This window comes from Trachurus trachurus, assembly GCF_905171665.1.
Source record: "Trachurus trachurus genome assembly, chromosome: 20".
In the NCBI taxonomy this organism is placed as follows: Eukaryota; Metazoa; Chordata; class Actinopteri; order Carangiformes; family Carangidae; genus Trachurus; species Trachurus trachurus.
This window is the reverse complement of record NC_139911.1, coordinates 17,375,170-17,447,258: the sequence shown is the minus strand read 5'-3', so window position 1 is coordinate 17,447,258 and position 72,089 is coordinate 17,375,170.

Here is a 72,089-nt window from a genome sequence, read left to right as displayed (position 1 = left end):
CATTAAGAGGAACTACTTATGTCCGGTCACTTTTCCTCTGGTTTGCTAACCTTCCACCTGCCCAACATTTGTTTTCAACAAAGCTGGCTAAAAATCGATACAAGGAGCGTGAATAAGTTATATGACATATACCTTGTTGCGACGTGTATCTTAACTGTCATAAACAAAATATTGCCAGTTAGGAGCGTGTTTGTGTTGCGATGCACAGAGAGCTGGGACACCAGGGCCGAGCGGCCAAGCATACACTGATGTTGCAACGTTGGTGTTCAGCCATGAGACGCCAGGTGCAAGGCAAAGCCTCCATTCCCACTCGCAACAAGTAACAAGTCATGTAGTTAACTATCACAAATACTTCAGAGCTTTTTAATTAAGGTAAACATGTAGCATAGCCATAAGGAAAATCCTGCTTAGTTCCTCTTTAGGATCAAAACTTCCATGGCAACTGACTCATCTTTGGAGCCAGCTTGAAGTGGCCATTAGATGAACTGCTGTTATTTTGCACCTCATTTCATTTTTTAGCCACTTGGTTTGATGCAGATCTAGTAATCATTTGCAAACTCTTAATACATTACAAAATAACATGTGGCATTCACAACACTGGTAATAACTGTAATTTAACATGCAGTAGAAAATGACAGGTACACAGTAAAGAGTAATGATCATTTGTAGAGTTTACCCCTGACTGATCTTGATCTAACGAGTATAATATTATGCAGAAAATATCCTCCTGCTGCTCCGTGAGAATTAATATTTATAAAAAAGAATCCACTTTTTTGTGACTGGAGATGTTCAGTGCTCCTCCAGCTTGGCCCAATTAATCATTTGAAACACTGCTACAAATCTCCTGTCCTGAGCCATACCGCTCTCACGTGTCTCATTTAATACAATTTAATTTCCCGTCATCCTTAAACATCCCATCTACTCCTGCTCCAACCCATGCAGTATTTAAACATGGGTGGTGGTGGAGGACTTCATCATTAAAACCGGGAGAATTACTGATTCAACTGTCTTGTGTTCCTGATACACAACTGATGCTGCTAAACATTCTGATTTACATTCTGATTTGTGAATTTTTATGTCCGTGCAATGCTTACACTCATCATGTAAGGGATATTAGTGTCTCTTTCACTGAAGCCCATAAAAACTGACATTATGAAATGTGGCGTCTGTGAGGAGAATTCCAATTGTGGCTCCAGCCTCTGTGCGGATGCTGCTCATAACCATATGGCACCTTGTCGGAAATTGTCTGAAACATGAGCATCCACAGGAGTAGTCAATCAGGTTTTTCGTCAATCAATTATGAGCAACACTGGTGATTATGTTGGAGTTTGTTTTTCCTGCAGAGCGTACCTTAGTGAGACACTCCTTATCTCTCCAATGAAAGCAGTGCTTGATATTTGGACGGTGTTGAGTAACAGTTGTTTTGATTTTTTTCCCCCCCTCTCCTCTTTTAACTGTGTACCAAGACATACTGGTGATTCAACAAACATTATTATTTCACCATGTTTTGGATATAAGATAGCTACTTATTAATTAGAGGTTCTAATTAATGTGTTTACAGACTCAGTAGAGCAACAGTAATCTCTATCACCAAAAGCCAAACTGCAGCTCCTGAGAAGTCTTCTAGTGCCACCATGAGGTTGACATTTCTGTGTTTCATTGACTGAAACGTCATTAGAATTTTGCACAGGTATTCATGGCCCCCTGAGGAAAAATCACAAGGACTTCCTTTGATTATCTCTCCTTTTCTCTAGTGCTATTTATCCAGTAAACATATTCCAACTTCTCCTGTTTAAACACCAACATTCATGGCTCCCAGATGATAAACCCTCATGATTCCACTGATGTATCATCTAAACCTGACATTCTGTTAAACTATCCTGATAATAAATGAAAGGTCTCAACAACTATGCTTATGTTGGCACACGATTAGACAAAAGTCTCAAGATGAATTAAATGTATAATTAACATAACATTTAGATTTTTGAATGCTTTCACAAACTCTGTACACAAAAGTCTGTATATTACACCCAGAAATCACCAAGCAGTTAATTAGGTTAAACACTGAAACACAAATGTTTAATATCCATATTTCACAATAAGCATAAAATTCATAAAGTCACATTGTGGTGATATATTTGGGGTTATCTATACATTGAATGACACACACAAACAGAGACTCCCACATGCAGTAGCTGCTAATATACCACGTTAGCATCTTTTGTATTCCAACAAGAGCACGGTATGAAATATAAATTATGCACACTGACTTGGGAATACACACATTATCTCATAAATTATGAATTAATAGGTCTTACCTCACAAACATGGAATATAGCATCAGTTTTGCAGGGGTAGCTAACACTAGAACTGTGCTGTAGAAATGATTCTGTCTTAAAATTAAATGACTACTTTATTTGGACACATTGTAGCGAAAGAGGTAGGTATTGGATTTGTTAAAATGGATGATGACATAAGGATCGTGCTAATCCATGGGGTTGTTACATTAGTCTGTATGACTGTGTGTGGTGTATGGTGCATATTGCACCATGTCTTGTTGTCCTTAGTGTTTTTTTCTCCTTTAGGTGTAAAAGAGTAAGTGCCAAACAAGGGTGTTAAATATGCATTTCATTTTTTAATCATGTTTTGTTCCCCCTTACATCTGATTTTGTTGTGACATTCAAATATCCTCATTTTAAAACAACCTTCTCACAGCCACATTGTCAGTGTTAATCTCACTCGGATGTAAAAAAAAAAAAAAAAAAAAAAAAATCAAAACTATGCAACGCTGTACAGAAGTCCACACTCATCACACTTAATGCTTTTGACAGTTCTGAACAACAGCCCCACAGACATATCAGCTCCATGAGCAGACAAACAACACTCCAATCAACACCTGTCAACCCTGAGTAATTGTCACTGGAAAAAAAAATCTGCACTTATAAATACATGGGTTTGAATCACCTTGGTGAGCTCGCCAGCCATCTGTCACACCACCGATTTCCAGGTGAGCAAGAAACTACACAGGCATTGCTAGTTCGCATTGCACGACACACTGCCCACTGACTCAGACTGTCCTGCTGGGCTAGGTGTTGATTCATGTGGAGTGTGGGCTTATGTGATACAAAGCTGCGGAAGTTGATTAAACAAAGTCATCTCACAGATACGCCACTTCACACCAATTAATTCACAGATGCACATTTTGAATTCAGCACAATTAGACTTCACTTTCATCTGACAGGCCTCAAAACTGGATAGAACGTATTGCGCCAAACTGCAAGGTCAGTGCTTTTTCTAGGCAAGTCGGGTTCATTTATATAATCCAGAATTACAAATCATAAATGTGCTTCTTTAGTCTTTCCTTGATTTGGAGGAGGAATAACTGCCAAAATAATACATTGCATCTAGTATTCTAATATTCTCCTAATAACTTCTTTAGTCCTGTCAACATTCACATTGTATGACCAGGGCACCTTTGGAAAACTTGAAATGCAAACTATTATACAGGAACACTATGCACTCTTGTGCACTCCTTCATTTCTATCCTGATGTGAACATCTGATCTGGTTCTTAATGTTCTGTGATCTAGTACGACTGTAAAACTGCACTGAGAATTTATTTCTCCAGAAGTCAGACCACCTGTAAAATTTTTATGTCAAGTCTTGAGTAAGGCCAGGGGTTTACTGCAAATATAAAGAGTGTCGATGCCAATAATAAAACAAAGAGCCTTGGTTAAAAATAGATTTTCTGACAGTAAGCAAAGTCACCTGATCTGATTTTCTCCACAACTCCAGCCCCGGCCATCTGTGTAGCTTTAAACTGATCAATGACTGAGTGGAAATTACATTTTCCCCTGCAATAGTTTAGAGCATAGTCAGATGTCACAAGATTACAACTCCTGGGTTCAGCTGCCCTGCTTCATTCTGTGTGGGTGTTAACACAACCATAACTCAATAAAGGCAGGCTTATTTGGTTTTGCATGACCCAGCCGTGCTGAAGGAAGATTGTCAAATCTTGACAGTTTTAGTTCCAATCCTTGCATCTTTATTTTGCTCCTTTTTTGATAATGTATAGTATGTAACCACCCTACAACAAGAAGCAGGGCTGTAGTTGTTTTACTGTTCATGTATATTACATTTTTCCTGTCTTTTATTTCAAGTGTTGATCCTTAAAGAGATAGTTCAGCTTCTTTGGAGTGGAGCTGTATGAGGTATAATGGTCATTAAGTATAATATCTGCAGTGGAAAGGTCTCTGCTCCCCCCGACTGAGAAACACTGGCGCATACAGTATACACCTTTTTGCTCAGGCTGCTTTCTGTAGTTCTACATACAGGTGAGCCAATCAGGCCAATCAGAAGAGAGGATCTGAGGATCTCTCTCTTGATTGGTTGGCCCTTTTTTGAGTGATTGAATAAAAACATATACGTCAGATTTCAGTTTGAAGGTATTCAGAAAAGAAAATTTAATTTGATCCCACTATGGGTCTTAAAATGAGTGTAATCACTCATCTATCAGACGATGTAGGCCAAACTTTGTGCAAAATTCTATTTTTGAGTAAATCCGGGGTGAAAGAGGGGTCGTTTTTTTCCGCATTGGATAACGCAGGCGCACAAATTATGTGTCACGTTGCTCATGATTCATCAGCCAATGATATTGGATCCGTCATCCGTCAATCAAGCGTCTGAGAAAAACGAGGGGTACGATGGAGGTGGATTCCACCACGACCGACACAAACTCTCCTCTGTCCCTACTCCACTCTCCTCCTCCGGATCCTTGCGGTCCATCACTTAGCCTCACTAGCTAAGTTAGCAAGCTATAATGTAGCAAGTCTACAAGCTAATAGTTAGCTATGTTAGCTAAACATACTTGGCACACACACCGAGCTTGGTCCCGCCCCAAACATTGAATATCCCGCCCGCTCGATAACAACCAATCAAATTTGTTTTCCTTACTCGGGTAAACTCGTGAACACCTTTAAAACTCAGAAGAAAACCAAATCCCATAAGGTTAGATGATGGGTAGGGCTTGGGGCATGGCTGAGTGGTGAATGCTTGGTTGACTTGGTGACAGAGATGTTCACAAGTCTTTTTTTGCAAGTCCAAGTCAAGTCTCAAGTCTTTGGTCACGAGTCCAAGTCAAGTCTCAAGTCTTTGAGGGGTGAGACTTCATCAAGTCTCAAGTCTTTGGTCACGAGTCCAAGTCAAGTCTCAAGTCTCTAAAAAATAAAAGTCTCCTGTCTCTTCTGGTTGTAATGACCCTTCTATCATCTGCTACTATCCGGTCTACTAAAGATACTGCACAGCTATATCTAAGAGATTCAAAGCATTTACTGTATTATTATCACTCCTTTATACAGTATTGATTAGTTGTTTATTATATGATCACTTTAAACAGGATATTGCAATGCAATATGAAGAAAACACACAATGAAAGCTTTCCTTTAAAGGAAACTGTATTCTGAGTCCAGAAATAATCAAGGCTGCTCTACCCCTCTGCACTGGTCTTTTCTCTCTTTTTTTGCTTTGTTGAATTCAGAAAACCCAGATGAACAACATGGAAAATGATTTAGGCTGTTAATTATAGGTCATTAGATCTGGGTGGTATAGCTCACATCTTTATGTGCAGCAAAACCTTTCTGGATCCGCATCGTTGTTATTATTTTTTTAATTAGCTCCGTCAACTCATGGGGGCGTGTCGACACGTCCAGACTTCCATACGAGCCTTCAGTCATATTTCGCAGCAAAAACATAAATAAACAGGAGGATTTAGCCCACAGTAGCCTGATATGTGCCCGTTATTCAGCAGCTAGTCCCCGTGAAGGAAAGTTTCACAACAAACGGGCGTTGTGCATGTAGGCTATGGACGGTGCCGCTATTAAAAAGAGAAAAAAAAAAGCCAGTTCACAGTCACCTGTCACTCACCCTCAGCAGCTGACTGCGCTGTCAGAGGAGCTCTGCTGCTCCTCTCTCTTTAGACACTGGTGTTTGGCTGCACTCTGTAGGAGTTCAATATGAAGATCTAACCTCCATCTGAATAACGTTACCGGTCATGTGGCGCTGCTCCGCTAGTGTGTGTTAACGGCAAAACAAAAAAAAGAAAAAGAAAAAAAAAGGTCGTCGGTCGTCCTGTCAGGAGGGAGGCACGAGCCAAAAAAAAAAAAGATTGTTCACGAGTCTCAAAACACGAGTCCGAGTCGAGTCTGAAGTCTTTTGGGCACGAGTCCAAGTCAAGTCTGAAGTCTCTGTGGGTGCGACTTAAGTGCGACTCGAGTTCGAGTCGCAAACTCGAGTCCCCATCTCTGCTTGGTGACATCACAAAGTTCCAGAAATCCTGACTGTTCGATTTAAGGCTTTGTTTTTGATACAAGCCATGTACAGCCATACAAGCGATTGTTATAGACTGAACACTTTGATACTTTGACAATAATAATATAATTCCTATGCCTGCTTTATAATAAATAAAGACATGAAAATCTCACTTAATACAATATTGTACCTTTAAATATGAGGTGGATTCAACAAATCCATCAAGGGTAAATTAAATTCTAGAGTAGACTACTATACAACATCAACTGTCTTCAGCTCCATTAGCAAACCATAATTTGCCATGTGTGTAGTAGTTACATACTATATGCAGGGGGTAACACCCTCTGTATGCTCCAAGAACAAAGAAAACTAGTTTTATGGTGATAAAAGGCCTTAATTAGTTGACAGCAAGAAATGACATGTGTAAGAGTTAACTTTAACTGTAATTTGCAGCGTTAGCAGCAGGAAGGCATTAGTGCACCAATCAGCCAGTGGAGATTCGACGAGCTTGTTGGCTGAAGGAGGCTGGCCGCAACTGAGTTTTTCATGATGACTGGCTGTAAACAGCTAATCAAATTTCCATGCTTCTTTGTTTCCCCCACTGATGTAATTACGCCTCATGAATAGTTTTACCTGGCAAGTGAAATTCATGAGGAGTTGATTGCTGCAATAGTGAATGTCCCAGCTCTCTGTACTTTTCCCATGAAATTAACAGATGCGAACATCTGTGTCGGTGTTGTACTTTAGGATCCTCTGGTAAACTTTAAGTTTAGCTGCAGCCTTCAGTGGGGAAGAGGCAACCTGAACTTTTTGCATACTAAAAAGATCTCACTTGGCTGTGATGTTGTGTTGTTTCCTTGTTCGAATCTCTTGGACTTTGGAGTTCTGGATTCCAGTAATACCTGGGTTGCTTAAGGTTATTTATGATAGAAGATGCAACATTTGACACATAGATCCAAGTATATGGATAATGTACTGTATAACATTGGTCCCTGTTCCTAGATTATAATTGGTACTGGACGGTGTTGTGTTGATAAGTCTGTTTGAACACAGCAAAGAAGACACACAATGTAATGATGCAGGGTCAAACAGATCATGATGGTTAACTGGATGTTGTCCCCTATTGTTATTGTGTTGTTACCCCTCCATACCCCTCCAGTGTACCTTTCTGACTCTCTGGTATTTTGGCCTGTATTGCCTGCCCTATTGCCTATCAAAGATTTTGATCATGAATTCAGTTGTGACAAAGATGATACAAACATGAGGCTCTGGTGAAAATCTCAAGGACAAATGATTTTAGTTTTCTGAAACTCAAAAGCTGGAGACTGTTTGCGGAGCAGTTAAATGTGTGAATTTAAGTCTTGCCTCGCTTCTTACATAAGTCTTAGTAGTGCTAATGAAATTAATTTAAAAAGTATTATTATTATATTGGATAATGAAGAAGGCAGATTCTATTAAGAGATCAAATCCAACCTGTACTTAGCCTATCTAGTTGAGCACTGGACTGAAAGGCGAAAAAAACTATCCTCTCATGTAAATGTTGATGGTACTCTGTAAATCAACAATGTGGCTCATACAGGACTGAAAACAAAAGAAGGATTTTAATTTGTAACTCAGATGTCCATGAATCCACCATGAATGGATCATCCATTAATTGTACCCTATGTCACTGTGTGCTCACTAAAACTGGCTTAGAGGCATTTGAGAAAGGGCAGAGCAGCCACAGATACAGGCAATTTTTCAGAGAGGGCGACTCTAATGTAACATTATTTTTATTAATACCACTATATGCAAATGAAACAAAGAAAGGGGAAAACTTTGGAGCTCCTTTAATAAGTTTTTCTTCTTCTTCTCTCTTTTCTTTTTTCTTTTTTTTTTTTTTTACAAAACCACATTTCGTCTCTCCCTACACCCCTTTTCTCAATACATTAGGATTGTGTGTGTGTGTGTGTGTGTGTGTGTGTGTGTGTGTGTGTGTGTGTGTGTGTGTGTGTGTGTGGAGAAAAGGCAGCTTCTCAGCAAGAGTTTAAGAAGTTTTCTCTCTAAATGAGTTTATTGTCACTGCAGTTCATCGTAGTAAGCCAGTGTGAAGTGTTTTCAAATTATATTGATATAATATTAGTGCTGTCAAAAACATTGCGTCATTAACGTGTTAATGCAAATCACTTTTAACAGCGTCTTTTTTTTTATCGCGATCCACTTTTCCATGTTGATAAGAGTATTAAAATTATAATTCAAGTGACATTTAGAATAAATAGAAATGTGCAGTTAATTTGTGATTAATCGCGAGTCAGTTACGACATTCATGAGATTAATCACGATTAAATAAATAAATATTTTTCATCGATTGACAGCACTAATATTAAATAATCTATGATTTTCTGTTAAATATCAACAGGAGAAGTATCACTGATTATACCAAGAAAATCCTTTGGAATGTTTTTTTTTTCTTCAGTTTTAAATGGTGACTTTTACTGGATGAACCTGAACTGTACGATTAATCATATACTGCTGCTGAACTAATTCACATTTCCATTTATCATTTGTCACTTTCATCCAAAGCTACTAATAAGCAAAGTTGAGTGCCTTGTGTAGTGTTGTGTAATTCATTGTTGAACTATGACCTCAATCTTCCCCCAGTGCTCAACTTTACTGCTTGTTCTTTATATCAGCATGACTATACTTTTTAGGTATTGTGGGTCAGTGCAACAAGTTGTAATGAGGTCCTGAGGTAAATATATGGCTCTGTAGTTTCTCAACTCTGAACACTGTTCTAGCTCTCTGCTAGGAGCTTCACCCAATGTATTGACAAGAGCGGTGAGGCAGAACAAAAAAAAAGAGCAAAGAAAGAAAGGGGAAATATGTACAGCTGGGACTTTGGTGAACAATAGAGAGAAAAGATACATTTTTTTAAAATGCACGCAATGTTTGTTTCAAACCATCTGGTTCTATGTGAATTTTCATGTTGCAAGTAGAATAGAAAATGGCAGAAATTGGCAGAAACATTTTTTTAAGGATGCAGATTTTTTCTTAGACTGAGGAGGAAAGATTGGTGTATGTAACAGCTGCAAAATGTGACAGTATGCATGTGAGACAGAGTTGTAGAATAATTTACAATGTCACTCTGAAGAGACTGAAAGTAACTGCAGATATAAACACCTTGTCTTTTTTGGAGCGACAAAGATTCTTACATTCCTTAAATTTATATCTTAGACAAACAAAAATGTTAAGTCGATCATGTTTTCTTTTTTTTAATTATTTTTCACCACATACATATTCATTTTTTCCAACAACATCATCTTATTGCACCCTGCTCTTCTGCAGTCGTTTTAGTTCTGCAAGTTGATGAACAAATTCCTAATATTTGCATAATAATAGGGAATTGAAAAATGCTTTAATTAACATTTTAGTTTGTTGAATTTCTCATAATTAGGCAAACACTCATCCCACATTTGCCTAAGCTCAAACTCAATTTAGACCTTAAGGAGGAGACTGATCATCATTGAAATCATGCATTGAAAGAGGAGCTGTGTTCTTCATAATATATTAGAGCAGGTGCTGGGGTTAGGCTAAGTATTGTACTTGTCTTTTCATGGAGGATTTCTATGCTCACTGTCCTCGCCTACCCGACCTCTTCACCTTCTGACACGCAGCAGCAGGTGTGATCAACATCTGTGTGCCACTCTGAGAGGAAACCCGCAGAGATAATCCGAGCACCGTGTCGTCACCTACCCTCAACTCTCGCGTCCAGATTTTCAACCCTAATTTCAAATCGGCACGAAACCACACAGCAGCATTTGCTTTGTACGGCACACATTACGACATTGAACCTCTATGAGTGTGTGGCACTAATGTGCTTGAATGCAAAGTAATAACACTTTGTCAGTGCAACATCATATAATCAAGGCATCTATTGGAAAGGAGATAACATCTGTATCTTTAAATCTAAAGAGAATACAGCGACGCAATCAAGTATTCACTTGTCAACAGTTTCAAAGGTATCAGAATGCACACCCAAAACACACATGGGCACACACACAGCCACAGCTAACAAACACTTTGATGTTGTTTATCACTGGGAGTGTGTATGTACAGGTTTTTGCACGGGGTTGCTAAGCTGTATGCTCAATTGGAAGCAGGTGCAGCGTAAAGACCTAATCACATTTGCGGCTCATTACCCAGTGACTGTGTGCACATATTTGCCTCTCTGTGTCCTTATTAATCAAGCACAGACAACCCTAAGTGCTCCTCTCCACTTTTCCACATGACTTGCTACAAGCAACAGTAGAGCACAACAACCTGATGAGACCACCTGCTGCTGCCTGCTTTTCCAACACCTGCAATGCAAACTCTCATAATTCCTCACTTGACCTCTAACCACTTGCCAATTGAAAGAGCATCAGGTTTTTTTGGCCACTCCATGGTTGTTGCACTCCTGCCCCTGTATGTTTTTTCAGCAATCTGTGGTGCTCATTTATACCTTGTTTTAATTTGTAAGTCATGTAATATATGGGTTTATTTTGTAATGTGATGACAGTAAATGTTTTAAAGGTCCCAGATGGTAAAAAGTGAGACTTCAATGTCTTGTGTAGCCTAATTGTAACAGCTCTATGTGCTGCATACATACTGTGCATTAAAATGAGCCATCAAGGCAGATTTAGACTAATTTAAATCCCCAAAACACTAGACACTATCCACATCCTAACTCAGACCTAAGGCCAATGTTACCATGGTAACAATCAATGACACCTGTGCTGACAAGGAGCACCCAGTGAGAAAAAAACAGGAAAACAAGGCTCATAATTTGTGGTTATAGGAAAGAGCTAGGGAAAATCAGAGTTTTTATTTATTTATTCACCCTTTTGCCAAATTTCCAGAGTTGAGTGCTTGTAACAGTTTAATTATTTTCTGCAAGGACTTTGCTATGTAATTTAGCAGTCAGATGTTGTTCTTCACCAGGAATTCAAAAAATAATAAAGGAAAAAAAAGTCTTACTTTACCAAGAGTTCATTTTCAACATAATTATGTTTGGCTTAAGATAGTGGATAATTTAAGTGTGTTGTGCAAATGGATGAATTTAAATGTCAAACAGAAAATTTGTTTTATCTAAGCATCAATTAAAGCCACCAACCTCATCTTTTTTCCCACAGCCCCGCCCACCTGGACCCGGTCCAGCCTTGCAGGATTTGCTTTCTTTGATTAACTAAAATATCCTGCTGTTTTATTTCAAAGCCTGAGTAACTGACCTGAGCTGCAGAGAGAAGCCCACAGGCCTGATTTATAAATGCTGCATACGCACAAAAGAAGGCGTATGCCACTTGTAAGAAATGTTTGGGATTTATAGAAAACAAACTTGGCGGGAGAATAGGCGCATCTCTATGGCAACTCTGACCCTGCCGTACGCACAAAATCAGGAAAAAAAGGAAACTGCAACCCCAACAGCAGAAGGATGAAATCAAAGAAAGTATGTGGAATTGATACATTTGTGTGAAATAATAAAATATTACCTTTCACATATCATGAAGGATATATTGGCATAAATGAAGAACGAGTCATAATTGATATTGATACTCCCAGGAGTGCACGCGTGGGCACACACTAATATAAGGATTCAGATAGAAAAAGAGATGTATTTTATTGAACCAGTAAAATATGTTCTGTCATTATGAAACAAAACTTACATCTTATAAAATCAATTCACATAAACAATAAGGCGGACACTGTGTTCCCCAACCCCCCCCCCCCCCCCCCCCCCCCCCCCCACCCACCTGTAGCTGTTCAGACAATTAGGTTGGATAGAAACTCTCACTCACAATGTGTAAAGACTAGGGGTGTAACGGTTCTGAACCGAAACCAAGGGGGCAGTTGTCGGTCTGAGAAGTGAAGCTCACTTCCGTGTTCAAAAAACTACAATCCCCTCGGCTGTCGCTGGGGGCTGGTGTCAGAAAGCAGCTTTCTCCATAGACTCCCATGTTAAAATCGCAGATTTTACATCCTCAATAAACATGATCAAAGCCTGGTGCCATTACATTTTTTGGTCTCAACTGATAGTTTCTACCCCCACACACATTCTCAGGGGGGTGAATTTTTTTTTAACTCTCCCGTTTTACTATTATTAGGTTTAAAATTCTGGCCAATTAGGGCGCGGAAACGTTGAGTGACAGGTCCGAGCAGCTCCGTGGACAGCTGCTTCGAGGCCAGTGGGCGGGTTCTCGGCCGGTAAATCCAACATGGCGCTGTTCAGGCCGCCATATTTGAGTCACAAAAACGACTCCCCAAAACCAATGGGTGACGTCACGGATGCTACGTCAATATATTTTACACGTCTATGACCGAAACCGAAAACCTCGGTTCAAAGGACATCGGTTCAGAAAGTCATTCTATCTTCCCAAACTGATCGGTTCATCTCTGCCCCGCCCCTCCCGCACACATACAACAAATTTAGTTAGGACAGAGAGGACAGAGAAGTGACAAGCTGAAGTTGGACCCACAGCTGTGAGAGACATTGTGGCCGGGTGATCATAGTAATCCAGCGCAGTCCAGGATGGAAGATCAGACCAACAAACATACACAGACAGCGTGCATTACCTGCAAGGACGGTGCCGCTAAAAAAAAAAAAACGGCGCTACGCTCTCCAGCCAGCTCACCTGCAGCTGTCAGAGGAGCCTCTGCTAGTTCTCTCTCTCTCAGCCAGGTGTTTGGCTGCACTTTGTTTGTATAAAAAGAGTTTAACAAGAAGATCCAACCACCATCTAACCACCGGTCAGCGGAGCTAGAGCTCAGTGGACGTGGCTGTGTCGCCTCGCTATGCGCTTTATAACGGCAATAAAAACAAATCGTTGTCTCAATCGCTGTTTGTCTGTTTAGGTTTACTGTCTGATCTTCCATCACGTCTCTCATAGTTGCAGCTGTGAGTCCAACTTCAGCTTGTCACTTCCCTGTCCCTCCTCTCTCTCTCTCTCTCTCTCTCTCTCTGCCGGCCACAATCTAAGTTCGGCATCTGTATATTCAGGTTCATAAAGGTCTCCCTTTGGCTCTGTGCTAAAAGGGATGTCTTCATCATTTGTGTCATAGTAAGACATGTTTACGTTAACTTTCTGAGCAGTAAACACCGTCTAAAGAGTGTTATAAAAATGTGTTATACTTGGCTAAGTTAATATAACTTAAGGCATGTTCATGTTCTTGATATTGCAATGCAACAATCCTTTAATAAAACCCATACATTTTTTCTGGAAGTTTTCCAAAAGGTTTTTCAGTATGTTTTTAAAAACTGAGGTTGGAACCGAATTGTGAGTTAAAAACCGAAGTTTGGACCGAATCATGGGTTTGGTGAACCGTTACACCAAGACGCATGATGGCTCACGTGGCACTGCTAGAGGATGTGACGCACGGGAGACTCCGGGCAAGCGGACCTATTGGTATATGATGAGCGGTCCACGAGCCGGTTCCGACTTTCGTCCAGACTCACTTGCATCAATTCTCCCAAACCCACCCAAAAAAACAAAAATAGATGTGCCTGGCCTGATACATCAGCGGCGATTCAGTGCATTTCACAATAAACAACCCAAATGTGCTATATATAAAAAAAGGAAGCCCGAGGCCCGACACAAACCGAGTCCTTTGTTCAACCAAACCAGCGCGACCGAACAGGTTGGTCAGACTGGCTCGGTATTTCCACGTGTGTGAAATTTATTTTCTTGGCTCTTTTACCCTTTTCCGCTGTCATTGATTTGGTATGAATGGATATTTATCCTCTGACTTTATATACTGGTAGGCACCATGTGGCCGGGATAAAGCGCTTCCTCACGTGCGCCAACTTTAGAATTGATTGTGATTTATGAATGGAAACAGGTGTATGACATGCATGCGCATTCTGTTATAAATTTGAAAGTTTTTGTGCGCCGCATTTCCTATTTTCTCCGTACGCCACCTGTAGTGATCGTTCCTATGCAGTTTTATAAATGAGACCCCAGGAGAGGAAATTTAAATAATGTTGTGTATGTCGTTTTTAGTTTTTTAATATGTCTCATGAATTAACACCGATTTTTTTTTTTATTGAACAAACATGCTCTCCATTGAGTCTTCATTTGCTTTTGTTTGTCTTGTGAGACTGTGAAGTGAACACCAAGTTCTGAACAAAACAAGACATTTAGAAACTTAGTAGTAACTAGTAACTAAGTAAGCGGAATATTTATGTTAATATAAGTCTTAAATAGTTATATCTTCCGACAGCAATCACTTACATAGAGTGTTTGGTCTGAAACACGGGTCTGTCAGTCACTCTGCTCTGCTGTAAACCGAGGAGAAAACTTTCCTTGTATCCTACAACCTTTATCCAATGAGGAGAGAGAACGGCATAAAGGGGCGGTCCTCTCTGTGTGTGCAGCCAAGGGATGCGCGTGAATGTGGTGACGTAGGGACGAGGGCGGGGACTGCTAACTCCATCGGCTGACAAGAAGTTAGCCAAAACCACCGGATCGCTTACTTCTGCTTTAACCATATATTTTGGGAAACTGTGATACTGTGGCATTTTTTCATAATTTCCTGACATTTGATTAACAAAGAAAATGTCGTCTTGTGGAAATAATCAGCAGTTCAAACATATTTTTTCCGCATTTTATATACAGTATTTTGGTATGTATTTTTTTCTGATATGATGGACAGCTCCTCCACACCTCTCCCTCTAGCACATGTATATTAATGATATTTCATTACAAGAAGCTGCACTTGGTAAAAAGATCACGTTGGACTAATACCAACACTCTAAATAAAAAGGAAGAAGGGCTGAAAAATTTATAAAAATGAAATTAATCATCAACAACAGTTCGACTCCCAGGAGTCTCATTTGGATCTATTTTTAATGTTCGTGGCAAGGGTGAGGCATCACTCACTCACTGACTCTGGTAAATGTTGTGCTTTTGCATAACGCATTGAAGAACACCACTCAGGATGTGTTTAACAAGGACTTTGACATTAGAGTCTACACTGATGGAAAACCTGAGTATTCCCACGAAATGACTCTATTCCGCAAAAACTGTTGGTTTCATTTACACAGACGTGGATTATTAAACAGAGGGATGTATGCGGTCCTCAGGAAGAGACATTAAAAATGAAATGGTCTCCTGTTATTTATAACTACGTACACACCAAAATGAAAAAAAGCATGAAACATTACACCAGTGGCAGACAATGCATACCTTGGCGAATTGGAAAAGAACAGATAAAAATAGTCTCGAGGCTGTAATACATTACGAGAATTTGGATGAACATCTTTCCTTGATGCACTGTCTTGTTTGCAGGAGGTAGAGCTCAGTGTGGGGAGTCCTGTTGGGGTTTGGTTTCCATTGTTCCTCTGTGTTATCTCATACGCTGTGCATGTTCCCCACCGTCTCCCAAGGACCGCGGTTCCCTTTTCAGCCTGGCCCCAGAGACACACACGCCACTGTCTAAAGTACTGTAAGTGGGACACAGAGCCTTGCAGTCCCAATAAAGGGAGGTGGAAAAAAAACAATAGAATAATAGGCTTAAACCTTGAGATGAATATTTTATTAGTGTCCTTAGTGTCCAAACAGCAGACCATTCCACACAAGTCTTCTCTCCTGAGGCTTTTTTGTTTGTTTTCCTCTTTTCCCTTTGTTACTCTTCCTCTATCTCACATTATGTCCAAAACACTGAACGGTGTATCTATGAGGAACCCTGGGTTTTAACCAGTCAGTTTGTTCCACTTAGGATTTAATGGACCCACGCTGTAACTATCACTGCTCTTAAATTTTAACGTGTTTCCCGAAAGAGAGTTGAAAAATGACTCCACATAAACAGCAGTTCGGGCCGGCTGCTGTGTTTTAACCTTCGGCGTAATGTGCTGTCGCTCTCAATGGAAACTGATCTCCGTGGATTGGATCCTGAGACGTCCCTGCAGGACACAGGTGTTGCTGTGATGTCTTTTTTCCCTCTCCTCTCTATAGATTTAGCACCACGTTCAAAAAACTGATTCAATTCCATTGTGTTTAACTGGTTGGTTGCAGAAGTCTCCCCACAGTGTATAACTGAAAGAACAATTGATAATAAACACATGGTTCAGGTTGTGAAACAGTCTTGGTTCATTATTGATCCATTCATTCATCCCAACCTCTGTCTAACATGAACTTTGTGCCTCTACATACTGCATTAATCACAAAACTACGACTATGACTTAGACATGACAATTAACAAAGCAGTTCAGTTCTGTCTTAAGCAAAACTGTGCTACAATGAATTCTGGGTAAATTAAGACTTTTCTCCCCGAAACAAAAAAAAAGATGGCAGACCAAGGAACCGCATCCAACCACTTAGCTCTGTCCACTGCAGCAGAAAATGTTTGTCTTTTTGAAGAAGTCAACAGTTACAAAGATGTTTTACTTGAGAGATTCAGCAAACAGTGAAACAATGAAAGGAGAAAAATGGTGACAGTCTCTTAAAACAAACTCTTTCCTCTCTCACTGCTGTGTTCATAACAGTGTTAGCAAAGCACAAACTATGAGCCATGTTTTCCTGGTCACTGCTGGTTAGAGTTGGGCGATCTTGACATTTTCGGATTGCCCTAATCGCCCAGATCGCCTTTGCTGCTCTGTACAATGGATGGGGCGCTGCACAGCAGTAGTGTGTGTATTGCCCCTTTTCCACTACACAGTTACAAGTCTACTCCGATCGACTCGATTCAGGTCCTTTCCACATTCTTCAACGTGGGTGCGGTCGTCATATCGCGGCGGCTACAGCTATGATTCTCATGCCGGACTTTGCGCTCGCGACTCTTCCAGTTACAATGCTCTTGCCAATCAAATTTCTGCAAGAAAAAAACATTATTGATAGTCCTCTCAGTCATCAATACACGATTGGATTGTTGATCAGCACAAACCTACTGCAGGTGTTACCATGGTTACATTGGTTACCAATATGATTCACTTATTCATGGTTTGCAAAATAAGAGGCTCTGGCCTCCTTAACCATACAATTAAATTAAATCTTCAAGTTTGTTCAAATGAAGACGGTGTACATGGAGCTTCATGGATTTCCACAAGCACTCGGCTCTTCGACACTTGCGACGAAGGCAACGGATATCATCATTCAACTATGGAGTTGGATTTACAGCAGAAGTAGTACAGTATGAGGCTTTAAAGGAGCAATCTCATCAAGAATGAAGAAAATCTGTCTTGTGTTATAAAAGTAAAAAAAAAAAAATGTAACAAGTGCATTAGGAGTGTTATCATGCCATTCATTAATTCTAGAGGAAAAAAAAACTTGCACTTGACAACTGACAGCTATTACAAACAAAACAAAACAAGAAACTAACATCAATGTTGGTTTACACAGTTAATTTACAGTAGATGCCAGTTGCTTTGGTGATGTTTCTGGTCCTGTCTGTGTTCATGTCAAGAGGCTTAAAAGCAGCGGGATAAGTTGTTGCACACAAGTTGTCTTTTTCCTTCACCAGTGATTATGTCAATCTGGGTGGGAGGGAGAGGGGGCGAACATGCGCTAACGTGTTTGATGTGTTTCTAGCGACGCAGCGCGCATCCGTGAAAATTGTCGAAGGACTTTGTCCGGTCGACCTTTACAGTCTATGCGGTCGACCAGTCGCAAGCTGCTTACACAGTGGTCGCGAGCCGTCGCTGCTGCCGTCGCCGTTGTGTTTGATTGAGAAGCCACGGTGATATAAATGAGGCAGGCTGCTCCTCTAACTTCACACTCTCATCACTTCTCTTCTTCGTCTGTTCTGATGGTTGTGGCAGCTTTGGGGCTCATTACCGCCACCTAGATTGGAGTGAGGCCTCAACTTTTAAAAAAAATGTTTTATATTCATTCAGACATATTCGTCGTGTGACCGTGTGCACCGAACCATGACCCCCGTACCGTGACGGCACGGGACGAATACATATACCGTTACACCCCTAGTGCTGAAATACTGCACCACACTATCAAAAGCAATAGACAAATTTTCAGCAGAGCGGTTGGATGCAGTTATGATTAGTGACAGGCAGATCCTCAGAGACAACACAACCAACATCCAAACCCAAAGTGAGAACCAGGTCCAGTGTATTTCCCTTAACATGCGTTGGGCCATTGACATGTTGAACAAAATTAAATGATTCAGTAAGGTTAATAAAATAATTAAAAAAGCTGCTCTTGGAGTCATTTACAGCACATTGAAATCACCAAGCAATAAAATTCTCTCGAATTTAGTGATGGAGGCTAAGAGGTCACTGAATTCAGTCAGAAAGGGGCCATTATTACCAGAAGGACGATGAATTAAAATACAATAGAATGGGTTAGAGTGGCCAACTTTAGAAACAGTTCAAATGAGGTAAAGGTTCTGCAGTTCACTCTCCGTAGGAGAAACTGTCTTTGTATAGCAGAGCAAGCACCGCGGCCAGTGCTCCTAGGGGCACATATGAAAGCACAATCTGGCGGGCATAGCACTTTCATGGACACATATTCTTCATCCCTCTGCCAGGTCTCTGTGAAAAACATAAAATCCAAAGCCAACATTGTTTTAAGGTTGAAAAATTACATAGTGTTGCTTTAACATTCATTTTAACCCAAACATGGCATGTTGTAACTCTGAACAAATTGTTTTTGTGCCTGAACCAAACCAAACTTCATCCACACTGGGAGTGATAATATTATTATGAGATAATAACAGAACGTTATGAGACAAAGTTCTTTTCCAGGTAAATTCATGCAAAACCGCTGATGTGAATTCACATCGGAGGCAGTTTTTCGACAAGCAGTCTCTGCATTTGCCTTGAAAACAACTCTGTCTCGTAATGTTCAGTTATTATCTCATAGTGTGGTGAATGTGCAGGTCACAACTTGTCCACCAGAGCGTTTTGGAGTTGTTGTATTGTGTATTTGATGAGTTTGATGAGGTAAACCAAGAAAACCCATTAGCCTCTGTAGTGTAGCTCTGAGCAGCTCGCGACTCTGCTCCACCATTCTAAAAATAGCTTGCACTGACAATTAAAGGTAACAAACCTACTCCTAAAACTACAGTATAGGGATTATGGCAATGGGCCATTTTGCCAAAATGTTGAACTATCCCTTTAAAATACAATTCAGAAAACACCACACACATTATATACACATAACACGCTTAAATGTTAAAAGTAATTTTAAATGAAATAGAAAAAGAATATTGCACCAGGTAATATTAGACAGACAGACAGACAGACAGACAGACAGACAGACAGTTAAATGCTAACAGGAGCCACACAACAGCAAAAAACTGCTGAAAAGTCCAATATTAAAATAAGTCTACAAACAACGAGAAATTAAATTTAAGAAAATCAAAAGGCAGCAGGGACACAGGGGACTAACATAACTCAGAGAGGAACCACAGAGCCAACCAACACAGGAAAATAACACTGAGGTACTCACACAGACAAACTGACTAATTACACACATTGGGGAAACCACACACACGAGGATGGAGACCACGGGGAGAGATGAGACACAGGACATTTCAAAATAAAACAAAAAAATTATCAAAATTATCTTGAACAGACCAACACAAACTATGACACCAAGAATTAAAAGACAGCAATGTGCCTTTCTTTTCCCTGTCATGGTAAAATTCAACTGTGTTTGGGATGAGCAGAATACTCAGTGTTATTTCTGTCCCAATCCTCTCTGTGGTGGACTCCAAAGAAAGCTGGACGGCCCCAGCATGGACCACAATAGGAATCACAGTGCTTCTGAACACATGATTTGATGTACTGGACTTGAACCGGTGCTCTATGCCAGAAAAAAACAGGACATGTCATTGTTTCCCAGGCAGGAGAGGAGTTGTATAGAATAATGAACCTCACTTCAGGAGTTGCTTCTCCAACATATTTGCGGGTTTAAATGCAGCCTCAGCAGTTATTCCACCCCACAGAGAGATTAATAGTCATGGGTAAACTCAGTACCCTTGATTGCTTATTTATTTATATTATTTGCACGACAGCAGTCAGTTTAAGTCAGGGGTGTACAGTATTTGGATTCAGTAGGAGTTTCGACTGTGTGAATTAGCACTCAGGAACCTTGGGGAGGCACTCTTCCACGCTGTCAGACCCTGAATCTCTATCCAGATTCATTCTTATTCAAATTGCACCATGGTACCTCATAAACATAGCATTAGATTATGGAAATGAGAGGTCTGCTTCTATTCTCATTTAATTCCTTTTGGGAGACATTTAATTTAAACAAATAAATAACAGTGCAGCATCAGGTGTTTAAGAAGGGTACTGTGTAAATTTAGCCAGGCAAACTGAATAATAATCACTCCATTTGACTATGTGCGTTCAATCACCCATCACTGAACACTTCATTAAAGCTTTAATAGTCTTTTAAATATGTAGGACACTTGACTTAAGACGGACGTCAGGGGAATTCACTGCTTGTCATTCAGAGTGCTGTGTATGAGGCCCAATAAACTGTCCATAATCTGCAGGTGGCACATGACTGACTTTTCAAAACCAGACAGGAAGGAGCAGTCAGTGACCTTCAAATTAAGGTCACAGTAAAATGAAAAAAAATATATATATATAAAAAAATTATATATATATATACTATTACCTTGCTACTGTAGGTTGCAATTTGTCTATCATTCATTTGGAGTGTTATTCATTCTATCACTTTCTTCTAGTCAGTAGTTCCATCAGTGATTTTTTAAATATCCCCTTCCAATTTAAATTTGAAAACCCACCACAGACTAGAGATAATCCGTTATTGATCTGTTCATTTCTGATGTGTTTGCAATGGAAAATCTGTGAAGTACGACATTTTTGTTCTTATTTTCACATGTGCACATTATGTGTCACACAACATGCATGTGGGTACACAAGCAGAGTTCATAGGGTGAGAGGTATATAGTATACAGTATATTTAACTCATATGTGACAGACATTATTTCCTCACAAAATTAATGGATTATCAGCCTCAGTGGTGTATATACTTCTATCTTATTTTCACTGTACTTTATCTCTAAAGCTGTATTTTTTTCCCCCTCACATGCGTTATTGTGAGTAAGGAACCAGTGTAATTAAAAGAAAAGTCTATTTAAATGCCACATTGGTACTGAAGCACATTTTCCCAAAACATGTAATTATCTATGTTAACCTCAAATCCAGTAATTTGCTTCTTGGAGCTCTTTGCCCTATCATATAATTATGCAAACTCCATCACGGAAAATCATCCATAAGTAGACTATTATAATATTCAGGTATATTGGAGGAAGTCCCCTCCTTCCCCTAAAAAATACACAAATGAACCCTAAAAGTTTTCTTTGTTTTGCCACTTGTAAGATGTTTCCCTGTTTTTATTCAATGTGTTAATGTTGTTTGTTGAAAAATATGTCAAAGTTGTTGTCTGTGCAGCCAGACTATGTGGCTCATTACATCAAGCTCATTTGGTGCGTGCACCTTGGTGTCATGTGGCGTTGCATGTATGGAGTGTTTATCTTTCTTAATGCAATTACGGGGCTTCATTTAATTTTAGTTAATTAGATGTCAACAGTGAAAGACTGCAAATGAAATTACTTTCGGAACTTCTTCACATGAATATTCATACCTGCAATGAGCATAACTAAATGTGATAAAGCAGACAATAGGGAAAAACACACTGAAAGTAAAACAGTTTTAGACCAATATTGTTAAAATTAATTCAACACGATACAAGTTCAAAAAATTTTCCACCACATAGTATTTTGTGCTGGCAAATACGTTAAAGCTGTACTGTATACACATGAGTTGTACATTTCGTAAAGTACTGTACTTGCATAATATACTTTGAGCATCTGTACATAACTGCAAATTTTCAACGACACTTAAAGTATGTTAAAGATATCCTGCTTTTGACAGAATTAGTTTTTATTTCTCTTATTATATTAGAGCAGCTACGTTTAAGCCTGGCAGTATCCTAACAATGTGTGAAAATTCACATACAATAAAATAAAATGTACATACAGTAGGGTGACCCAGAATGAAGGGCAGGGGGCCAGCTAGACAGTTATGGAAGGAGGGGGGTCACACAAGGATACATAAAGAAAGAAAGGTGTATACATTTTAAATGGGGCCCTACTGTGTCACACATACGATTGAATTCACAGGAGACAGGGAAAACCCAAATGTACTGGGGCTCAAAGACAGACAACAAGGTGTTGTGTTGGGAAAGTAAGCATTGTAAGAGAAAGTAGTTAATGGCATTGTGTTGAGGAGAAAGATCAATGGGTCAAACCAAGAGGGTGCAGAGTCAGACTCTTAGGGTTTTGCTCTCTTTCTACACCAAATGAATATTTTCTTCCACAATGTCTACGTTAGGTAATGAGACCATGGTGGTGCAAAGTCCACAGATTTTAGGAAAAAACGTTCTTCTATTTCAAATGTTTGCCATGAATAACATGACCAAACCTTGGCTTCTTGACAAAGACTTCTTTTTTGTGCGGATGCAAACATCCTCTTTTTTATCTTTTGGCCATGACAGTTATTGACACTGAATAAAGAAGCAACATTTGAGAGGACGGCCACTAAAAATTCAATTCAACACCATTCATTAATATCACTTCTGTACTGTACTTGATTAGTTGTGCATTGAGAGTGCTGAGGTCACGGTGCAAGTACCAGCATCTATTCTGTCTTCTTACACAACAAGTTCCAGTATTAATGCAACAATTTTCACTTTATTGCATTGAAATAGTGATTTATTTGACATGGGCATGGTGTGTCCTCGGCTTTAGGGTTAGGCCTACGCTTTTGCTAGGAAGAAAGTTGGCCTAACCTTGACCTGATGCTCTCTTGCTTGTGTGTCACGTGTTCTCCGGATTAACTAGAGTTCATAACACACAAAGAAATGAGCATGGCTTGGCAAATATACAGTATTTACTTTGCCAAACTGCCCTGAGACAACTGCCAGTCATTTAAACACTTAGAGGAGGTTCAGCCTTTTGCTATTCAAGCCATCATGCTCAGCAGACAGATTGTTTAATTATTCTAATGAATCTAATTATACTGATAAGAAGTGAGTAAACATGTTCAGCTTACTACTGGTTTGTTGTGGCCACCATTTATTCACTTATTATTTTTTCTAGCTATGTCTGTACTATTTCTTTGCAAGAAGTCAGAGCAAAATGAAAATTTTAAACCTATATGAATAAAACATGGCCAATACCTTTGGTGCCTGTTGGTAGTAGTGTCCAGAATGTTTGATTGACATTATATTGTGAATCAGTCCATCAAACCATGGCTATTTAGTCCTGTACAGCAGTGGAATATAAATGAGAAGGGGAGCCATAGGATGCTGCGGCATATGAATATTTTTTTTTCTCGAAATTGTACAAAATTAGATGCAAATGGTTCGAAGGAAATGTTGCATTTTAATAAGATCCACATTCTTGCCATATACAGTGGGTGTTAGATAAAAATGGCAATCCACAACCAAACATAGTGCAACACAACGGATTCAATTAGTAGAAATAATGACAGGAATCACAAGAGTTCATTAAAGTGCAAAACGCAGGAACACTCGTGTCCCCTCCACCACCACCCCCGCCCGATTGTACCATCATGTTCTGCAATCACCCAGCCAACATCCGACGTCATTTTCCCTGACAGGCTTCTACTGTTGCACTGATGGGGGCCAGATTAGCAACAGCCACGGCACTTTGTTTGCTCTGCACCCCGAGTCTGGTCTAAGAGAGCCATCTGTGAACTTGTGAGCGAGTCAGTCATGAGATCAGTGCCAAATAGGCGTCAGCTGTCTTCAACTGGCTGGTTTTCATCTGGACTTCACCTTCTCCTTCCCTCTTGGATTCTTATTAGTGTCAAAAAGGCCACCAAAGTCCAGGTGTGAAGATGTCTCGCCAGGTGGAAGTTATGATACCAATTTGTTGTGCTCATAATGTCAGCGCTCCGGGAGCCTGGTGCTGTACTTGTACAGTGTAAACCAATTATTCAAGTTTTTTTAATTTGGTTTAATTCAACCACTGATTTTACACCTATATTTTGCTTAGCAAATTCATATCAGAACATGAAGTCATGCAAATGGGAATATGGCATTAGCCTACACAGTGTATGGAGGCATTATTTATGACTGAAATATCTCAGCCGACTATTTTAAAAATGAGCCCTCTCCAAAGGCTTTTATGTCTTGGAAGTGCGTCGATACCTCTGGTGGTGTGGTTCCAATATCAAAGCAATGCAAATGATTTGCATTGATCTGCAATTTAGAGGCAATTCATCCAAATATTTTATGTAACTTGCACGAGAGCAAGCTGAGCTCCATAATGCAAAATTAAAAGCAAGCTCAAACAATGCCTCGATCAATCCAAATTGCTCTGAGCTCTTCTACGGCATCAGTCGCCACATTTTAAAGTACGGTACCACAGAGATACTAGAGTAAACTGTTATGTCGCATTGAGACAATGTTTAATCATAGCTATGATCAGTCCACATTCACTAGACTTCGCCTTTTCTCGCATCCTCTCAAGGTCTGTGATGACTGAAGCCTGGTGACAGATTACACATCCACGTCAGAGCTTGTATTTCTTACCCAAAGTACAAATGCCAGCTGATTATCCAAAATATGATTAATGTCCATTGCATGGACACCTTATTTATATCAATACACTGTGTCACTTTTTTCTTTCCTGAGGTATAACACGTGATGGCGACAGAAGCAACAGCACATGATGTATTTGAAATAAATGCTTGTCAAGGAAATACATTTGAAAACAGCTGCCAGACGACCTGTCAGCTTCGATACATCCTGGTAGGTCTCTTGCATTACAGTGCCTGAGATGTTCAATGAAAGAAAAACAACCCGCCTGTGTGTTCTTGACTAGTTGCGTGTACTTCCTGACAGCAAAGGACTTTAAGGGCATATTGGTTATTATGTAGCATGAGCATACTTCTTTTTTTTTTAACATTTCCCTGATGGCTTATATCAGGCCTTCCAGCGCTTTCTCTCTCTCTGCTCCCTGTCATTTCACAGTGACATTGCTGACACATTGTCCGACACAACAATTATTCATCTAGTGAGAAAAAAACAAAAAAAAACTAAAGGCACTTATTTGTAGAATAAGATGTCCTCAGTGCTGGGAATCAATACAACACAGTGCATTTCATTTCATTTCACAATGATGTGTGATTAATAATGAAGAATATCTTGGATATCAAAGACTCAAGACTGGAACGACTGCAAAAGAGAAAAAAAAAGAATAATTCTCTTCTCAAACAATGGCCTTTCTCCTCATGTGACAAGAACAGATTGGATGTAATAATGAAATGACAAATGTCAGGTTTTCTCTCTGGCATGTGTTAAAGTATTATTTACAGCCAAGCCAAACTTGTGTGCATGCTTCCCGAGCTCTACCAGCATCCAGCACCCACTCAGCTTTTACTGAGTGGGCTGGATGCTCAAAAGCACGGAAAATGAAGGCACAGTTGAATGGGTTTGATATACAATTATTTAATTTGTCTCGTTATAATCTTACTGTTATTGATATTACTTTTTAAGTTGCTAAGATATCAGGTAAATTAAGGGGGGGAAAAGCGATTTTCTTCTCATTGCCAAAGCACAGGTTTTGCATTCTCACCAAACTACAAAGCACTAAAACTCCTAAGACACTGACTGTAAAAGTAAAACAAAAATGAACACAATCAAAGTACTACTACAATACTAATCTAGAAAGGTAAAGACATGTCAAATAACATACACGCTTCAGACCTGATCAGATTCAAAGAAAAAAATCCCATAATTGTGACAGGTCCATCCCCTCCACCAACTTCCTTCTATATCGGTTTTTTTTTTGGCCTAATCCTGCTGACAAACACACAGACACGGGTAAGCACTTGACCTTCTTGCCAGAGTTAAAAACACAGAAATAAGTAAAGCCAAAGAAAAACAGCAACAACAACAACAAAGCAGAATCAATATAAATATTTACATTGCAAACATATGCTATATATTGTTTAACTACAGTACATCATCAGTGGGGGCAGCTGTTACGTACAGATGTTACCATCACACTGACAACATATGGATTTCCAAAATTAGAATTGCGCGAGACATGTATCGAGCCGGAAATGAATCGGTGTAAATAAGTGGTGTGTGATAGTGTGAAGTTGACATGACTGACAGCTCAAAGGAGCTGAAGCTTGGTGGATATGGAGAGGTAGACACACGCACATCCATGTTGCAGGTGCTGAGTCCAAAAAACGTGATCAAAAAGAGAGAAAAAGACTCGCAACACTGCTGCTCCCAATGAAAAAATATACTTTATTCTATAATAACGTTAAAAGGATGACTCTTCATCAGGTCACTGGTGTTGAGACATCTCAGCTGGTCACATTTATGAAATTAGCGGGGAACACACGTGGGTGTGGTCAACACCTCAATAATCAATCAATTCTTAAGACAACCAGTGTATCACAACAATGTTAACCATAGGGGTTGATCCCACGTATCATTTGACAGAGTTAATGGTCCTGAAAAAACAACAAAATAACAATCATACACAGCAATAACTCCTTGACAGGAAGATGTCTGTGAATGTTCTCATACGTCCACGTCATGGTGCTTCTGGGAAATAAATCGAAGGCAACTGGTCCCGGCAACATGCCTGCAAAGATGCCTCGCCTGCCACCCAAGGGTGGGTGGGCTTAGACAAGAGGCGAAACGTCCCCTCAGACACACCACCAAGCCCAACCACCCCCGACCCACCCGCTTGAATATCCCCGAAAGGAAAGAAACCACAGAAAGGAGGCTGATACTTAGTCTAATCTAAATAACACAGTACAGTATGTACAAAGTGTAAGAGTGAGTCTCTCTGTCAATTAAATTCACTTTATCTCAGATGAGGAGAAACTATCAATATTCAAAGTGAATAAACAAATAAGAAATATGAACAATATTTAGAAGAAAAAATAAAATATGCAAAAGAAGTTATATAAAAAGTTATTTATGACCATTATTTTCTTAAGCTCATATTTGAGTTCCTAACATTTTGCTTTTACTCAGCTGTTTCCTGAATGGACTCCTGTTTTCTCAGGCAGGCTAAAGTCAGAGTCAACTCTTTCTCTGCAATTGGTAATGTTTGTGTCTCAGTGTTTTCCTTGCCTCTTCTAAGTGCATGCTGGGTGCTGGGGTGCAGACTCTATACTGCAATGACTGAGGCTGAATTAAAGTAGAAATGCGGCTACCAATACCTTCTGTTCCATCTTAACTATTCCCATTTAAATAATATGCTGACTGTGAGATCCCACTCCCACGATTAAATGAAAAATTAAATACTGTAGATCCAATGTACTATTCATGAACAGAAAGTTCCAGTTTTTTTTCTAGAAATACATTTATGTAACATAATAATACAGGACTTATGTAAAATGTGGTTAGATGAGAAAGAAGCAAAAGGTTTCATGCTGCGTGTGTGAGCAAGTGTGTGTATAAATTTCCATTATGTTTTGTGCACAGATTGGTTTGAAGCCAGCATGCTAGCATCATGCTGGAAAGACACCCAGTTATAATTGGCGCTGGCCTGCACTCAAAAGCTGCTGGAAGATACCTTGCCATTACATTCCTATCAGTATTGCTATTTGCTCTCTCAATCTAAATAGATAACTCCCAGCTGAATGATTACACTTTCAGTCTATTTATGTGCCCATTCATCCCTCTTTTTTATTGAAAGCAACAAGTTTGTATCACTTCAGTGAGGGTTGTCAAAAGTCCTCGTTGGAAATGAAGGTCACTAATTGAAGCAGACATGGCAGGTGGAGGCAACGTAGATACGGCAATGGTTAAAAAAATATATGGTTGCTAAGGGTTGAGGAATATCTGAGGGGTTTTTTTATTTTTTATTTCCCTTTAAACCCACTTTGTTGCAAAAAAAAAAAAAACTCAAACCAAACAGAAGGTAAACCTAAATCAAACACTCAGGAATACAGAGGGGGGAGACTTGGAATTAATTAATCTTCTGCCAGGTAGCAACACATGTCTGCAAGCAATTTGAACAGCAAAGAAATAAAATGCAATCATTCAGAATTAACTGGGATCAGCAAGAGCAGCACATTAAAGGACATGGTTGGCCCATAAAGGTTACTACAAAAGGATTTTTCAGCATGGGCTTTTTTTTATTCTTCTTTTCTTTTTCTTTTTTTTCCTGCGTTGATGAACAGAGGAAAAAGAGAAAAAAATATTCCAAGTCTTTCAGTGACAGCAGCCAGCACATGCAGAGTCTTCAAGCATACATGCACGCGCGTACACACAAACACAAAATGTGGAGCAAAGGCAGCATTTGTTAGACAGTGGCCTCGGAAATACAAAATCCACTGGATAAATAATGTTTTGAAGAGACTTGAATGCCTTGTGCTGTCACTTCAATGAACTACAGTCCCAAGCTCTCTGAGAGTGGCCATGAAAAACTATCAAGTCCACATGATAAATGTCGGAATACAGCATTTTGTAGGATTAATGTTGAGATCACATTTCATCATTTCATTGAATAATTACATGCTGCTTCAAATAAATATATATGAAAAACATATTTCTCTGACGTCTGTTATACTAAGTTGTAACCTTTGCTTTATCAGCTGCTCCTTTGCTTCACATTTTGTTTTCTTATGCGATTTGACAAAACCAGTCAACCTACAGAGCGACACGCAGGCTGCACCTTCCTCTTCTCCTCCGTGTGCAGAGCTAACAAGGATTATTCCTCCTCTTGGAGTTTTATGAAGTTTATATTGTCATACAAATCCTCGGGGCACCAAAATCAGTCATTGGGCCACATATTAATCCCCGAGAACATAATGTACATTAGAATTAGCATTCATATTCTTTGCTTCTGAACTTCATTGTGTGTCCAACAGCAGACAGACACATTGTCAATGCTTGAGCAAGCAGTAAAATTTCCACAGGGACAGTGACAACCAAAACCCTTGTAATTAGTTGAGCGTGCCCGTTTTACTGCTTTCATCCGTTTCTTATTGTCATCATCATCTATAGTGATTAACTTAAGAGGTCTTGCGTTGTTTGCCGAGTGGATGCCAGCTAAGTCGTGTGGATTGTTCGATTGCCGCTCAACTGAGGTCAACTGAGGTCATTAGATAATGAACATTACAGCAGCACTTGATGCTCAGTACTTTCACAAATAGCACAAAAAGCATTTGACGCAACACAACTGAAATCCTACAGAAAGATGGATTCAGGTAAGCTACTCGATATTTCCTTAATTTAAATCTACCTATTTCACAGCAGACTTCAAGCACAACTCATATAATCAAATCCTGACCAGTCAAAAGGTGGCCTCCGGCGAAAAATGAATGAGGTCTTTTTAAGAGTGTTGTGCTTTGTAGTTTTTTTATGAGTCCATTTTCAGTATTGAAATGAAATTATGAGCTAAAAAAAACTGTGCCGGAGGATGGATGTTGCAAACTAGAGAAATAATGATTGACATTTTACAATTATTCCTTATTTCTTTTTTTTAGCCCTTTAACCTAGAGTTGTATGAGGTCTTGACAGGACGAGGATACCGAATGTTTGCTTCTATTATTTGCACTCCAGTACAGGTAATCATTACATTTCATTCAAAGAGCCATTAAAATTAGATAGGTGATAGCATTTCCTTTTTTAACCAATAATTCCAGCCTTGTAATTATTAGTGCAATCTGTCAATATTTAAGTAAACACAGGATACATGTTTTCATATGTAGTAAATAACTGTTTCATTAAAACATTTAGTCTGTCAAAAGTTTAAAAAAAAAGCAAAGAAGCATAGTTTTGCAAAGTGGTGTCACATTTGATGGACAGCTGCCGCTTAATGCATAGTGCTCCATTACATTGCATGGTGATGGGGAGGGAAAGAAAAAAGTGGTTATGGTTGTCATGGTGACGAATGCAACTGATGTATTTGAGACCATGCCTAGATAGCTCTCTGCCACAGCTAGAATTCACAGTACCAGGACAGAAATCAGCGATGCCATGCTGATACACACTCTTGGCTAGCAGCACATATTGTTGTCAGCCAGTAAATACACCCTGATCCCCAGAAAATCTGTCATCCTGCATGCTGTCACACTCCCCTTCTCCATCTTCCCCATTTCACCCCCAATGCCTAGAAGTGCAGCTTTTTAGAGTGACATCTATGACCAGTACATGGAGCAAACATTTTTTTTCGTGTTTGCAGTGAAGTTAATATTTTCATTTCGACATTTTTCAAAGTTTAAAGGCAGCTAAACTTAGCCGTGCATTATAAAGCCTTTTATACTTTATACAATATCATAATTACCACCCTAATTACCAACCTCCTTAATCATCGTCTCAGAGTTTTTCTTTTTATATGTTCAAGTACCGCTGAATCAATTATGAATTAGGTGATGTTTTTCAAGCAACTTTACCTTGTGTGACTCCAGTCTTTAAAATGAGGAGGATTAGCTGCTTTTCTTTGTTTGTTTCATTAAATCACTGAAAATACATACATTATCGGTTGTTTATATAGACATAACACATGTACAATACATAACAGTGGGCACAGAGCATGACTTCTAGATGTGGGTGATTAAACGCAGCATTTCTATTTTGATGACCCACGAAAGTGAAGAGAGAAGGAGAAAGCAGAGACTTTTTGACATTGTTGCACACACACATTCATTTAAATGAAGTTGGGATAATGATTTTTTATGTTTTAATGATATTTATGTGGGAGGTGCATGTGGACACGGTTGGCGTAGGGCGTGTGCCATGGATGCTTATGCGGCGTTAACATGGTGTTCCATGTTTTTCACACACAACAACCAGAACTCACCTGTCACAGTTTCCAGTCCTTGTTCGACATCCAGCAATGTAGTGCGGTACCAGCTATTTCATGTCACATTCTCAAGCTGTTCCCTGTCACAGACTCTGGTTCAATCACACATTGTTATACTCACCCACACTTCCTGCTTTCCCAGTTCTGCTCCACGGCTGCTCTGCGGAAGCATGCACCACTGCAGGGGCAGCAGGGGGTGCATGGAATTGTGCATGGGGGTGTTTTATTTTTGTTATTTATGTGTGATTACTGTATAAAGCATATGGTGTTTTGACCCAATCAGCCTAACTCTAGGCCCTATTTAAGAGGGAGCTCCCAGGACCCCTGAGAGGCTTGTGGTAAGGTTGGGTTATGCCATGCTGTGCAGGGCTAAACTTAACTGAGCTAAACTATGCTAAGAGATGTTAGCTCTGGGTGGTTTCTCCATTTGTAAGGAAGTGACCTCAAGAATATTTGTTTCCTGAGTCTCAATTCAGCTTTACAAATATTTCTGTTTGGTTATTCCGTAAGATAAAAATATTCACCCAATTTTTAGAAACTGGATGCCACCCATTCTCGTGTTTTTCTGTGGTTCCCAAGTAAGTCCAGCCACGCCCAGATTCCTGTACTTAGGGAGGCTGCTTTGGTCCCTCACACAGAAGTTTAGAATAAATTCTGAAACAAATCTTGTGTTTATCATGTCTTCGACTGAAGTTAGCATGCTAGCGCCAACCCATTTTGTTACTTCCTGATAGGGACTCCCATAGCCTCCAATACATATACTGATCTGAGGGTGAATTAAAGCCTCTAAAGGCAACAATGGCAGAACAATGGCACTCACTATCACCCACTCCTGGCGAGAAACCATGTATGACAGCAGAGAAAACTCACAAGTAGCCCCTTTAAATGTGAGTTGTCTCATTTCATCTTGTGGCAAAGCTCACTGAAGCATTTTCTACTGTGAATAAAAACAGAATTTCATTAAAGTAATCATACTCTCACGGCTTGTAAAGAATAATCGCACAAAACCATCCTGTTGTGTTTATCTTTGCCCTTGACGTAGATATTTTCCAAGACCATAATCACCCCCAGCCTTTAAACATATCTGGCCTTTTTCTATGTATTCCACACAGAGGAACTAGAGGGAAGTGTAGTTTATGGGAGTGTGCAAGCTGTGCCCCAGAAAAAGCTGATTGTAGCAATCAAGAGTCAAGGCTAGACCACATGGCAGGAGTTAGGTTCTGGAGAATTGGTTTAAATTTACACACACACACACACACACACACACAAAGAGAGAGAGATACACACATACACTCACACACACACACACACACACACACACACACACACACACACACACACACACACACACACACACACACACACACACACACACACACACACACACACACACACACACACACACACACACACACACACCTTTTTACGTCTATCCCTGTGAGGACAGTCGTTGACATAATGCATTCCCTGGCCTTTTACCCTGGTCTTAACCTTTGTAAGTAAATGCCTACTGTAGTTCTAACCCTTACCCCTTAACCTCTTAACCTGGTATTAACCCTCAAATAGAAGGTGTGCCATTTCATTGCCAATGCCCTCAAATCTATCTATATAGTATATGTATGTATTTGTAGTCCCCACTCTGTGGCACTTACAAGCAAACATACACACACACACAGGCACACATATTGTTCTAGGTCACCTTTGATGACATAACATAGACTTGAATTAATTTCTTAGAGATTTACACGGACCCTATCAATGTCCTCTGACCCAAAAATATGCTTTTTACTGTATGTGACCAAACAACGTGAACACACACACACACACACACACACACACACACACACACACACACACACACACACACACAGACACAGATGCATAAAAGCAAACACCACCTGCCTATATGAGCTGTTCACAGAGGGCAGCAATGTAGACTGTTCTTTCAAGCACTCCCATGAAGTGAATGCCTGTCGTTCTACCCCCCATCACCACTCACCCCCCCACTGGCTCTTTCATCTGGCTGTGGCAAAAATAATGCATTGTTAGTGTATTTACCCGGATAAATCAGGGTTAAACCCTTCTTCCACAGTCAACACCACTACCACACACACTTCAGGTGCCTTCTGATTGCTAACTCACTGATTAGGTCTCAATTGGCCTTTGCTGACCACAAGAACCTTTCCAGGATCCCAGGAACCTTTTTTTTTTTAGAGTCATACACTCATTTCATGCACATGATCTATTACTATTTCTTTTTTGTTCCTGATCACATTTCCTGTTCTTGCCTTAATTCTGCTTTATACCAACAAACTCCTAAAAATAAACTGAAAAAAGTAACCTTTAGAAAATGCATGATAAGAGATGGATCCCTTCATTATGACTGGGGAAGCAATGACTGCTAAAGCTGGACACACATTAGATGTTGATAACAAAATTAAATGACTCTATTTCCGCTGTACCCAGCTGTACAGTAGCTCCGTACAGGCAAGGTTAGTCATAATTGATTGAAAGCTTCCCCCCACCTTCTTTGGGTGCCCTCCTGCTCCCCATTGTGCCGGTGAGGACATGACTGAAAGACTGCTGACGGCTTCCTCTCCCACCGTTCCTGTCTGCCGGGTAGTTCTGTCAACGGATCATCCCATCCCACTGAGAATGAAATCAAACCCGAGGTGGCTGTCCTCTATCTACTGTCATTTCTCATTAAAGAGATATGAATCAGTCCTGACACTGTGTAATTGGTAAATGGTAATTTCTGAGAGGAAATTCTGGGAGTGTGGGGAGAAATCACACTTTGGATTTTAGATCGGAAGGATTATGACATGAAGCAAAGACAGGAGCTTAACAGCCTCTTCCTACTGTCTTCTTTTATTGTACCTGATAGCCAAGGATTCCACTTGCTCAGAAATCACAGACACTGGTTATCTAGGTACCCTCAAATAATGACACCACTGGGTTTTAATATCACTGGCTATACATCATTTCTGTCTTTTAAAATCCGATTTCACAAAGGAAACATTTTCATTGACTTACCCTTGAAAGGGAAGCTCAGTCGTCCTTTATTCCTCTCAGAAAAATTACTTGGGTAAAGAGAAAGGGTCATGCAATTGTGATTATTTTTCCTCTTTTTTTAAGTTGTTTACATTCTAGTAACATTTTCAATGATCACCAAGGTTTGGAAGAGCATCTCATGATTCCAAACCCTGATTAAAGTCACTCATTAATCAACTGCACTTCCTGCAAATTAACATTAACTTTGCAATATAGGGGTAAAGAAGCAAGATAAAAAGACTGGGGCCCTAGCAATTAGGAACGTATTGCTGCACAAAGACCCCCGGAGGGAAGACAGTCATACTCATGAAAAGCTTAATTGGTTTCAGGTTGGTATTCCATTCGTTGGAGCACCAATGTACCAGATATGTGCCAATCTACCGCCAGCTCTATAAGTGTAATCCAGAGTTAATCAGCTGTCTGACGCTTTCTAAAGAAGCATACATTTTCATTACTTGTGCATATATTTCACCTCTTTCTACCACACCAGGCCGAGAGCATGTTCTGTTTAATAAAATAAATGGACTAGGCAGTTTCATGCAGGCAGCCTGATTGACTGAAAAACATTTCCATAGTGCTAAGTGGATGCTGAGGCTTCAAGTTATTCATTATTCCATTTTCTTCTAGATTTCTGATGGACAAAATATCAACAATTAAATGATATGTAATAATATAAAATGTGCATTGCAACTTCCAAGTCCCAGAGGTGACACCTCAATTTCCCCAAATATCCAGTTTACTCTGTCTTTATTGAGTTTACAAAGATACAAAGAAAAGTAGGAAATTTGATTTGAAAACCCCAAACTGGAATATGTTTTACATTTTATTTCATTTCGTTTGGCTTTTTCCCCATAGCATTTCAATTCCTGTCAAATTCTACAACATTTAGATCAACAGTAGATGTCCTGGTTTATTTGAATAAACTGTTGGGGCTTGTTAGCTATCATGGTAACTGTTAAGGAATGTGCATTCACCTAGTTACCACTACACAGATTAACAAATTAATCAGTGGCACATAGATTAACAATGCTGTATAGTCAGCCGTAGGGTGCAGGACTGTCATCCATCATTGACACGACAACTATGGCTGGCTTACAGATGAGGACCTCCAATGTGGCAACACTGCAAAGTGTATGTCACCTGAAAGCCCTTACGTGTTTCTGGCATTTAAAAGCAGGATTTGACATTTTCCATTACCATCTGAATAGGCATGGTACCACAAGCAATGCTCCTTCTTTTCATCTCTCATTGAATGACAAGAAGTAAGAAAAAGTAGGAATATATGCAGTTGTTCGCACACAAGTGAGATATTAGCAGCCTTCAGTACCTGCTACAGTACCTCTTGGGGACATAAGTGGCTTTAGATTCAGCACCAGTTTTAACTCCAGTAGCAAAATAATATTTAAAGGGATAGTTCAACATTTTGGCAAATTGGCCCATTGCCATAATCGCTATAGTCAGAGCAGTAGGTTCGTTACCTTTATTTGTCGGTGCAAGCTATTTTTAGAACGGAGGAGCGGAGCGGCAGGCTGCTCAGAGCTATGCTATGGAGGCTAAAGGAATTTCTTGGTTTCCCTCATCAAACTCATCAAATACAAAATCCCAAAACTCCAAAACGCTTTCGTGGACAAGTTGTGACCTGCACAATCACCACGCTATGAGATAATAATGGAACGTTACGAAATGTAGCCGTTTTCGAGGTAAATACAGGGTAAATACAGAGTCTGCTTGCTGAAAAACTGTCCCTGAACGCAACACGCTTCAGCGGTTTTGCATGAATTTACCTCTAAAACAGCTCCGTCTCGTAACGTTCCATTATTATCTCATAGCGTGGTGATTGTGCAGCTCACAACTTGTCCACGACAGCCTTTTGGAGTTGTTGGGTTGTGTATTTGATGAGTTTGATGAGGAAAACCAAGAAATTCCCTTAGCCTCCATAGCATAGCCCTGAGCAGCCTGCCGCTCCGCTCCTCCGTTCTAAAAATAGCTTACACCGACAAATAAAGGTAACGAACCTACTGCTACGACTATAGCGATTATGGCAATGAGCCAATTTGCCAAAATGTTGAACTATCCCTTTAAGTCGATAATAATGTAGAAATTGCCTTCACAGTTGGACAAATGCAGAATTTGATGTTTGTGTAGGTACAGTACAATGTACGATCTGGTCAAGAGCTCAGTAAAGACCTTGTCCTGTCTATTGAATATGAGCTCATACTTTAAACTCCCATATTTGAGTTTTGTATGATATTCAACAAAGCAATATGCACTCCTTTGTTGGAAGAGATCAGGAAAATCCATTGGATACATCTTGTTAGAATTACATCACATCATATTAGAAGAATAATAGCTCCCAAACAAATCTTCACAGTGGTAAGATGTGTAACAGTTCAGTCTGTGGGTTTTATTTAGATGTTCTCTGTATCATTAGCAAGACTCTCAGATCAATTACCAATTATTGGTGAATGCATGTGATTTCTCTTGGATTAAAAGTCAATGTTTATTGAGCCAGCATTAACTGCATCAACTCAAACAAACAGAAAAGCATTGAATGACAGGGAACAAAAAAACATTGACCTTGCAATTTAATCAAGGATTGCTGTAGCAATTGTAGGCACAACACAGTTACAATGGACCACACAACCCAAAATGCTTACGTGACTTTACCAATCCATCCAAAACTGTTTAGAATTGTCTGCAAGGGTACGCAGATTAATGCGATTTATATAATTATGTCACAGTCAGTTATAGGATCCCCTGACAATGTGCATCCGTTGCAGAGCTGTCACGTTGTACGGCGGTCAGTGTCTTCAAACTCAGCCTTTGTCGGAGTAAAGTTCTTAATGTGATACTGAAGAGAAAAAAATAATGAGCCCAGCCAATCTAACCCTTGCACAATGGTTCATTGACATGATTAGAAGTAAATAAAGTAATTACCCATCCTGCAGTTTGACAAAGCTCCTGCATATAAATAGGCATCATTATAGGGTACAGTGGATGAGTTTGCTGAGCATTTCTACCTTTGGTGGAAAGCGATTTTGATCTAAATTGATTGCTAAGGGATTATCCGGGATTTATTAAATATTAAGGCACTGACTTTCACTAATGTAGATAATTAGGGTTTATTCAAAGTCAACACGAAATTGGCATAAAATGTGCATGGTAAGTGATTCATTACTGAGCCACTAGTCAATTCATCAATTATGATTTTCATTACATATCATAATTAAGAATGCTTGAGCTGAATTGGTGTAGTTTAAAACTCTCATTACCCTGTTATTTGGATTAACAAATACATTCTCAAATGTGTTGAAACGTTTTGACATACACTGAATTGAAAATTGCATCAGCAAAGTCACAGGGAAATCAAGAGACAAATACAAAATAGTATGGCTCCAGTAAAGCCCCCACAGCTCATTGGTTATTGGAAAATTACACATGTATTGATCATAGAAATAAAAATATATCACATGCCCAAGCACACACCAGATAATGCCAAGCCCTAGGGGAGGAAGAAGACATCCACAAACCGAACAACATAGCATTTTACAGTTTCAAATGGTGGAGGATGACTAATTGATTTTTGTAGGCAAATACCATTGATTTTTGAGGGTTACAAAATCAAACAGGATATCGCTACACCAGCCAGTAGAAGGCTATTTCTTGTTCTTCATGTTTAAATAAATACATACCATACAAATGCAGTGTCCTGGATGTTTTGCATTATGTTTTATATCAAATACTTATCACTAGCTGTTATACTCCAATATAATATATCACCAGTAAGCAACATTGCCAAACATTGGCCAATATTTTTGATGCACACAATTCATCAATTTAGGTTCTCAGTAACATTTGAGGAATTAATTTTAGAATCACTATAATATAAAACAATACAATATGCTTCTCTCTACAGTATGTTATATTTTTAGCTATAAAAGCTCATCTTATGCTATATTGTTATTTTAGTGGATGTTGTACATCATAACAAATCCAACACTAATTATTATAATTCATTGTAAAGAAACTTACAGTATAAATGTTGTTTTTATGCTAAAGCAGGTGTAAGAAAAACCTAGAACATGCACGGTAGAATCACTTTAAAATGTTTTCATGGTGTTAGTGCTCAAATGGAAATAGCCTATTTGTGCTAGTGCTGTCATTAGCATCTCCTAACTCTCAGACTAAATCATATCCTGGAGATAAAGTGAACATTTCATGTTTGTGGCATAAAGCTGTGATTTGTAGGGTAGAGCACCATGGCAACAGGAGGAAAAAATATATTTGAGAACCTCCTTGTGAAGTGTTGAGTGCAGCTTTAACAGAAAGAGAACGCAGTCTCTGAAGAAACTGGCAGCGCATCACTCACATTATGGAGCTGGCAAAGACTTGAGTGCCTTGCTCGTAGTTGTGATTGGTGATTAGCAAATGTTTTGTCCCCGCCACAGATCTGGGTAATGGGAATGTAGACTCCCCCGCTGGTGCTTGGGAGTTAATCACACAACAATGGGGTGCCGAGGAGGGGTAGGAAAGGTAAGGATGAAAAGGGATGGGGTTGGATGGAGACTCCTCAAGACAAGACCCCAAGTTTAATTGCCTTTGGATAATCTTATTGTCTGGTGGTCTGAACGTGTGACTCCCTCCCCATCCTATACTCGCTTCAGAGGCAAGTTTTAGAAGAGAGAGCTGGGATGAAGCGCAAGGAAAGTTAAAAGGTGAATACAACTTAACATTCATTTCACAGTTGTGGAAGTTTAACTCTACGTTTTGTGCTTAAATGTTTTCCTCTCTTATACTCATGTATAAATGTAAAATCTGATCATTTTTACCATATCTTTTTATTGAATATACAAACTAATAATGAAAAAAAAAAAAATTATAACCCCACACAGTTTAGAGTGCAATAACAGTATTGCTAAATACTGTGTGCATGTGCAATGTTCTAGTTAATCAATCAATCAAACTTTATATCCATGTAAGAATATTTACTAAAACAAACTGGAAATGTTACATTTAGCAGAGATATTGTGCAGCAAGAATATCAATAAATAAATAAAAACATAACATAACTATATTGTATCTAGTGCTACATGCCTTGTGTATACTTGCTGTGTTGTGTCAGTTGTAGTGGCAAAGTATGTGCACATCAGTATCAGCAGATACAAACAAAGCAAGAGATTCACATCATTAATGTGAAGTGTGAGCAGCAACTTTTCTTCACGATACCTGTGTGTTCTGGGAATTGAAATGGCATTGTCCTCTAACAAATACACTCCATGAACATATAAGCATGATCTCAATGCAAAATGCAATGCTTGTATTATCCATATATGTAAAATACCATATTTTGATTTGGGCATAGTAACAAATTGGCTGTAATGAAAGAGATGTATAATTAATTGCCAAGCAGGGATTTCTACTATGGTTACTTCTGCAGAGGGCTATAAAACTATGACTGGAGTAGATATAATTATCATTGTCCTTATGAGAATCATCTCAAGATTGTTGTTGCTCCATATTACATTACACCCGACGTCTAACACTTCATTCCCTCCGTCAGCTGTATTTGCATTGGTTTCTCTCCTCTCTCAGTTGCTCCCAGTGTAACAAATAAGATTTCCACAGACCTGAATGGATTGAAGGGTGCATATAAAGAGATAGCAGCTGTCGTGAAAAAAACCCTGTTGTACAGGCTTACTACAAGTCTGGTGTTTACATGACCGAACAACCCTAAAATAATGAGGCAAATAACACAGTGGTTTATAGTATTAATACCCCGTATATGACCTCCATTAAAATTACACTAAGATGTTGGTTTGATCCATGTTCTTCTCACATTATTCTTATAATTGCTTCAGCATTAAAGTGTTGCATTGCAAACAAAAGCAGCGTAAACATCAGCATTTTCAGCTTCATTATTAAACTAAATGACCTGCTTCCTAATTCTGTTTCCATTGTGCGTACAGTGTCGTATTCCTCCAGCTAATTCATGAAAACCACTACCTGTGTTCTTGCAACATGTGAGGAGCATGGTCCTGATGCTGCAGCTTATCCACTAGTAAAAGAAAAAAAAAACCCAACCTGCCAGCTGGTTGATCATAATTACAACCTCAGTGTGGTGTCTGGTCCAACTTGGACAAACCAGTGGAAAAATATGGATGCTGGCGGACTTTTTGTTTTTTCTTTCTTTTCCTCAACATCAAATCATCAGTGACTGCCAAACCTGAATGAGTGAAAAGTCAGTCAGTCAATCAGTGTGTTCTTTTCAGCAGCATAAATACGTTTAAAAAAAAAAAAAAAAAAAAGGTTAAATAAGAATAAAAGCATCAAGCATATTTACATTGTGCGGTAAGCTGTGGTTTTGACATGGTGCAATCAAACAAGGTGCGCAGGTGTTTCTCCAACCAGCTGTTTATTACCGGCTGTTGTGCTGTTTGGACATGATTCATTGTTTATGCATTGGACTGGTCATCCCATTTGTTGGCTATGTCACTGTGTGATCCATTCTTCGTTGGCAAGTAAACATCTGGGATGTTTATCTGTGTCAATCAGCAGCTTGGATGTTCTGCTAAATGTGTATGTTTAGTTAATTTTGCACAGACTTCTGTGGATTCCAGGGGCCACAGATATTTTGTGTATTTCAAAAGATGATAAAAAAAAATCAAAGCTGTGCTCCTTTTTAGCTTTCACAACATGTGCCACCTTGTTGGTGTAATCTTTGATAAAAAAAAAAAAAAATCAGCTTTATTTTTTGGAATTCTAACTTGAAGGGATGCTTTTCATTTCATGTTTCATTCTTGAAATTATTTCTGTAAGGATTGAAACCTAATGACACACAAATGTCACCCTGATAATATAGTCTCTTCTATCTGCTGTGTAGGTAGTCTGGTTTTTGAATGGTTAGTTTTTTTTTGTTTTTTTTTCCAGCTGCCTTTGAACAATGACCACTATTAACTTATCGGTGTAGGCATCACATTAACAATAAGGATTAAATAGCTGTTTTCCTTCTAAAGTAATGTGGGTTAAAGGCGGAATTAAACAAGGTGCCATTACTGTGGTGGCATCGTATTTGTAAACCTGAGGAGAAACATTGAAATACTGATACTAATCTATTGAATTTGTTTAATACTTCTCTCCTAGACTATGTAACAGACCTGTTTTAGCTGTTGCATATTTAAATTCGGATTGCCATAGAAATACAGTTAAGCTTTATTTTTAGTCACTTACATTCACCTCCTTTAAGTCATGTTTGCCAGCTGGGCTGAGTTTCAACAGACCAACGTGGGACCACTAAACATGGGAAAGTCTGTTTGTGTTGTAACGCTGGTCTGGTACACATTGCATACATTACCTGGCCAAAATTTTACCTCCAGTTGTATGCGTTTCCATTTTAATTCAAAGACAAACTTAATCTTTACAACTCAATTATGCATTGCATGTCGGTTGATTCAAGCTTAGCCATACAGCTGTTCAACAGCCACCACATGAGCTGAATGCTTTTGGGTGCCAAGAACAAGAAAAGGATGCAGGCCTTACCTGAAGCCCCATGAGCACTTGTCACATGGATGAAGGCCAGCCGCTCCAGTCTTCCTCTTTGGTCTCTATCCATGCGCTGGGCCGGATTTAAATTGAACAAATATATGCAAACAAAAAACAAACCAAAATACTTATGGGATTCACTTTCTTGAAAAATGACAAATGACAACCGTAACTAGCAAATAATGCCGGCTAGGTCATAATTTAACACATGACTTTCAGATCCAGAGTGTGAAGACGAAACAAAAGAACTTTTTTGTGTGTGTGTGTCAGTTCCCCTGTCATAAGCAATTTCATAGTAGTTTTTTGAGATGAAATTACTTGCATGCTAACATGGGCTACCTATCTGTAGGAGGAGGTGATTGACAACCACTCTCAAATAATATGCAACTGCAGTAATGATAGCAAATTGTCTCTAAAAATCTCATCAAGAATATGGAATGACAGCAGATTGTCACATCAGTTTTTTCTCTGCTATTATTATTATTTTTTTAATTTTATTATTATTTAGTTTAGTGTGAACAATGTGTAGTACGTGAACTGGGTGTTAAGACCAGAAGCAATTCTTGTCCACCAGGCCATCCAAGAGCGGAGTGTTAAATATCACAAATCCAAATATAACACCTCAGAGAGTGTGCAGATGGCAGGTCCCTCTTTTATTCAGGTGACATTCTTTATAAAAAGCCCAGCTTTAAAGCAAGCTTTAAATGGGAGCTGAGAAAAAAACCTTATGGCCTCAGAGATGGTTACGTGGTTGGGTTCAGACTGGGCTAACATGGTGAAAGTCGACACGGGAGCAGCGAGTTTTCTGCCTTTTCCTACTAAAAAAATGTGACTGCTCCTTCCGTCCCTGGCACTGCTTTGTTATAAAGAATTCAAGCTCTTGGTAAGAGGGAGCTGCCACCTGCAGACTTTTTGGAGATGTTATATTTGGTGATGTAAAATGTGTTCACGTCACTTCCAGCCAGGACCGAGTTGTACATCTCAACAGAATGTCTCCAGAAAGCTTCTGCTACAATCTGTCAAATGGTGCTGCGGTGGTCTACCAATTATAGCTAAGAGAACTGAGCAGCTGTCTCGGCTCTACAGACTTCTGTGCTACCATGTCTCATCCTGCATTACATACGTATTCCGATGTATTCCGATGTAGAAATGTGATGTTGTACAGAGACATGGATAAAATACAGGGGGGGAGATTGAATACTAGAAAGGACAGAAAGAGGATTCCATAGCCAGTGATCAGAGAGATTCATTATAGCAACTATTAAAATAATCCCTGGGATAGTGTCTCAGAGCCGGGGACACTGCAGTGACAGTGTGGTGACTCCATGGTGATCAGACACCAGAAGTCAGAAAGAGACACTGCTATACTGGGGACTGAGTACATTTCAAGGTAAGTGGCGTCCAAGCCTCTGCTTCTCAGTGGGAAAGAGAAGAATAAACTGAGAGAGGGGAGGGGTAGAGAGGGTTATTAGATTGCACTGCAAATTGCATCATAGAAAGGGAGCTCCTTAAGTCACCATAGGTTTTCCACTGCGTGTTTGAGGCTATGCGGCAGTCTGAATTGAAACAGGCTTCTCAGTTTCTTTAATAAAGTATATAACAAAGGTTTACACCACTGGGAGGGTTTTTCTCATTCTTCAACTTATACAAAACTTCAATCACAACTCGTACAGAATTGCAGTCAAAAGAAAAACAATAAATTCAGGGCACATACACCACCTGAATACCTCAGTCCCCATTGCAGCACCAGTGTCATCAAACCGAAACATTGGCACCTCCATCTGAAAATCCCCGCAGTCGGCCTCAAGTCATAATTTGACTGTTTTTTTTTTACTCTTTTTTTGTTGAAGAAAATGGGTAAATGATCATTTGAAGTTTGTGTGAAGTGCAGAAAACTAGAACAGCTGCTCGACGAAAGGACACAATAATTCCAATGTTTTGCAAATCAATGCAAAGCGGAACATTTTCTTTTAGACAAATAATACCTCTTCGCCTGGGATTAGTTTGTGATTGTAACCAGGACGTGTATGCATTTAATGTTGGCCTTTTGTTAACTTTTTTCTGTAGCAAACTTCAAACCTGACATTTCCAACCCCCAAATCACTTAAAGGATCCATATTGTACAAAACTATATATATATATATATATATATATATATATATATATATATATATATATATATATATATATATATATATATATATATATATATATATATTGAGCAGGTCTAAGTTCTATATTAATACTGCAAAAGTATCAAAAGTGTCAGTCCACAGAAAAATACCAGCATATCAATATTCAGAAACTGAGCTTTACAATCAGCTGTCAGAATTTCTGTAACTTTATGATGTCACAACAAAGCTGTGACCAGGCCAGGCCACCTGGACCAGTACAATTTGCAATAAGTAGTTACCTAAAATCTGCAATATTTGAATTGTATCACTCAGAAATTCAGATACTGTCAGATCTGCTGTTTCTTTTGCTCAAGAGAGAGAGGCTTGGAAGAGGAGATGTAAAAAATACACTGAGATGGTGTTTGCATCTTAAAAACAAAAATATATCCTTATATATTTTAAAAATGTCAAATATAGGACAGTTCAATTGCTGTAAATAAAAATAAAATGGACTTCTGAGAAGATGTGCAACATTTTCCAAGCACAACCAAGCTCTTTGAGTCTCTACATAACAGTTTAATCATGCTATGGTTGCAAGGAGCAGCAATCTGTATGAAAGGCATTGTCAGTAACCATTTACCACACATTTCATCAACATTTAAGAAACTTAGCAGTTACATGATATTTCATGATGTTGTTAAAAACTGTAATCCAGGCAGCATTCACTCCCCCCATCAAAACACATCCTCTGGTGCACATGTAAGTAAAATAGAAGTGAGGCTTCAGTGAGGATTAGTTTCACTGGGAGATGAAGTGTAATTATCACCAGAGCACGTATGTAACTTTGGGCCTTTGTGAATTTGCAATGTCAGTATTTTTTTTTTTGAGGCTCCCTGTGCCTGCAGCAGTTCATAGCCTGACTTTGGCAAAACTAATCCCACCCATGCAGCACGGATGGGCATATTGGATACACTGAACATTTCTCTGTAACAAAGGTTGAGTTGTCATTCTCAGACCCATGCAAAGAAACCAAAGTAAGTGGGAAGTTACAAAAACCAACATACCAATATTCTTTTTCAAATAGATATTTCTGTCTCATTACAGTTTTCTTTTTTAAATCTGTGGAGGCGTCTTGTATCATTTGTATTATTCATAGATGCTCGCTTGATGTGTCTCCGCTCCTGTTTGCCCTGTATTAAGTGAGACTTTGTTCACTCATAATGGTCTACACCAGGTTTCACTGCATCATACTTGTGTTTGACTCGTCTGTGCACAGTTTGCAGATGAGATAATATTAGCGTGTCGTTTTCTCATATAGAGCAATCTTCCCCTGCATGAGAGTAATTGGGTAGATCAAGGGAAGTTACTGGATCACTCATGTCGCCACTGTCCATGATTACCAGCAAATCAACATGCTGTGATTACCTTGAGTCAACGATGAATCATAATTAGTCCCCTAATTGCCCTCTGCTTGCTCGCCAAGTCAGAAGCTATAGAAACCAAATTGTCACTTGTGCAAGCTGAGCAGGCACTAAGTTCAGTGCTGTGTGAGGAACTGAATATTAGCTTGTCACAACAGTGTGTCGTACTCTAGGTGGCCTGGGGAAAATAGGGGGGAGTAAAAAAAACAAAAACAACAGGTTCTTTTTGCCCCGTTTCCCACCTATGAGCAGGCCACTGTATCAGAAGTGCAGTGCAGTCTAAGGTCACGAGGGGCTGCTGATAGCGAGGGGACACACTCTGTTCAGTCGGCATATCGGGGACTCGTGTAAGTTCAGCGTGATTGATCCACGAAGACGCCGTCATGCTGAATGAGAAATTGAAATTGATTTCTGAAGGATGTTATTAAGATCCAGGCTGTGACTTTTGCTTCCCTGGTTTTTCAAATGTAATTATAGGAATGTTACAAACACAAAACAAATAAAGGACCGGGGTAAATATTTCAAAAACAGAAATCACACAAGAGACACAGCTGCACTCACATAGACAATTGGATGTGCAGGAAGTGAACTGCACCCACACTAACTTACATGTATCTGTTGCCTGTCATCAGTCCTAATGGAGTTTATACATACAGTAGTTGTTCACCATATTTTGTTCTTGCCTCCCTGATATTACTTGTTGACCATGTGGGTTAAGTAAATTCATAAATAAATACATAAATAAAGTGAATGTTCACATCAGGAATTAATGCCTTAACCTTAATCATGCCCCTGCGGTAATCCTTTTATAAGTATTTACTGCCATAAGGTTCTCGCTTTGTTTCGACATTCAACCTCCGACACTCATTAAAATTCCCTGTTTTGCTGAGTGTCAGAAATGCAGTGTTTTTTCATGCATTATGAATGTCAGTTTAACGGGGCGAGAGGAGTGTCAGGTTTGCATAATGCGTCACACATACATAGGTTTGTGAGGTTATAGCACTCTGCTGTGTCCCGACTTCAAAGCAGCGTTACACAGGTGCAGTGTTGATGGTGTTGTAAGCGTGAGAAATCTTTTCTTCAAGGAAGCGGAGAAAATATCTCATCCTGATGGGGGCTGTTTAGATGCATAAGCAGCATGACAACTTGGGGTGTCATCCTCTGAGTCAATCATTTTGGGATCAGTCGACCAATTATTCACCGGTCCATAACACTCAACAGTAAAAAAGTCTGCTCTTTTAGGACCCAACAGGTATAATTTTGTAGAAGTTGATTGGCTGGGTCAACGTAGCCCTGGGCAAAGGACTGCCATGGCATACAAATGATGGCGAGCTCGGTTATTTTGACACAATATGTGGATGGTTTCCAAAATAAATAGATATTAATAAAAAAAAGTTAGACACATCCGTGTTGAAATAACATAATCGTTTCTGGGAGCTCGTTTCCTCCTAAAATGCAATTTAAATGGAAAACCAACCACAATGTTATCTGTAAATCTGAACTTATCCATATTTATACATTAAAAGACAGAATAACTATTTGTAATGTGAAAGAGATTGTTTGTAGTGATAAACACACAGAGTCCCTGCTGTTTGCTTCAGATCTATGGCACATCTTTCATCTCCCTCCTTTGGTTTTTCAGCTCTTACCTTTTATTATTTTGATACAGCCTCCCTCGTCGCAACGTTTCCACATTAATGATATCATTTAATGATATGATGATAATTAGACTTGGACATTCATCAGGGGTTCAGAAACATGACTTCATTTGAATGATAATGTTGGCCTGTGTCTGTCTGGATGTGCATGTAGCCAAAAAGTCAATTAATGCATGTTTAAAAAGGCAGCTAAATGGAAAATGATGAAACCATCTGAGGGTCTGACGACTGCTGTAGCATGAGGGCTATTTTGCTTCATTTCCCATTTGCCATTTGCATTTTATGATAGGATGTCATCCATATTGGGTATGGATATCTGACAGAGATGTCTGTCTATTGACTCTAACAACACACAGTGAGTCAGACTTGGCTTTTTGCTCCGACTTTTTCTACATTGTATTTTCCGTTACAATACTTACTCAAATATCAAATCATCATGCTCTTTATAGATTAGTATTGTCAGTGCCATTTTCAGGGATGCGTGGTGATGTTGTATTTACTGTGTAATTCAGTTACTGAATGACTTCTGGCTTCAGAATATCAAAACTGATCAGTTTCAAAGTTAAAAAGGACAAAGCTGGAATGGATCCCAAGAAAAAGAAAATGTTTTCTAAGCTTCATTTTACCCCAGCAAAAGTTTTCTCCTATACATGGCAGCAGACAATCAGTTCTCACCACAGTTTGTAAATTACCCCTGCTCCATCCACTCATCTGCATAAAGAACCAGCCATATTGAACATGATCTAAAGGGTAAAAAATGGGGCTGATAAAACAGAGGGAAAGGGTCATTAAGCACCAGGTTGGGAGACAGAGAGAGACAGCTAGGGAGACATAGAGTCCCAACTTCATCAAGATTAATCACTGACATCTGGTGCCTTGGAGGACCTAGTTAGTAACCCTCTGTTTTCCCCCTGGTTGGGTGTGAATCATCGATGGCAGGCGGAGACGCAGGAAGCACAGCCCCGGATGCCTGTTGTATCTTTTGTCACACTGGGTGACAAAAGTGTATAATGAATGACAGCGAGGGGGTGCGAAAGCACTTGTGTTCAGATGGTAATGCCACCATATATTTTCATCAGTAATTTGGTAATTGTATTGAATACAGTATTTATGGCACAGTAGGTGTTATTGTCTGAGCTGACAGACATCTTTAGATAGATATGTCAATCACTGATACAAAGTGGCAGAACTTCTACTTTTGTAAAGCTGTTATATCATTTCATGATTTATGAAACAATGATTGAGATTGTATTTAGTTGAAAGCAATGTTCCATCTCATTGAAATTTACACACGTGGCAAAATACCCCAAGGACAATCATAAATCCTGATTTCACACCATATATGTGTGTGTATCCATGCATCAGTTTAATTAGATATACGGTGTGGTTTTCATTTATCCAGTGTGGGTCTGTATAATCGATTATGATCACCACTGTAAAGCTCATTATTTGGTGAAAACTCCAATCCAAACGAGCGGTGTCATGCAGGTGGAAAAGAGAGGAGGACATATTAAACTGAATTTAAAATAAATAAATAAAAACGAAGGGAGGGGATCCTTGACACCTATTGGCTGATTTAACAGAGTCCTGCTTGCAGATTGAACTGAGGGAGATGAATTGATGGCGAGGAGAGGATAGACAGAGAAGGTCGCGGAAGAGTGGGAAGCTTGGAGACAAGAGGGTGAGGAGTGAGAGGGGGTGGGGAGTCAGGGTTCTCTCTATTAACTAGTGGCCTGAAGGAGCCTCTTTTTTTTACTAGCGCCCGATTCTGGTTACGCTCCGTTATTATGTTCAGCTTGGGCCCTGGGCCACGACATGTAAAGAACCAGTGTGACCCAAATCTGTGCAAATATCAAATTTTTGTCATCATCTGTTATCAATAGGCGGAGGCCTGACGTGGAAGAATGCAGCGGTGGAGCAGGTGAACCAGTCGATGCTATGATAAACTGGATGATTAAGTCTCAGTAAGAATGAGATAATTAGATGTGTTGTAAGGAGAGATGAAACAGAGCAAACAGTCTGTCACCGTGCTACTATATCATCTTTTTTTTCTTCATGTTGAACATAGAGATCATTGAATATGTCTAAAATGCAAATATTCTATTGAACTAGGTGTAATCTTCAGACACATCTGTGCCATGTTTTCTTTCAGATCCCACTCTGGGCGATAGCACTTGTAGACCATATAAAGCACCTGAGAGCGACATTGAAAACTCATTGACTAGAAAGCAATGCTGAAAATACTCACTTATCAGATGGTTGGAAATCCTATTATAACGTAGAAAATGGGGAACATTGACTGTATGTAATAAGAAAAAAAGTATATAGGAAAAGATCGTCTTTTCCCTTTTGTCATATTTTATTTTAAAAGGTTGGTATTGACGTAAATGAAAGAGATCCGTCTCTATGGGAGTGAATAACATTTAACTCGACAGCCCACTAACATTTCTTTCCAAGCCTATAGGTCACTAAAAGACTCTCTACCACCCATTCTGAATAAGGGCTTATTTAATTATGATGGCCATGGTTTTCCTCAACCTCACAACAACAGTTTTAGTCGCCTATAGAAAAAAAATAAAGTCATTATGTAGTCAACGTATACACTTAAAAATAATATATATTTATATATATGAAAAACTTTTAGCACAGTGTAATAACTTTGAAAGAATTGGTTACACCTGAACATCATTTGATAAAGTGTAGATTAAAAAGAAAAAAAAAAAACATGCCATGTTAATCTCATTCAGATGGGCTCCGTTCTGTGTGGTCTCAACAAATATAATATCCCATTTGAGCCATCTATCCTGCATTTCCAAGGGCGTCATCTCATTATTGATTGGAGGAAAGTGAAGAGATATGGATATTACTAGGCTGAAGGCCACAGAGGTACTGAAGGTGATTCATGGGAGGGTCTTCCTCATAATTCAGACCCTGGACAAATAGTTCATTTCCAACAGTGTTGGCATTTGAAGAAATCAAATCCTTGAGGTGAATTTAAAGCAGGGCCAGAGGCGGATCTATACCATGTGCATACCTGGCAGACTCCTGTGAGGCCTCGCAGTTATCTTTCAATTACCGCCACAATATACTTCCCTGCACACACAAACACCCACCGGTGCCTAATCCACTGTAAGCAGTGGCCCCCCTTTTCTCTTTCTGTTGCGTAACTATTAAATACTTTTTTTTCCTTTTTTTTCTATTTTTGTTTCTTCTTTTTAGCAATCGCTGCAGCATATTTCATTGTAATGGTCGCCATTGTTGCACAGAATCACCGGGATATTATCATTTTGCAGATGGAGATGAAAGAGCAGTTCTCACAGCTCAGTTCTTTACTGCAGGGACTAACCATTATCATTTTCCTGACCATGCCCTTTCTGGTAATTCTCCTCCATATAGCCTCAACCTTTCTTATGGCTGTCAGTTGCAGAGAACCAATTAACATATTGTGTCCGAGGGAGTCATTCCTCCCAACACTCCTTAGTTTCCCTCCCTCTGTTTTTGTCACACTGCTAGCTGGTGGGCAGAGCCACACAAATTAGTGGTGTGGGCTGGAAGGCTCAATTACCTTTTAAGGACTTTAGAGGTAGCCTGTGTCTGTGTCAGCCTGTCTCAGAGCTTCCTCCAACCTGCCTCGATAAGGGCATAAAACGAGAAGGGTGGTGGTGGTGGTGGAGGGGGCGGGGGCGGGGGTGGCGGGGGCAGCAGGAGGAGAAGAGCAATTGGTGTGCAAGGGCTGGGTTGGATTTCTAAATGATCTAATTCCTGTGTCTGCAGAGCGTCTCACTGTTGGCATCCCTGTTTCCCCTAGAGACAATGGCAACTCTCTTCTTCTCATCAGCCCACCTCAGTCTCACCTAAGCAACCCCCCCCTTCCACACAGACACACACACTTACATTCACACCCCTCTTTCCCCATCTTCTTTTGTGTGCCACGGCGAGCGAGAGGGGGGGGACAGCCAGCAGAAAGTCCATTTGAATACGATGGCAGGGGTGTATTCTCGGAGGAACAGCACCACTCTGTGAGCTGTGCCAGGCCTGGCCTTGTTATCCATCTGTGACCATGTAATGGAGATGGATACTGTACTGCTGGCAGGCTAAAATAGAAGAGATACACGGGCCAGTAGATATCAAGCATCTCAAAGTGTGAAAACGCTGAAAGCATTGAAAATGTAAAGCAAGGCAAGCATGGTGTCGATGTGTTGTGTGAGATATCAGTGTTGCTGATACTGAGAAGCTCTCATATGGTTACCACACTGGAGATACTTATCATGACCTCGAAGAGAATTCTGGTTACTGGGTCAAAAACATGTAGCTGCGGGCATTATTTCTGCTGGTGTAAGATACAGCTGTAAGTGCAGAGAGAACACAGATTATGATTTTTTTTCTTCCGTTCGATAAGAACATATGTGTCTTGTCACAAGATGCTGAAACAACTTATCAGCTAATGTTTGCAAACACATACTGTACCATTTGATTTCCTTACAATGTTTGCTCTATAATATACTATCTGTTTCTAGCAAGTGATTTTTTTCTATCATTGTCACTGATACAGTAGGTAAAGCACTACTCCATGGTTTAACAACTAAGCATTACACTTCAAAACCAGATATATCATCACTTAGTTACTTAGTTCTCCTAAGGATACTTAGTTACTACTTACTTTTTTATCTAATTCAAAATGTTGCACCTCCCTGTTCGTTGTCAGGCACCTGTTGCCTATGTTACCCACAGCACAACTCAAAAACCACCATTTGGGAATTTGAGTGTGTTGTGCTAGTAGCACTCGCCCATACGTCATCTGGGATTGGCTCCAGCCCCCCCACGGCCTCGCACAGACAAGTGGTACAGCCAATGGAGTGGGGCACAGATGGCTGTAGTCTTCACCTCCAACTGATGCTGACTCACAGTTACATCACTTGGGGTGTGTTATCAGATTTGGGCAGCTCCCTATGGAGACACAAAAAGACTTCATGAAGTGTATATACGTATACAGTATATGCATAAAAAGAATCCAAAGAGGAAATGACCTACAACAAGTCGGTTAAATAAGTTAAATATAATTTTTGAAGACAGCAATGTGATTTTCTGTTACAGTTTTATGCAGAATATACAGCTTTTATTTTATTTTTATTTTTTTGGGAAAGTCAACAAAACCTTCAGTTGTGAACAACACAATTTTAGTCAACAGATGTTATGTGACTCACATATTTTTAATCCAATTAAACGTGGAAACCAGTTTTCATCAGTCTGCCTTGTGGTCCTGGTGATTCTGTTGGCACCACCACATGAATGCAAAAGAGTGTTTCCATTTTTTTCCCCCACAAAATATCACTTTGTTGATCAATCGGAAAAACCACTTCAAGGTTTTTGAGTTTTCTGAAATTCCTGCTTTTTTAGTTCTTAATTATTAAGCAGGTGAGTGGAAACACAGCCACTGTTAGCACGATTCAAGAAATAACGGGGGCGAGTGTAAAATCATCGTAACACAATTAACTTAAGTTAGAGAGTTGGACCAATGTAGATATAACATGGAAGGGGATACATGTGTATGTGTTTCTATAATGAGAGGAAAAACTGAAGATGCACAGAAAATGCAGTGTAAACACAATGTCTTCTCATTAGAAGCACACTTGGAGCGCATATAGCTCAATTTTTGTACAGCCATAATTCCATCAAGTGTTGCGTCCTATACCTTCCGCATATTCTTATAAAATATATTTTTGTCATGTGCAAGCTGACCAAGAAATCACAGTCAGCAGTTAAATTCACACATTACACAAGAAGGTGAGTTACATTTTATTTATTGATATTGTTTGATGTATTTATAAGTCCAGGGTTCATACATTATACATGTGGTCTTAAGGTCCTTATAAATCTCTGCACAACAGGGAGAGTACTGTGATGAAAGAAATACAAGCCCAGGAATAGGTAGGTGCAGCCATGATCAGAGGGATCCTGTTAATAGAAGTGACAAATCAAACTATGAAAGCCAGAATATGAAATATTCAGCATGTTTATTTGCATATAATTACTGTTGAATCAAGTACAGAGATCTCTTGGCAAATAAAAAAAGGCAATTAGTTGGTTTAGTTTATGTGTTGACCATGTTTTTTTCTGGATTTAAAAGAAAAGAAAAAAAGAAAAAAGTGTGTTCATTTATTGTAGACCAATCCAAATAGATGATCCAGTCAGATCCTGTTCATTGCTCATTTCCAGCCTCTATGTTTGATTAATGAACTTCTTGCTGACTCTTGTCTCGCAAATCTGATCAGTAAATCACTCATTGCCTATTCTTGTCAGAAGCACTCCTGCAGCTGTTCCTGCTGAATCTGGTGCACAAGTGAATGAGTAGTTTCTTAGTAACATGCCCAGTCTTTACTGTGGTACATGGGGGAAATTGTGTGGGAGGTGCAAGGAGAGAGAAAGACACACACACACAGATAAAGGGAGAGAGACATGAGTTTCACACTCAGTACTGCATGGGATGGCAAAAGCTCTTCCGTCACGGTGCCCAGCTCAGTCATCCAGGCTACAGTATTTTTTTTGTGTGTGTGTGTGGAGTTCCACACATTTGTACAGAAGTGATGGAAATCCGATTCTCAGTTTTGAATCCCCAAGATGTCTATTTAACACCATGCGTGCCAGTAAATGCCTTAGCTTCTGCGCTCGGTGTCTGTTGAAATGTTCAAATGATTATTTCAGCGTGAGTACCTTACATTTGGGATGTGTTATTGTCATTAGTTGTCTTTTATGAAAAGGGACATGTAGGAGAGCAATGGGAGAACTGTTGTCTTTGTTGTTAGGGAACTTTGATCCCCCACCAGGGGTCACTGTTGTGCAGGGAGATTGATCTCAGCTAACCCACTCCTTAGAAGATCAATGAGTCCAAGTCTCTATGGTAAACCCCCACCACCACCACCACCACCACCACCTCATTTCTGTGCATCTCAGTGTCTCACTCGGCGTGTGTGTGTCTTGTATATATGTGTGAGTGTGTGAGAGAGGGAGAATGTGAGAGGCAGAGATTGTGTGTGTATGTTTGTCTCTGTGTCCGAGTGTGTGTGTGTGCAAATGTGCACAAGTTGTCATTTCACTGTGCTGTCATTACTCTGGGTGTGTTGAGAATATGTAGTGTTAAGCAGTCACAGGAGAAGCAAACTGCAGAATGTGAAAGTGGTCCTTGTGCCTCGGCCTTGTGCGGGTGCTGTGCCGGACCTGGGTACGGGTCTGGAATGAGAAACGTTTTCTGCACAATTTACATGTGGCACCCTGGCAGCAAGGTGAGTCAGTATAGCCCCATATAAGTCAGAACGTGTTAGCCATGCCACTGCTCACTTGCGGACTCGTCCTGCTCTGCTCCTCTCTATGCTGCCTGCTTTTTTCTCTTTGTCCATTTGTCCACCCACCCACTTATCTGTCTGTGCTGACACCATGGTTGCACAACACATGGCATGCAGTACAAAACAAATGAAGGAAATAAATACATGGACAAATATATAGCTAAGCATTGCAAAGATGAAAAAAGTGAGAACAGATGTGGAGCTGGTCTGGTTTCTATGATATCACAGCATGGTAGCTACAAGCCTCTAAAGAGTTTGTAACTATCAATCTCACTGCAGGACGTTCATTCATCTTATTTTATTTTTTATTCCAACTACTTGAACAATTTTCACCACTGCACATTACTGATCTTTGGTTAAAAGCTGTTGCGGCGGATTGTCTTGTGTTTGTTGAATTATCCACAATAACTTGGGCGCTGCGTTTAGAAAGCTACTGCTTGGGGGGTTGTTATTTTGCAGTGTAGGTGAACTGACCCATAAAAGAAAGTAAAATAAAATCAAAATAAAGTTTTATGTACCCTATCTGTTACTGTTTTTATTACTGTTTTGTCATGCCCGCAGCCAAGCTCTAAGGGAAAGTTTAATACCAGAATAGCCACAATCCCATTGAAGCTGTACGTATTTGTAGTGTCATTTGTCCATACACCTGTTCAGTGTGTGAAAACACCACTGCTAAAACATTTGTTAAAGACGCAATTTGCACATACGGACCCACCACAAAAAGTAAAATACAAAAGCATAGAAAATGCTGAGCTAAATGTTAATAATACATATGTGTGTAGTTTCCTTAAATGGGTAAACCATCTGTTCCAGGCAGCCTGAAGCCTCCCTGTTATAATTGTCCCGTCTGTGGTGTTTGATATGCATAATTAGACTTTTAATAATCTTTGCTATGCAGGTGATGTTTGCCATGAGTTCACAGAGATTTGTATTTCCCGACCGGTTGTAGTGGGTATCATAAAGCTCCCATTACCCGAGTCATACTCTGTCAATGATATGGCATTTTAAATCCATGCTGTACATTCAAATTTACAGTGAGCTCTGTCATAGAGTGCAAATTTACTTTACAAGCTGAACTCATAACTTTGAGATATTGCTTTGTCAAAGCTGTTCTAATCTATATTTTCTATGAACTACTCCAAGCATGGTTCAGGTGACTGTGAAAGTAGCTTGTAGTGATGAACCCACACACAACAACACCTGACTTAGATGTTTTTCCTCAGTTCCACAGACCATTTTGTATCACATTAACTAATTTAGGCATCATGTTTCACCATAAATACATAAATAAATAAGTCTTATGAAGTGGCCGTATACTACCCACTCATCTTAACAGCTAGCTGGTGAACAAAGTGAAGCAATTAGGTGTTAAAGGGCCACATATTGTCCTCAGGAGTTGGTGTAAAAAATCAGGTGACAAAAACCCTGACTCTAATATTGCTGCATTTCTGCTGTATGTGTTAGCAACCATTTGCTAACAACTTTCACAACTTCTTGCTCTACCCCTTTTTGGCCAAAGCTTTACTAAGCCATATACATAAATTGAAACTGGTCTCATGCACATACATGCATCAGACCTTAATGCCATTTTAGTAACTGTACAGGCAAAGTGAACATCTTTTAAATGAAACAATTCCAGTTGCTGCTTTTGATTTCATTTTATCCAGACACTGAATGGGTTTAATCTTTGTCATCTTCAGACTTTTCATGTCACATCACCAGCCTAGTGATGATACTTATTTCTAGATAACAAAGACAGATCATCTACCATCTCCTAAGGATACATGTACTCCTGTGGTATGAACTGACTCTGCCCAAAGATGTGCACTTCCTTAACTTGATGTTTTAATTGTCACTGTGCTGGATGAAAAGCAAGAACAAAGCACACAAAAGGATGTGTTCCAAAGAAATTATTTTCATTCACAATTTGACCTTGAAATGTGTTAGGTATTTCAAAAGTCAAAATTGTGTTAAACTCAAAACATTTTTATTTAAAAAAATGTGAAGTAAATGTGAAGTACTTCACAATGTGTCACTTCTTTCTTAAAGGTGAGATGATATTTGGCCATTCATAATGCCCATGCACTACGTGGTGTACTGTAGCAAGGGCTTGACAGTAACAGGCACAAGTTCAAAGTTAAACCAAATGCATTTTTCAAACTTTCACACCATGACATTGTGCAATTATGACAATTCTTATTTTAAAATATTTAAAATGGAAACTGGGGGGGCTTTAACAATCATTACAGCCTGCATCAAATTTCACAGTGGCTGTGTATTCACAGGTTCAGGGGTTTGTGAGTGATGATGTAGGCAGCCAGATCAACATCTGCTCTCAGAGAAAATGTTGATGGGTATTGAAAGTTACATTATGTCCTTTGGGAGAGCTGTCTATGAAAAATGCAAGTGTTCGGAAGCGGCTGAAAATGCATTACAAGTGCCAAACTACAGCATTTCAAGACTGATGTCGGACAAGGCGGTATTCTGCACATGTCCAACATTATATAAGATGATTTAAGCACAGAAAAGCATTAAAGGAATTCAGTTTGATCACTTGGCATCATGTTTGTGTACACTCTCCGAGAGTTTTATCGGGGCGAGAGGCTCTAGCACAATGGTAGTGTTGTGGCATTGCTGCTGATGCCCCCTGAAAGCCCACAGTGGCGGCGGAGGTTTAAAGAGTGCACTCAAAGGACTCACTGATCAAAGAAGCGTTTCATCTGTGAATTCTGCTGCTGCGTCGAATGCCAGAGACATGTTATGACCGAGATCTGATGCTAAGAGACTGACAGCAAAGTCTCTGATGACCCCTCTGCACAACGTGAGAGAGAATAAACAGCAAAATAAGAGAGGTAACAAATACAGTACAGAATACAGTGTATACATAATGAAGGTGATGGTAATACTGCAGTTAAATGCTAGTCAGGCTAAGAGACTGTATGTGAATGAATAGGGTATAAAGCCTCTAATTTTTTTTGCAGAATGTATTGTGTTGCTGTAAAAGGATACATTTGTTGTTTTCAATCAATGTTAGATTCCATTAAAAAAATAAAAGAAAGACAAATCAAAAACTGAAATTTCTCATCTACCACAATTTGAACACCCTTCACTGTGGCACATCAGGTGGTGGTCAAATACATCCTGTTGGTTTAAACATCTTTGAGATGTCCCCTGCACTTGAGTAGGTTAATTGTTTGGATTTAGTTTAGAAAGGCACAACCTTTACATGTTAGGTCCACAATTTGTTGTGCATGCCAGGCCAACAAACAAGACATGGTATCCAAGGAACATTCTGTTGAGTTAGGGTGTAAAACTCTCTAAAGTCCGGATTAGGTTCTCCCAGGACCTCCAAGCTCCTCAATGAGGTTTGGAACCAGTAGGACTCTCACTGAAGTTCCTAGAAAGACCTTGGTCAGGGAGGTGGGCCAAGAACCAAACAGTCATTCACTAACAGAGCTTGTCTCTAAAGATGATAGAACCTGCCTGAAGGGCCACCTCATCTCATCAACACTCCAATCATTCAGGCTTTTACTGTAGAGGAGCTGGACAAAACCCACTTTGGGTAAAAGACATTTGACAGCTCATTTGGAGTTTGCCAAACAGCATTTAACAGACTCTTGAGAGCATGAGGGAGAAGATTGCCGAGACTGACAAAAAGTTGAACCCTTTGGGCAGAACTCCAAACACTGTGTCTGGCAAACACTAAGCATTGCTCATCACCTGGCTAATTTCATCCCTATGGTGAAACATGGCGGTGGCAGCATCGTGTTCTGGAGGCACTTCTCAGCAACAGGGACAGGTAAACCAAGCCATAGAGTCTCCTCAACTGTACTGTACATTCAAAGCAATTGCTGAAGACTACTTTTGCTCTGGGTTTTAGTCTCCCAGGCAAGATACAGACTGCTCTACTTTATTGGTAGAGATTGCAGGGCCAGTATGCAGCTGGAAGGAATCCTTGTGATCATTACTTTTGACTTCAATAATATAGTCCTAAGAAGATGGTAAAGCTGAAGAAAAACTCTTTTATCTGTTTCCTTTTTACATAATTGGGACTCCAGTCCACTTAAAAAGTAAAATTTCTGAGGTTGATTAAAATATATTTTCCCATCCATCCATTCACTTTACCACGTATCTGTGCAGGGTCATGGGGGAGCTCCCGCCCATCCCATCTGAGAAAGACAGTTTGCCAGTCTAGCCAGGGACATAATAGAGGCATAGACTGATCTCTTAATGTTATTACCAGTATTTTTATGGTTATGTGCTTCAGTTGCTTTAGGTACAATGTATCCATACGTCCATGAAGTCAGAGGACTCACAAATGGTTAAAATCATGCAGGAGAGGTGATGGTATCTCTAAAAACATTGGATTCTACACTTCCCACAATGCAGTATGATCGTCTCATTATGTCATGGTTTCCCATGCCCCAAGTTTGTTATACAAATATTCAGTTTCAGGTTTAACCCTAAGGACATCAACAGGGTTAATTTCTCAGACTTTGGAAAATATAAAAACTACTAATAACTTTGATACATTCACACTTTCAGACCAGATGTGGTGACACATTACACGTAATAACCTACAATCCCTAATATACTGCTACAAATTTGGACAAAGGCGATTCTATCCCACCTGTGAAAACACTGAGACCAGCTTTTATAGTGTAGATATAGCTGAAGACAAATTAGACCTTTTGAGCATGGCTCAAGGCTGAAAGCAAGAAAGTACAAAGTAACTCTGTAGATCTTTGGACATCATTGACCCCGAGCTGAGAAAGGTAACAGGTCAGCCTCAGTTAACCTTATTGGCTTTAATTGATCCCAGGTGCAATCAACCACACTCAGATTCCCGAGGGCAACAGCCAACACATTGTTGGGGTCGCAATACGCCTACTTCACTTCCTGCCTCAGTGCATAATGGAGGAGATCTTGTCACCACCGAGACACAAAGTCAATTGCAGAGTTGGAGCAAGGTTAAAAACTTCACTTGTGTAGCATTTGTCCTCATCAGTTATGTAAACACTTTTGGGTGAGAGAGAATTTCACAGCATTCATCAGAAATTCAAGAGCAAATGTTGCATCGTTCCCATATAGATAGTTTAAAATAGAGACCAGTTCAGATGAAAACTAAATCTAAGCCTATTCATTTGAAGAAGAGAGGTTAGAATTATTTGTGACAAAATATAGGTGTTTTTAAAAAGTCAAAAACATACATTTTCCTGTATCTACAGCTGTTGTGTCAAATCACTGAGGCTTTTTTCTTCCTTTTTCCTAAGACCTATGCTGTGTCTCAATTTTAATACTTCAATATTTAAACTTAGTATTTTGAGTATGTAAGTGCATCTCCATTCACAAATATGTCAAAATGCAGCGTACTGTGAGTACCTGGATGGTGCACATGACAGTGTACCCATGGAAGTATTCAAATTGAGAGTGAGATACAGGACTATTTTGCTCTACTTATTTTATTTATTTGTTTTTGATTCCTCTTATTTTTTCTTTATCAAATCACCTAACATTGTTTTTCTGTTTTTCGATTCCCCAACCTCCCCATCACTCTAATTTTGTCAGTCAGTTGCTGTTACTTCCAGTCCTCACAGAGAGCCAGGGATGGATAATGTTGTAATGTATAATGAATAAAGTTTTCAAGCTTTCATGAATGTATCTCTTATTCTGGCAGCTCTCTGACAAACTTCATAAATCAACAAGCAGCTTTATAAATCAACAGCAACATTCTACCTGCACCATCGCTGCACATGCCCAAAATCTGAACTTTCACTCTCCCAAAAAACAATGACATATGTGTGTGCGTGTGTGTGTGTTAGGGGGGGCTGTGAGCACTGGAGTGTGGCGTGCGATGGTGCTTGAGTGGTTTTTGGAGGTTAACTGCCCATGAAACAGCATTGTTAATCTTTGCTGCTTTAATGGCTGTATCTTTTACTCCAGATCAGTGGACACTGAAAAACAAATTATCCCAACACCCTACATTTATTTAGCTCAAACCAGGGTTGGAACTGGGAGAGAAATTCAACCCTGGACTTATCAGATGGGACTCGCCCTGGGGGTGGGCTCAGGCCTGAATGTGATGCACACAGAGGGGAGCGGTAAAAAGACTGACAGGGACGGTAAAAATTTTATGGATTTTTTGATGGTCGAGTGGCCCACCGATGGAGCAGCCCACCGAGATTTGTCCTCATATGCCCCTCTGTGTGTCTGACCCGATTCAAACAAAGTCCAACCTTAGGAACAAACTACATGCTTAGGCTGTCCTTCTTATCTATATCCACACTTTTGTTTTTTCCCCCTGCCAAAACATTATCAGTTCATGGGTTAAATTCTGCAGAAAGATTTCACAAGGGAAAAACGGAAACTCCTCTAACAGTTCAGACTCAACCTCCTCCGTACAATGTATAGAGTCAGCAGTTTATTGCAGTGCATTAAGAGCAGCGCTGCATGGCAGGCGACAGCACAGCAGGCAGCATCATGTTGTTCTGTGGAGAGGGGAAACAACACCTCTGGTCACTTTAACACAGTGGAAGGCCATCAATCAGTCTGTGACATTGAGTGCATTACAGGTTAAAGTGTTGCAATTTACCTTTTTGGTGTTCTGCCTTCTATCTGCCCATCTCATCTACCTCTGCTTCATTTAGTGATTTCCACCGCCACGGAAGAGGTTATCTGTAAGAGCTGGAAAGCAGTAAAATGCATGCAGACAGAAGGGGAAACTGTTTGCCAAAAACAGATGCATATAGATTTAGATAGATTTATTTACATGAATTAATATGTTTCCAAGCCCATGGGTCATCTTAGCAGCAACATTTTATGACCCACAGTTACATTTTCTTGATTATGTGATAATAGTAATTATGACAGGTGCAAAGGTTAAAGTGTGGAGACATTATGTTATGGTTGATGGATGGATCAACAAAGCACAGGAATAACACACAGGACACTAGGGTTCAACGTCCATGTAAAACCAGTGTGTCTATTATTCATGAAGTAATCCACATTATTATTTGTAACCATGCCAACAAAGATGATCTAGTGATGAGGAAGTACTTATTTAAATACAAAATACGATATTTTCCTAAACCTTACCACATAGTTTTTGTGCCTAAATGTCATCAAGCTGTGACCGTTATCATAATAACCATGGCAACTGAGGCCAGCACACTACTCCTGGTGCAGTCCATGTGTTTATTATTGTAATCATGGCAACTGAGATGCACTATAACGGCCACTATAAGGGTGTTATTTCACCTCCGACCCATGATATTGGTCCAGTAGCAGCTTCTCTTAGGAATATCTTATGCTTTCTGTGCGACACTCCTTGTTATCTCATGACTGCTCATTGTCTATTGACAGGAACATCATGGTTATTATATTTTAGGGACAAAACATGTAAGCAGGTGTTTGACGGGAAACACTGAAGATCGGGCTCATGTTACAGATTTCCACATGACCGCAATCTATCTCCCAGAGACATTTCCAAAATCAATTTCATTCAGCCAATAAATGCTCTTGAGCAAAGCGCTCATTCCCTCATCTTATCCTGCCTTGACTATTGCCAGGCCTAATTTATGTGCTTCGGGGATGATGCCTTATCATACTTTATGTTAGTTCAAAACGCAGTGAAGCTAAACCCACAGAGCCAAGTTTTCTTCCATACTCCCCTCCATTGGCTCCCGATTAATTAGAGAATCAAATTTAAGATTCTCTTCATCACTTTCAAAGTAAAGGCCTTCATCAGGTCAGGTAGTCAAGATTCCTGGAGGAATTCAAAAAAATAAAATAAAATAAGAATTCCTCTCAGAGATTAGAAAGGCCTCCTTAAACCTGCACAGCGGTTTGAGATCTACATCAATTAAATCTGTATAAAAAATAAATCAAGATGAATTTGTTATAGTTTAAATTACAAACCCAATTGAGCGCATAGAAAAACAAGCGCGATACTCCTGGATGACTGACGTGTGCAAGTATGCATACTCCTCCATTATTTATCAAAGTAACCCATTACTACACAGTGAATTAATAAAAATGATAGTCTGTGGGCAACTGTTTGATTTCAGAATCACACAAATTGGCATGGCCTACATTTAACTCAACAGGCATCAGCACAGGTGTCAGAACAATCCTTGCAGGGAGGGACCACTTGTAGAACAAAATCTGTCATCATGACGGATTCCAGCTTAGTCTCTGCATTGATGTGATAAATGAGCCTGCCGTAGCAAAATAAGGACTCTACTGCAAAACACTAACAGGTCTGGTTTCGTGCTGCATCACAGACTCACTGATGATGTATCTGCCAACAAGTCTCAGGTCCTCTAACTAAAATCTTTTGTCTTGATGGAAAATAATAACTGGAAGTGACCTTTCAGACTACAGCCCCAGTGCTTGTACATATTTCACTTTTTTGTTACCATCTCCCTATTAAGCTGCTGTTCTTCTTTTTGTTTTAGGTCCCCTGATCAGTGAGGCTGTCTGGGTGGCGATGTCATTCTGCCTTTCTGTTCATCAGTCCAACAGTGAAATGTCTCAGCAATTAGGCAGCCTTTCCCATGAAATTCTGGACTGACATTCATCTACCCTGGCGATGAAAACCAATTTTGGTGAACACCAGATTTCAAAGGTCTCCAAATTATTTGTAACAAATTGTAGAAATATATTGTTTGAGGCATAAAAAACACTCAGATAGAGAAAAGGATTGTGGTTTTAGTTAGAATAAGTACATTGTTATGGTTAGAGTAATTACCACATGTTTAAAGTGTTGGGATCTTCATCATTGGCAACCCTGTTAAACAACAGGGACTTTGTAACTTCATAATAAACTTCCCTGATCACTTACTTCCTTCTTTGTTCCTGTCATAATAACTTCATTTAACTTGTTTGATCATCACATCTCGTGGCAACTGCCGAAATTACCCAGTCATTGTTGTTGGCAGGACAGTCTCAAGTCAATTATCCAGTGAAATAGTTCATCAGCTTCTTAATGGATCTTGTACAAAGCATTCACAGCTCCAGATTCACAAGACAAACTCACTTGAACAATACTTCAACTTGATGTTGTGATGGATTTAGGGGGATTGCCATTTGTTCTTGACAGTCATGTTCTGACAGTCATCCATTGCTCAGGGTGAATTAAAATTATCTTGGGACATGCTCTTGATTAGTAATGTAGTAGTAATTTGTCCAACACTTTAGGTTTTGACCTGCAGAACCTCAGCATCAGTTGCATGTGTTTGTGCAAATAACAATATGCTAACACCAACGAATGTTAGCATGGTAAACATAAAGCATAGTATTCATCATCATTCCTGAGCTTACCACTGCAGCATGCTGCTGTTTGCATTTATCTTAATGCACTGCTGTCTCTCACAGAGCCCCTGGCATGGCTCTAGGAGTGTTGTTTAAGCTGTTTCATTTCATTATTTTCATAAGTAGCCTAACTAGATTATCACTGTGATCTTACATATGAACTCTGTCATGTTGTAGTGTAGTAGTGGCAGATAACAAAATGCTGATTTGACCTTTGAAGCTGGAAGTCTGGATTTTTGATCATTGATTGATTAATTTCAGGTGGAATTATCAAAATATTCATCTCCATGAAACTCTATTTCTTTAGAACTTCTTTCAAGTCAGCAGCGTCTACAAAATGGATTGTCTGATTGTCAGTGAGGAGACTGTCAGTCCAATCTGTGACACAGGGCAGTGGTGGGATTTGTCTACATATTTAGAGGGATAGCTGTAAAGTTGCGCTGCATACTGACTGATTAGTATTCCTCTGGATGACAAGGGTAAACGGAATGAACTTGTCTGTGATGGCAGTTCACAGCCTCGGGACTGTCAGACATGGATAGCCATGCTGACAAAATACCCTTAATCCTCATCCCTTTAGATTACGGAAACAATGGTTTACAACAGGAAAGGGCAAAAAATGATGACTGCTGACCTGACAGAGAGCCAACGTGAAAATTGCTTCTTGGATTATCGTAGTTAAATTATTTATATGATTCACATATATTACAAAACTCAGATGGACGGTCTGCTTTAATTTTCTTGTTAAATCCAGAGTTGGCAAAAAAAAAAGAAGAGAAAAGGGTTGCATTAATGTAAATGTATGGTTTGTGTATTCAGCTGACATTTTCACCCAACCTTACTTCCATTAAGATTGGATGTATGGGAGTCCAGTATGTTGCTCAAGGGCACAGGGGAAAAAAATCTGGCTGTTACACAGGGCAGGACTAGTATGCCATTAAGCTGTGTTTGAAATATTGCTTTTTTGAGCACCTATAATGAGTGTGCATCTCCAACTCACACCACAAAAAGGTTTTTCATGAGACAAAGAGTAGCTCTGAGCCACAGTATAAAAGTTAGAGGAGACTAAATCTGAGTTTGAGGAAACAATTTACCCCTTGCTTCTATAGAAAGTCAAATCTGAGATGATTATTATTAACCTTTATCCCTGTCATCCAACACTTGGATTTGTTTACTATTAGGGTCATGTAGCCGTATATTTGCATGACTGTAAAGCAAGTGAAGATAAGTGTGCATTTTTTCAGATGAATGGAGTTCTCCTTAACACATTTCCACTCTGCACTTTGATGTTTTTTTACTTACTTTTGTCAGCGTTTCGGTGTCTTTTATGAGCAAGTGCATAACAACAGAATGGTAAACAGCATATTACTGTGGTGTTGTGGGGACAGAGCCTCACCGAGAGTAAGGGCACATAAAAGAACATTGGCACCCAAGAGCGTAGTTCATTGTAATGCTAAATAGGAAGCAGGAGTGATTCTGCCTGTGTTTATCTGCCAGGCAAAAGTTATCACACCCAGTTACTTCAGCTTAGAGCCATCCATGGCATGCATTTTCAAGTGCGAGTGATCTAGCCTCGCGCCAAAGGTTACACAGATCAGCAAAACCTACTTGTAAAATGCAAATGCTGAATAACAAATTAGAAAAGAGACTCCAGCAGACAGATAAGGTCCCACTCGTCAGGTTTTGCACATTTGTTTGAAATTCTTGTTGGGAATGTGTATTATGACATTAAAGAGTCTTGTGTGTGTGTGCTGGGGTTGAAGGATCCTTCAGTGAGTAAATTCCCACCACAATAAGCTATTTGATACACTGGCTCCAGTGGATTTTGCCCACATGCCTGTCTGCCTGGTCAAGCAGGCAGCACTTTTACTGGTTTTATCGGCTGTTTACAGAATATCGACATTAAAAAAAAGAAAAAAAAAGAAGTGCAACAGACATACACAGTATGGAGTGCAGAGGGAAACAGGAGAAGGCCTAGGGATGTGCAGGATTATTGAAGATAGCAAAGATGTAATTGAAAATAGGAGGATCATGTTTCCAGTCAGATCCATTTCAGTGAAATCTGGACTAAATGTCTTTAAATAATGTATTTCTAATCTTCCCAACAACAACAAAAAAAGCTATTAGAGTTATTTTTTATTGCATGAGGTCAAGGGCTTTTCCCTGTGTATTTGTGTATGTGAAGATGTGTGTGCTAGTGCAAGAGAGATTAGTGTGTCTGTGTGTGTGTGGACATTTTTACTGTCCTTTTTTATTTTTATTTTTATCTTTTAATCCCAAATCAAATCAGTTCATTTTAATAGATATTTGGTGAGATCAACCATAATGTCCCTCTCCCTGTTTGTCTAGCAAGATAAATACATAGCGAACAGGGAAAATAGGAAAACCTCTTAATAATAGATGAGCCTGTTTGGGACAGTGTCCAGTCCAACCGCAGGGGCTTGTGTCCTAATATTTCAACAACAAAGTGCAGTGCATGTGCATGCTGCTAGAATGTCACCAGTTCTGATTCACCCTCCCTCTCTCTCTCTCTCTCTTTCTCTGTCACATACATGTGCAAAAACACCCCCGCCATCACAGCAGCGTTTACTGCATCACAGAGTTACAGGCATGAAACAATGGAAAGTTAGAGAGTGCACAAACAAGAAAACTTGCGGGAGGCCATTGTTTGGTGGAAGCTGAAAGGGAAACAAAGGACTTGCAAGGTGTTTATAGTCTTGGTTCTTGGAGGTTGATTGAATGCTTAGGAGATAAGCTCGGCGACATTAGATATCCCAGTGGGTAGAGGATGGGAGGTTAATCTCATTCTCCACGATGATGTATCTGAAGTGACTCTTTTTGCCTGTGGTATCGTTTCTGAACACTCCTTGGGTTCCAAGGGCAAGGAAAAGTGTCCATCGGAGCTGGAGCATTGATTGCTTCAAGATTTGATTAAACTCTCGGCTGTACTCCAAATGTAAGACAATAGCATTGAGATAATCTCACCTTCTCTCCTCAGGTCAGACGTAATGCGGTTTAACGATATGGCTGTGCACTCCTGCAGTGTAATACCCTCACCTAGGACATTTCTGGTTAACTGTAGTCTTCATTCAAATGTGGCACATCCAAGCTATACACAAAAACACATTAAGACGGTTACTTTACCTTTAATTAGGAAAGCCAAAGGTGTTGATAGATAAATTAACATCCAAAATAGCCACTTTGATAATTAAGATCTAATATTTATAAAGGGATGTTAAGGTAAACACTCTGACAACTCTGCAGTCTCAGATGGGTCATCTCTTCCCAAAGGGCAGCTCCTGTAGCTCTTAAATAGGACACCAGTCCATCCACTGCAGCCCATGGCTAACATCTTTATTAAGCCTCATTAGCAGCCTTCCTATACAAATTTATTCACTGCAGATTACAAAACCAGGCTCTGGGGTGGGAAACCACAGCCCGGTAAATCATTAATTGATGATCCTGCAATTCCAGCCCTGCCACAATATTTCTCCAAGTTGCACAAAAGCAGACTCAAACTAACAATCTCATGTTTTTGCCGGAAAACATTTGCCGTTCCAGATGATCTTCTTTTCTTTACAACAGTTTGCAAAAAGACAGTGTTACCACTCCAGAGATCTTTAAATGACCTTGTCTCTATCCATTTCTCTCTAAAGTGGAACACATTTATTTTTCTATATAGGCTCAAAGTTGGAAATTACATCTAAAGGAAGGATGAACGGTGTATATTAAGGGCTTTTGTCTTGCAGGGTTGAACACAGGGTATGTGGATTAGGGTGTCATAAACTGTCTATTGTAAGTTGGGTGGGGGGTCTGAAAGACACTGAAGTAATAGTTCCTCCTCTCAATGGGAAAGTAATTTATTTGACAGGATAGATTCTCAAAAAAAAGACGTGGGTTTTCTATTTCTGGGAAAGAGATCTTATTCAGACATAGTTAAATCAGATATCCTGCTGAGGTGAGACGCTTGCTCCTCTGCTGAGACTTTTTTTCCCTTCTAGACGCCATGAATTTGGAGTTTTCCAGTCCGTCCTGCCTGCTCGGCTCACTCCATTAATTTCCCTGATACTCTGCAGAATCCTCCTGTAATGATGACAATTAACCTGGAATCACAGCAATATTAAAGACTGGAATCAGTGCACATCAACCAGCTACGAATGCTAATTGACTTGATTGTTATTAATTCTGACATTACATTCCAATTACAGATAGCAAAACACTGATTTCATTTTCTTTTCATTTTATGGTTGGAGATTAAGGGGGCATTGATCACACCTGAATGACTCAGTATGTGTGTAGCTAATTAAAGACTGAGATTGTAATTAAGATAATGAGTCTGTCTCAGTTTTCAGATGGAACGCACAAACAATTTTTAATCCTGTCAGTCAGGGACACATGGCTTTAACCACTTACTGTAAAGTGCAGAACACAATATTTTCTGCAGTATTAAGATATAGTGTGGCATGAGAGTGCCAGGCAACAAATTCCACATCCTCCATGAATTACAATGGCTGGAAAAGCCTGCATGTTGGAAAGCATCAATTGGTTCCTTTTGGAGAAATGAATGTGTCCAAATTATTTTCACTCTGCTTTTTTAGTATGTTGTTAAGTGCTTTTATTTATTTTTTTTTTTTTTTACCTTAATTACCCTGCCTCCCAAAAGAAATCTAATCCAATCTGCTAGCTTGACATTACCATGACTCATTGTTGAAATTTGGTATTTAGCGTGTTGTTTCCCTCAGGGAGTCCTGTGACCTACGGTCACTAATAACATCTCTCTTGGTATGGACCTACAGTGACTTTTGCACATATCCTCCAAAAACCATGCATGTAATCTTAGCCTCAGGCAAGTTACATGACAGGCTTCATGCACAAGAATAAGAGGTAAGATTTTGATGCCTCCAATGACATTGGATTTATGACTAAAATAGTCAATCTTTTCTTTCTGCTGTTTAGAAGCAATGGATGAGAAGGTGTACCCTCAAGGACGTTTATCATTGATATAAACCCTGTGTGTAAAGTGTTGTAGCACCTGGACAAAGCACTTTCATGTGATTTATTTGGAAGGTTTGTTTAGTTTAGTTTAGTTGTAATAAAACATATTTTTCAGTGAGCAGGGATATGGCAAATGGAAATATAGGTACATTTTATGTTAGGAAATTATAATCAAACTATGACTATGGGTTAGAAATTCTGGATGTAAGCCACACCCTCTACATGTCCATCCGCCATACCTGACATCCACACCCTCAGCGTAGGCCCTCCTTATTCATAGGGACACCAGATTGAGGTTTTGTGGTTGTTGAGAACTTGGCAGTCCATAATGGTTTTAAATTTTACTCATGTTTTTTTTTCTTCTACAATCTACAATGACACAAAACAACAGGCATTTCTATCATAATTAGCTTAAAGGGGTATACTCCAGTCTGCTCTCGTTCCCCAGCTGTCTAATTCTCTGACTTCATGTCCTGGAAAGTTGCCAAAACTGAGTCCAATAAACAAAGACTCTGTGACTCCATGTGGCTTTTTGTTCAGTCACCCGCTTGGTTATAATTAGACAACATGAACCTGAGTTAACCAAAGGAACACCACAAAGTAAATGCTTTTATTCTCGTGAAAGAAGGTATCATTGGTGTGATTGCACCATTAAAGTCTGGCCAGATAGGACACTGCAAACACTGTCACCGGTACACATGAGGGTAGCAACACTTTGCAACAAGAGAAAAAATTTCAGAGATCTTCTCTTCGTAGTGAGACAGTGGACCTTAAATGGGTTCACAACAGGGGCCATTTAACACCTCTCACAGCTGTTGAGAATAACACTGTCTACCAGAGCTTCAGTCTCTAGCCAACAGTTTTTACAATCAGGACTTTCATGGTTGGACTCCTTTCTAATGTTTGGATGTTGATTGTTTCACAAAAGTAGCACCCAGATCTCATCAAAATATCTCTTGGACTCAGACTTGGACTATTTTGATCTCTTTTTTTCCCTCAAATATTCAAAAATGAGAATGTGTCTATTAATATTTGGATGTTCTTCATCTCTTCACCAATCACAGTAATGAATGATGCAGCAGACACCCAGCTATTCTCCCTCCACATCCCTATATCGTAGTTGTCAAAGTATGCATGTGCTCTGAGGTCAGACTTTAGTTCTGAGGCCTGTTGTCTTGAAACAGCTCATTAAAAACAATGCTGGTATGCATGTGTGTAATTACATATTTTGCCTTGGATTTCCTCCAGATGCAAAGGCTGACCTGATTTTCTTAATGACTAAAACCTCGAGTCCATGCTGGTCCCAGAGACATTTCTGCACAGTGACGTTGTGCCAGAGTTGAAAGGGAGCTGGCCTAATTAAATGAAATATCCTGATGCAACGGGGCATCATGAGGAGTGTGCAGCAGGGTATTCACTTGATTAGAGTGGTGGTATATTTATTATTGGATGGAGCAAGGTCTATACCTTTGTAAGTATGGCCATCTCTCCAAGTAACACAGCGGACATGATTCATCATTCATTATTCATTCACTTCACTTTTATATTTATTTAGAATAACGTTAATGAACTAGATGTATAAGTTTGTGCTGCACTGCATAAAATAACGGGATATTTCAATAAGGCTTTCAACAACTGTCTGTTCAAATTAGACAGGATGTTTGAGTGTTGCCTTGCTCTTTGGATTGTTTTCCAACTAGCTTGCTAGCATAGCTCACTTGTAGCATAGCTTTAAGCAAAAACACGACGTTAGCAGCATCATTAAACAGGGGTCACTGAGGTTTGTAATTTTGTTTTTCTATAGACTGAGTGATGCCATTAGTGAAGATTCAGCTGATGCATTATAGCATAGTGCATAACCACAACCAACAGCTGTAAATTGATTTTTTTTTCATGTCCTGTCTTGTTTATGCACAAGATTTTTCTCCCTTCTTTATTATTGTATTTTTATTCATTATTAGGAAAAAAAAATCTACTTGGAACCATTTTACCCCAAGGCTTGTATTCATGAAGATGCATGCCAGTGTGAACCACTTTGTTGTAATTTATAACCCATTCCGTGACATTTTGTTCACAATAATTACTAAAACTAACTTGGACAGAAATGAGTGGGAATGAAAACAAGTGATAAGAGGCAAGTAGGCAAGTGAATTCACAAAACCAAAAGGTTAGATGAGGAGAGCACTGGAAAAACACCTCTGCCATTGAATTTGTATTAATAATTGATTTGTCTTTCCCCTTTTTAAAAAAGAAATGAGCAGAGAGAAGAAAGTAGATTTCACAATTTTTTGTCCTGTGGCCATTTTTGAAAATTAGAAGAATTTGTTGCACTTTTCTAACGTGCATTTATAAACACGTGCTGGGAAAAAGTGCAAATTATAAATGAGAGTGCAGTGGTTAGAAGTGTTGCCTCACAGCAAGGAGGTTCTGGGGTCGAACCTGATGGTCGGCTGGGGCCTTTCTTTCTGTGTGGAGCTCGTATGATCTCTCTGTGCCTTTGTGGCTTTCCTCCGGGTGCTCCGGCTTCCTCCCACAATCCAAAAACATGCAGGTTAGGTTAATTGGCAACTCTGAATTGCCCATAGGTGTAAATGTGAGCATACATGGTTGTTTGTCTGTATTTGATAGCCCTGTGGTAGACCTGTTCAGGGTGTACCCCACCTCATGCCCCCAAAAAACCTCAAAGGATCCACAACACAGCTACAGTAATAGATTGATGGTCTATTTGCCCTCAGCCCTTTTGGTTAAATCTAACTGATCAGTCACTGTCAGAGGTGTAGAAGTAATTAGGGTGATTTCATGGTTAAAAGGTTCTAGTTGCAAACTGGTTGCACTTTTACTATTACCGGATTTATTAAAAATACATTCACCCACACATCATTAAGAATGTAGGCTGTTCAAAATCATGTTATTACACTTGTCGGTTTTTGTGTGGTTTCTAGCTCTTGCAAGTGAGCTGTGTCGGCAGATATTAGACACAGAAATGAAAATAATATTTATATAAAAAAAAAAAAGATCCTTTGTGGGAGCACTGCATGTGCACTAAAATGTCCAATTGTATGAACAGAGTACTTCCTCATGGGCATCACATTCCTTTATATCTGGCAAGGACGGCCCCCACGGTATTTTCTTTCTCTTTTCTCTCGCATTTTATCATGTTCTTTCTTTTTTTCACACACTTTCAAAATGCCTCTACTAAAATGAGTAAAAACAATTATCACAGTTCGGGAGTATGAAAAAAGAAGAGGTAATTAGCACCAGTGAATTAATCAGAGATAGGAATATTGCAATTATACTTGTTTTTATTAAGTTCCATTATTTTTTGGACCACCATGAAATTATTTTTTTCCCGGTATTGCATTTCCTTATAAGGCTCATTAATAACAATGGTGTATTCTTATAAACTTGAAAAGGGGCGGATTACAATTAACTTAATCCTTTCAGTGTGAGGCTGTTCCAGCACACAGCCTAGGCTGCAGTTGGGTGAGTATTTGGAAACTTTAACTTTAACAAGGAGCACTTTTTGGGAAAGAAAAAGGGCAAA